At 46.7% G+C, this 72,089-nt stretch overlaps 1 protein-coding gene and 1 long non-coding RNA gene across 3 annotated transcripts in view; both read left to right on the top strand.

Moving 5' to 3' along the window:
- Positions 1–19,914: 19,914 nt before the first annotated feature.
- LOC142887624 (uncharacterized) lies at positions 19,915–46,885 on the top strand. Its single transcript, XR_012926561.1, has 3 exons — positions 19,915–20,580; positions 21,283–21,488; positions 46,683–46,885. It is a non-coding gene; the product is annotated as an uncharacterized LOC142887624 (long non-coding RNA).
- Positions 46,886–65,159: 18,274 nt separating this feature from the next.
- The window catches only part of znf536 (zinc finger protein 536), a 103,189-nt gene continuing 96,259 nt past the window's right edge, over positions 65,160–72,089 (top strand). For both annotated transcript variants that reach the window (XM_076029871.1, XM_076029713.1), the window contains exon 1: positions 65,160–65,299. The gene's annotated coding sequence lies outside the window, so the exon portion shown is untranslated. The remainder of the gene's footprint in view (positions 65,300–72,089) is intronic.

Raw genomic sequence — 72,089 nt, 5'->3', positions numbered from 1 at the left:
GGCTTCACTGGACTACAACAACGGGAAAAAAAAAAAACTGGTTTTAGCCAATCAAGCAGATTTTGGGTGGCATCTTATCTTCCCCCTGTCTACCTTTTACCTCCTCCCTCTTATCTCCCTCTCTGTCACTGTGAAAGTAGCCCAAGGTTAACGTCAGAGAGTTATAGAGTTACACGTGCCGCCGCCTCCTCCTATGCTACTGTTTTGTTGTTTTGACCCTGCCGCTGTCTGAGGATTTTTTGAATAACAGACCACCCCACCACCACCACCACCGTCCTATCCTGGATGTTTTTCACGGAGGCCTCATGCAAAATGAATAGGGGTGGCACATTTTTATTGAAGTTTGATTTAAAGAGTGTCTGATTTGTGTGTGTGTGTGTGTGTGTGTGTGTGTGTGTCTGTGTCTGTGTCTGTGTGTGTCTGTGTGTCTGTGTTTGGGGTAAAAATGGAGGACAGAGGGAGGAAGAAAGAGCAGGAGCGAAAGAGGAGGATCTTGTCATAAATTATTTTATTCATAACCAGCCCTGTCGATGTATGTTGCGTTGGTAAATAATGCATCAGCCCAGCGCATAATTAGGACAACAACTCTATTCTCTTCCCTCACTCACGCTTCCAGATAACTGTGTAGCCGCTCTTTGATTCCCCCTCCTCTTTAATGGACGTGGGGGCCACTTGATTGATCTGTGAGAGAGGTTCACTAAATTGCCTTAAAGTGCGGCGATTGCCCTGGCACCAGCGGTGGGAACATGGCTGTGAATAGCTTTGTGTGTGTGTGTGTGTCTGTAGGTGTGTGTGTGTGTGTGTGTGTCTGTAGGTGTGTGTTTTCTTTTTTCTTTTTTTAATTCATGTTCATATCTAAATGATACAGGTTATCACGTGAATTCTCATTATCATTTAGACACCAAATAAGCAAAGGTAATGTGTTCGGGAACGCAGTAGGCGCCCCGATAATGTTTGTTGCCCCGCGATGTACATGTGCATTGGCTTCACGGATTCATTACGGCCCCGGAAGACGCGGCGCTTGAGCCTAACGCGATGTGACAAAATGCAAAGCGCCGTTAAAAGAAAAGCGGAGGGTGAAAAAGACAGGAAGGGAAGTGGAGGTTATTATTTAATATATGTGTCTGCGCGCTTGTGTGTGTGTGTGTGTGTGTGTGTGTGTGTGTGTGTGTGTCTCCCCCTCTCGTCTTTCTTTTCGGCAGGAGATAACACCTTTTGGAGAAAGTGCCTTGAAGCATTATCCCCCAGACAGGATACATGGCTAATCTTCAGCTTTGAGCCATTACGCTACATTTATCTGTGACCCCCTCTCTCTTTATATCATTACAGTTAAAGTCCATAAAAGTGTGTTTAGACAAAGATGAAGGCATTACCTGCTCAGAAACCCCAAGTGCTATTAGAGGCTTAGGCCGATGTGCAGTGGATATTAAATATCCTTTATCTTAAACTCTCTCTCTCTCTCTTTCTCTCTCTCTCTCTCTCTGCCGGCTCTCTGGGAAAGCTGATATCACACCCTGCCCTGCCTTATATTGCCATAGGCGTAATAAATACACAGATATCAATGAGCCAAGTTTGTCCCGGTCTGAAACGATTATGTGAGGCATGCCTCCCCTTTACGCCGTGGGAGCAGCAGGAGAGCTTTTATTTATATCCCTGGGAGGGTAAGGACAGACATGGTTACACAGCCTGGCAGAGAGAGAGGGAGAGCAGGGCAGGTGATCTGCTGAACTGAGGGCGGGCGGGCAGGCAGGGCACACACACACACACACACACACACACACTGACACTGAGACATACTCACTTGCATATACATTTGCACAAATAAGTGCACATCTGCATATTGGGACGATGCGCTGTCATGCGCACGTTCATTCCACACTGACTCCTCTTGAGCACCGTAGCTGGGCCTTCCCCTCGTGGACGCGGGCTGACACTACCGGCTTATTTACTAAATCCAAGTGCATCTTCAAAATAAAATCCCATTTCAAATAAAAAATACGCTGAAAGTTATTTCAAGAAGGCCTAAAATAGTTTTTTGTTTTTTTTTGTCCCGCCCACCTAAAATCAAGCTGTGATTGGTCAGTTCACCCCTCAGTCTAGAACTGAGACACGCAGCTTGGCCTTCTCTTGGATTCATAAAGTCCAAACCAATGAATGAGCCAGCTCACAGATTCTGACAATTCTGATTGGATGTTTACTTTGCCGGTACGCATTACTGATGTGAACGTGACAGTAGGCCCGTGGAGATGAGAACAAATGCATTAAATGTATTCTACTGGATTACCTTTCTCCTCAACGGATTCTGAAAACACAATGGCTCGGAACTGTTGAACGTCACTCCAGTGTGGACAGAGAATAAGTCTATTATCACACCTGTATAGTTTCTTTATACATAGATTCAACGCGACAAACGAGTGCTTTCACACTGATATGGGAGAAGAACACAGAGGGTTGATGATGGAGCTGAAGTCAGGTTTTCATTGGAAGAGCTTCTTCAGTCAGGTGAGGCCTCGTTTGCACACCGGCACCTTAACTGTGGCCAAATGGTGTTCAATATTCAGCCAATATGACCCAAAATGATGACAGTCAATCTAGGTCGGGCTGTGAGTCGCGTCTCAGAGTTTCAGGTCGGGCTGTGGTACTCATTGGCCTGATGTGCAGGTTTGCAGTTCGGCTGCGGGTTTGTAGGTCCAGAGGTCGGGGCGGATCTTGAAAATAGAACACACACACACACACACACACTTTACTGTATACTCTTACATCTTCGTTTTTCTGCATGGGTTCCTCTTGTGAGGGACGTTCCTGCTGTGAGATGACGTGCTCAGACCTGCTCCACCATTTTTATTTATTTTATTTATTTTTTACTTTAATCCACGCTGCAAGAGCATGAGATAAAATCTGAGAAGAAACTCCCATTTGGTGATTTAATTGAGGCGCACATTAAAAAACAAACAATCATCAGGTTTCAATTCCATCACAGGTGTCGCTTGCTGTGGAATCGGATGGCATTCTGTCTCGGCAGATTTAAATTTCCGTGTTTCGTAGCATTTGAGGAGAAGAAAAAAAAAAATCATAAAGACCAAATATAATGCAAAATATGCCTTTTATAATATATGCCATGTAGGCCCTCTCTGCCCTTTAAATGTTTTGGGCTGAAGCTGCTGCATTTCACATTAACCTGAATACAGCGATTTGCATGTGTTCGCCCCCCTCATCGGTTTAAAGTACAGGTGGAAAAAAGATCACACCACGTACTTCTAATCGGGATTTAAAATGTGGCTTCCGGAATATGCAGCAATGTTCCAGCCTGACAGATTAGATGAGACTTTAATGCCCAGGCTTTAACTGGCTCTTGCTTAATGTCATGAATATTTTGACTACCAGAAATACTTTGGATTTGTGGGACTTCAAATTATTGTATTCCTAAAAATGAATTACACTGACAGATGTACATACGTTTGACGTGCTCGACAAAGGTGCTACTCTGGAGGTTGTCATTCTGGTGGATATGGAGTTTTTTGTTTGCTCTGTTTCTAGTTTTGGTAATGATGAAAAAATATTTCTGGATTTTCTTTCTAACTAAAGCTGTTGCAAAAAAAAAAAGTTGACCACAAAATCCTCAGCACCCACTTTGTTCATGTTTCTATTTGAAACATTTTCTAAGTAATTATGAAAGAATCCAAAATCGTTTTTTATCTGGGACCAACATCATATTGTGGGCGTGGGAGGGGTGGAGATCCTCTTTAGACAGTTTTCAACCTCACTTCTATATTTTATGCCAGATCATTATGTAGATTCTGTTTTAAGGTAGAGGTCCATTATGTCATAACACTTAAACCACTGTCTCCCTTTCATTCTAATAAGGCTAACAAAGTAGACCCACTTTCCTCAGCCCCGCCTCTCACGGTCCTGCGACTGTGCGCCTGTCCGTCGAGTCACTTTCACAACTTTCATTACCTCTCTGAGGGCTGGCTCAGCTCGCTGGCAGGGGAAATGGGTGTATATCTCCTAGCTATAACCCGTCGTCCCCAGAGTGTGGAGGTCAATGAGATTAACCTATAGCTCCTTTTTTTTCCCTTCATTACACACTGCAAATTACAACCACTTACAGACGAGAAAAAGGAAGAGGGAATCATATATGGGCTGATATCTATTTAAAATCTAATCCCTTTGGGTGAATTGCTCAGCCTTTTCCATTTCTCTTATGTTTCTGCCTATTGCCTCTGGGCTCTGCTGTGCCGAGGCGCGCTGTGGGACCGCTCAGGAAGGTGCTATAACCTCGCCCCTTTTGATATTAACTTTCGATTCATCCGCTCTAATATTGGAGACACTTAAGATTATAACTTCTTCCTTTCTGTTATTATTGCTCAGTTAAACATTGCAGCACCCCCAGCACCCGCCACACCTCCGCATCACACAGACTTGCCAAAATGTTGACCATTAAATCCAACCTGATCGCCTGACGCTGTGGCGTCGTATGACACACAATCTGAAGTGACTTTCGAGTCTTCAAGTTGAATTTTTTTTTTTACATTAAAAAAAAGTTGAGGCTGATATGAGAAACAAACAAAAACCCAAAACAATCAAAATCAGTTCTCCTGGTTCAAACTTAGAGTTGAAAGTATCATTTTCACACATTGATCCAGTACGTCTATAATTTGAAATGATCTCTAATGCAAAAATGTTTATGGTCTCAAGTTTTTTTTCTTTACTCATAGGTAATGCTCAAATGTCTTCTATGACTGTCCACTGTTAACTGACAAATACGAAATCAATCTGCTGAGAAATGAAGCAAACATTCAGGGAACATCCAGTGAGCTGTTTCAGCTGTTAATGCCAAGAAAACCAGCTGATCTGAAATAATAATTCACCTCTGCTTCTTCCTGTGGACATGTCCATATGAAGAAACTACACTTTAGTTTTGTGAATTCACATTCAATGTTAATGGAAAAACGGGAATGAAAAAGAGAGCACATTTTCAAAGATCTGCTTAAATTTTGCTTGACATTTTATGAAAATGCACTCAGAAAGAAGTAGTTCACTCATAGCCCTTGTCTATCTAACTTGTCACAGACTCTGAAAACACTTTTTAATCGGTTCGTTCACTTTTAAACTAGTATTGACCATGTTTCCTGTCTACTTGAGCAGTTTTAAAATTGCTTGATTTAGGTATTATGGATTTAACATTTGCCAATAATGAAACAACACATTTGTTGAATATTTTGTGGTAGTAGTGATTTTGTAGATAGGTTTTTTTTTTTTTTTGTTTTTTTTTAATATTTTTTCTTTTTCCACTACAGGGCAACCAACTGCAATCAGTGATAGTTATGAACAGTGAACCATTATTGGATGTTTACACTTTTAATAACAATAAGCAATGTTATTCTCTATATTTCTGTATTTTCCCTGTACTGAAAACGAACGGAGCAGTGACCCCAGAGCCGAGGTGCTCTGGAATAATCACAGGCTAAAATATGATCCAGCTTTATTTTAACCACTTCAAGCAACAACGACTATGATAAATGAGTTACCTTTAACTGTCTGCTGTGCCAATGGATGGTATTCACACGAGGTTTGTCTTGATGTGAACGAAGGCATTGGAGTTGCAACTCTGACATTGGGAAAATGTAATTTTGGGACATGAGAAATTTCGGGACACCAGTAAATTCTCATGAATGGGCCCGGGACACATCACCAGCAGTGTACCATCAGGTGTTTCTGCTTTGTTTTAACACGAGATACCTTCATCAACGGTGGCTAGCTACAGGGTGATCAAGCCTGAGCCTGTGTCCCAATCCCAATCATCCGAGCCCCCCGGTTGTTTAGATGATGCACTAATGGGTTCTCAAGTGAGGGAGTTTTTGGGGGGATTAGTGAGCGGGTCATGTTGATGTTCGATGAGCCCAGCAAGGGTCCTTCCACTTGATCCATATCCACTGGCCACTTCAGAGATGGATCTAACTGTCTTCTGCAGAGCGTGTCTGTGGATACCAAGATCTTTCAGCAGCCTGATGGTGGAAGAAGCCACGAAACCTCTACATCCCACTTCAACTGGACAGACTTTGGCTTTCCATCCTCGCTGTTGAGCGTCTGCTGCCAGTTCCTCCCACGGGACTGTGAGCTCTGTGATGTAAACAGGCTTCGGTGAATGGGACCAGAGTACCAAGTCTGGCCTAAGGGTGGTAGCTGCAATCTCAGGTAGAAAGATTAGTTGGTTGCCAATATCAACCTGCATCTTCCAATCCCAGGCCATGGCTAGGGTGTGAATGGTTGTTTGTCTCTATGTGGCCCTGTGATGAAGTGGCGACTTGGCCAGGGTGTCACCCTGCCTTCACCCTATGACAGCTGGGATAGAATCCCGTGACCCTGAGCTCAGGAAGAAGCGGGTATTGAAAATGGATGGATGGATGGATGGATGGATGAATGGATGGGTGGAAAATGATGGACCCCTCAGGCATTAGAAGAACTCTATGTATCAACCAATGAATGGACGTTTTAAATGTGAGTCAAACGTGAAGGTTGAATACCTATATGGTAAAAGCAACAATTTGAAACTGACTGCGGTGTTCACATAAGCCCATGTATACATGCATATAGAAAAAAAATAGTTTGAAAGTCAGTCATGTTATATAATTTAACCCACGAATAGTACTTGTAGGGTCCAATCAGGGTCAAATAAATCACTTAAAGCAATGCATTTTTCCTCCATATTTTGCCAACACATGCAGTGTTGGCAAAATTTAAGACACCGGAATTCAAGACACTGAGCCAAAGTCATGCTATACAAAAAGAAACTAAACACACAGCATTTTGACGTCGGCGTTAAAACATCGATCGACATCAGCATAGCTCTGACCAAATCATGTACCTCAAACTGCAGGGGCACTCAAAGAACTTCTCTTCAAAAGTGGTGGGCAGCAGTTTGAAAAAAACTGCCCTAAGAGAGAAGAAAACAGACAGACAGCTCGGATGTAGAAGAGCTTGAAACCTCGCCAGCAGAGATGTGACAGATGCAAAGCAAATGTGCAGCGAGGATGGGAGTGACGACCACCGCTGGTTGATGTCTAACCTTGTATGATACGCTGTTGTTTTGCAGCGCTTGATGATTCACTTATGTGCTTCAAAGGCATTTTTTTCAAGGGTTTTCATTAATTTGCCTACCTCCTGTAGTTTGCTTAAGAGGTTTGTTTATAGAATGCGCGTGAGATTACTGACAGGTAGAACACTCGCGGCACGGTGTTGTGATTGGCTGTTGTCAGCGGCTCGGTGAAATTCAAAGCGAACCAACTCGCTGACTGGAGGCTTTTTGATTCAAAAAGCCACCAAATTGTGTCGACTGACGGTGGAAGGGTTCTTCTTTACGGCCAATCAAGGAAGGGCCCAGCTGTGATGCGGAGGGGGGGGGGGGGGACCGTATATTAAAATGCAGTTAGCTCTAACAAGCATCAGTGTCAGCGGATCAGTCAGAGTCATTATCTTCTGATGAATATTTCCAACTGTAAACATGACAGAAGAAATGAGAAAGTTTGGGGGAGACAATTTAAAGTTCCAGCCTGAGCTGGAACGCATTATACACTTCAGCTGCTGAGGCGTTCTGGTATTTAGAACGTTCTAAACAGTGTGTGGATTACCCGTCAATATTTAATAGGCATTTTAGTGAGCATTAGCAACAATGATATATTTTTATATATATCTTTTTCAGGGGGTCTCATGGTTTAATCGGGTGGCTTCAGCCCCTCTGGACCCCCTGTTTGCACAGGGCCTCGTGATCCATGTGTATTCTATATATGGATAAACCACCAACAAAGTTCCTCCACAATAGTGTGTAGGGCTACGTCCTCTTGTAGCGTCACAAGCCGGGCGCCTCCTCCGCATGGTGTGGACATTATCGCCAGCGCCATCAGCAGCTGCGCAGTTCAGAGATCAATTGGAATCTGTGAACAATATGAAGCAATTTCCAGTATTATCTTAACAAATTGCGCCTGTCGGTGCACGCACGCGAGGGTTATCGGGTGGAGGGCCGTGCGGCGGGCGGAGCGTCACCGACGTGGTGGGCGTGACAGAGAGCTCATGGAACTTCCTGGTTATGAATAGCTTTTGTGGAAAGGTCAGCGCCATGACAACCCCGTGATGGATGTCACTGACGTCCAATTAAATTCTCCTGAAAAAAGGAAAAAAAAGAAAAGAGGTGCCTCGGAGGCTCTTGTGTGTCCTTATTAAATATAAAACAGCTAAATCAGAAGTCCGAGGGCCTGCTTCTGCTCGGTGTTTAATGCGGACGGGAACGACCGAGAGCATCTTTTTTTATTCCTCCATTATTCATGTTTTTGATGAGGGGGTCAATAAGGGGAAAGGCACTCATTATGAATGTTTGGAGCCGAACGCAAAGGTCACGACACACAAACACACAAAAATGCGCAGCTTTTCTGGACGTTTCCAACTTTTTCTCTCCCCCCCCCCGGTTCTCTTTGGATAAATAGAGGAGAGCAAAGAACAGTCCTCCTGTGCTTTGAGGAATGCAAATATTTGTCGCCAGGTTGTTGAAGCTTTCTTTCGCTCGCCGCCTCCACCCCCCCCCCGACCCCCCAACCACTCCGCCCCCACCCCCGCGCTCGCACAAACACACGCGCGCACGCACAAACTCGCGCAGCTGCTCGGAGGAAACTGGGACAAACAGTCAACCCATGAATAAGAGGATGCACGTTTTTATTTGTGTAATATTTGGCCCCTTTGAAACTTCCAGCACTTTCACGTATATACACAGGCAAGCGCACGCACAGACATGCGCGCGCACACCGGCGTGCACACAAACATGCCCATGTGCTCCAATCAGCCCCTCTCTGTTTCCTTCCTGGAGTCCCTACAGTAAAAGTCCTCTCACTTTTTAAGCCTACCTTTGGTTGAACTTCTCTTTTTTTTTTTTCCGCCTATGCCTTGTGTATCCACTCTGAAATTATAGATGGGGATAATAATAATAATGTCATTTTGCACCGGAATCTTAGTCATTACCTGCAGTAAAGTGCTTCTAATTGATACCACCAGAGAGATAATGATTACAATGCCCTCCAGGAACATATTATTGCAATATTAACCTTTGTATATACTTTTATGCAGAAGACTCTTGCACATTAAGGGATCTCTAAATCTTACTTGTGCGCCGTAATGCCATTACAAAGGAATGGATACTCGGAGGTGTGCCCTTTTCCTGATTAAGTGTGTCCAGGGGTTTGCGGCCATCTCCAGGAGATGGATGACACGGAGGTGCAATTTCCAGTGTCTCTCTCTTCTTTCACTGGCTTTAGCTTTCTTTCCCCTCGCACACGTTCTTTGATGGCCGGGGCTGCGGGGCTAACCTTTCCATATTTCCCATGCATGTGCGTCCATACGGTATGTGCATGCGAATGGATGTTTGCATGCCTTTAAATGCTTTATTGGGTCTTTGCCTGGGCTTGTTGGGGGTACCCCCATCCCGATGGTTTGCATCCTCAGTGTGACTCTCTCCCGTGAAGAGGACCATTTTTCTTTTGAGGGACATTCGGGTTTGACACCTTTGCAATAATCACCGCCCGGGATTAAGTAACTCCACTCTGCAACAGTTTGCTCGCTGCGCTACAAATAAAACGCAGCAAATGGCAGGTGTGTCTGTGCTACAGTACTTCAGTGCTCTCCTGTTCCTGGATGTCTGACCTCATATCTTGGAAAAGAAGGAGCAGCGGCAGCGGCGGCAGCAGCGGCAGCAGCAGGCAGCAGCGCGCCGGCTTTGGGAGATGAAATCCTTTGAGCGGAGAGAAAAGGGACCTTTGCTTAAGAGATCTTTCACACGGCAAAGAACAGAACACTGCTGACAGAGGGCAAATGAAAACAAATTAATTCAGCGGAGGCTGTGGTTATATGTCCCTCCCTCTCTCCTTCTGTGCGTGTGCGCTCCGAAGTGCGCGTGTAACTCATGACACAGTCCAAAACCGCTTCTTAAGACCTGATGACACAGGACAGGAAATTGGGATATCTGAATACTCAGGAGACCTTTTGGCTTGGCCTCACATTGCCTTCGCCCTCCCCCTTCTCTCCCCTCCTCCCAGCCCCAGCACATCACCCACCTGCAGTAGCAGGCTTCAGCCTCTGGAAGGCATTGTGCAGATCACAGGCCTGAACCAGAGAGGGTCACACACAGTAATGAGGCATCCCAGTGGGAGCGACGTGTGAACCTCTGTGAAACCAGTTAAAAGGTGTGACGGTGATAAACCCCCGCGGCGTGCAGCCATTGTATTCTTCGTTTTGCCGAGTCCCCTCAGAGCGTCGTCACCTTTTTTGTGACATGGCAAAAGTAGTTTAGCAGCAAATACAAGCGGGCCGAGGAAATGAAGCACGGAGGCATCACACGGTGATTTCAACTTGCGACTAACGACTATTTTAATAGTCGACTAGTCACCGACTATTGAAACGATTAGTTGACTAATCGGATAATTATTAAATTATTCTTAAAGGTTGCTCAAATTATGTGGAAAATGATCATTAACACAGGAAAGATGGGTACTTAAATAAAAAAAATACATATTTTATTTAACTTTGGTGCTGATAGGCTGGTTCCTAAAAACATTTATCTCAAACCAATTGACAGGTACAGTGCTCAATCAAGTATAGTCATAAATCCATAAATAAGTTAAGTTAATAATAGTTGTCCTGTATCCTTTACAAAAAAAAGTATGTGTTTCACATAGTTTGAACTGCTTTGTTACCAATAGACATTAGAAATAATTTTCAAATTGTATTGAAATCTTTTAATTGAAATATTCAATAAAGTACACAATGGATGGCTTTTTACAAAGGAATTAAATAAATAAAGCTGAAAAGAACAAGCGATCCTGATTCATGGTCTGCTCCTCTACGCAGCCAGTACACAGTTGTTGTGAATGGGTTGCGCAGTGGTTGATTACGGTTTTGAACGCATACTATATGGAAACGAACGTGATTTTGCGTCGATAATAAAGTTACGTTCAAGACAACTGAGAAACACGGGTAAAACAAAAACCCCCTGAGTCAATATGTTTTGTTTGTGATGTCTCAGTCTGCTTATTAGCTTAGAAGCTAATATTTTACCGACTCCGTCTCGATCAACTGTCCGACGTGCTTTCTAAAAGCTGAAATGCTTCCAAACTTTTGAAGTTTTGCACACGTCGCTGTTATCTGGGACGTCGCCATGTATGTACACCCTTTGTCTCGGTAGAGACGCTATTGCACACGTGCGACTCTCGATTGTAATGAAGCGAGATGGCTCACTTCGCTGGAAAAAAAACAAAAAACACGTCTGGCGACAATTGTCGACAATGGAATTCATTGTCGACTATTTTCGTTAGCAATTTTTGTCGACAACGTCGACGAATCGTCGCAGCCCTACTGAGCAAACAGCGCAAATAACTAACAGACTTGCGTGACACGTGGGCATCACATGCACAAAGGTGATTCACGGTCCTCGCCCTGGAGAAAAGGTAGTTGGCCAGATGCTTGTTTAGTGTGGCTCTAAAGTTCAGAACAACACACGCTGTACTAAAGAAGACGCTTGTGTCTGTTTATGTGCTCCTCACTGTGTAGAGCACGTCCGCCGTTGAGCATATGTGCAATTGTGCCCTCGTATGACATCATGTGTAGACAGCACACATGATGTCATACGAGGGGAAGAGTTACGTTGCGGTCCCGATCGCGCTCTGCGAGCACACAGCTGTTTTGATTTTGTGTGACCAGCGGAAGAATGGAGTGAGTATTTCAAGAAAGACTGTCAAGGAAAAAAAAAAGACTGTGACATTTTCATTATTCAATTCATCGTCATGCAATGAGGCAGAGCAACACTTTGGTCAAGCGTCCTGATTGGTTCACGGTGAGGGCCCCGTTTCCCCAAGAAGACACATCCAGCACAGGTCACACGACCTGAGCGTTCACTGCATCATAGTGAATGAAACCTGTTGAGCTTCAGCTTTGATTAGAAAAAAGTCTAAAACCGCCTCAAGTGAGCGTACAACTTTTAGTGGGGGGTTGTCTCAAACTGCGCCGTTTCCGCACAATTTGTAATGCAAATTCCGCCTTAATGCGCACGACAAGGTTCCGTGGAAATGCGTGAAGCAACATGACAAATCCCAACTTTTGTCACCGCAGGACTGCATGGAAACATGGCAGTAACTAACGTAAGCCACCTTGATTCCCTAATTTGTCAATTAGAGTTTCCGATAAACAAATTAAAAGAGTGTCACAGATGGGAGTGAAGAGGAAAATGAAATCTCCGGCACACTGCGAGGAGCGAGCGGAGGAGAAATATCCGACAGTCTGCACACATGACAGAGGCGTTGTTTATTACACAGGTGGAAAGTAAACCTTACCCTGCCACTTGTGGAAAATTAGACTAACTCCAGGCATGTCAAAGTGATTTCATCTGATTAAGCCCTTGATGCATGCATATGCGCCTCGTAAACGACTGACTTTATTAAATGCCCCTGACGTCAGTAAAGTGGTAATCGTTCAGCCAAATGATTTGGATCTGACGGGGAACTTTGCAAGCAGGGTTCCGCATAGTTTGTTGGGGAACACGACTGTGTCCAGGGTAACTGTGGAACATGTGAGACCGTAGACTGGAAGTATGTCATTACAGAGACAATGTGTCCTAAGGCAGTGTTTATATGTCTACTGTATTCAAATTAGTGTGAAAGTGCACCTTGAAGAGTTAGGAGCTTTTCGTAGCCTTACTTTTCATTGCTCACTGTTGTATGTACGAGTTTTGTGCAATGTGTTACAGACTCTTAGTTAGTCTTAGTATTTAAAGGTCCAGTGTGTAAAATGTGGCTTGATTAATGATTTTTATATTGGTAAAAACGGCATACTGCCGATAAATACATTAATAAAAGTGTATACTTGCAGTATTTGGTTTTCCTAGAATGATTTTCTTATATTTATATATATATACATATATATATATATATATATATATATATATATATATATATATATATATGTATATATATATATATATATATATATATATATATATATATATATATATATATATATATATATATATATATATACATATACATATATATATATATATATATATACACAGAGCAATAAAGGTCTTGCTCCCAGTAAGCTGCCATCATGCACCGACATTTTTTTAAGGAGGCGCCCTAAAAATGAAACAGGCTGTCAGGTGAGTTTCTTTAAATACCAGGTTCCCTTCAAAACTGTACACACTGGACCTTTAAAGCTATACCAATCCAACAAATGTCGATGTAGAGAGTCTGAGGAGGATAAGGAGAGTTAGATATCATGACAAAAGTTTGTTCTCGCGGTACCACTTGTATCCCAAAGGTTTTGGCCGTGATGTGCACACTGGCAGGAAGTTTGATAGTTGTAGTGACACTTCAGTGTTTACACTGACAAACCGAGAGACAACCTCAGAGAGAGAGAGCCGACGACTAGAATTACCTTCGCCGACAGGAACACGCTGCTGCACGGGGTCCAGCCCAGCGCTATTTATTTAATAAGCGAAAAGCAGCTGGTTTTGCTGTGACACAACCTTGAAGCGCGGAGCGGATCCTTGACCTGCGGCCGGGCCGGTCACGTCCTCTGAGCGCTCGCACGAAGACCTTGACTGCTCCGCCTCTCACAACGGCCCGACTGAGCACCGCTGCTCTTTCTGTCTTTCTTTTTTTCCTTTCTTTCTTTCCCAGCATATTCATACTGGGCCACTGTGCCAAGCCACTGACATGGTCAAGGGTACAACAGCTGTATTTATTGTGTCTGCGGCGGTGCCAGTAGCATTTGTCCAGCAGTGTTGACACGCCACTATATGTCCGTCGCACATTCACTCATCTTTAGCCTCGGCTGCAGAAATGTTGTTTCTTTCTTTATTTTCCGAGGATTGGAGGTGGCCTATAAAGATAGATAGCTGCCCAGGAATTTGTCTTGTGTTTAGTATTCATCCCATAGTTGTAACACAAGGCCCACTTGTCCTTGAATGCGTGTTACAAATAACCCACATAATTCCCACAGGCTCGGAGATAATTCACTGATAATTTAAGGCACTAGTACTGTGTAGTTTTTTTTTTCTTCCCCGTAACACACACACACACCCACACATACACACACACACACACACACACACACAAAAAAAAAATCAGTGCATTCCTTTGTTATTCCCTCATTGTTTTCCTGCTGCTCCTGAGCTGACACTAACCTAGTAAAGCGTCTCTTTTGTTCTGGGTAACAGGAGACTGTTTCTGAAGTGTACACAGAGGTTAGTGTGACTGAGCCCCTTTTGTGGTGTGGCAGCACCTTGCACTTTATCTGCCGTTTAGCTCCCCCTTTTCACCGCGTAGCCGCATTATCCGCTGACTTAAGGAAGCCGCGCCGAATCAGGTCAAGAAGGTGCTGGCAATTGTCAGAAGGCAAAGGGAGCAGCGGTGCCGAGTCCCGAGCAAATGGAAAAAAAAAAAAAAGGGGGGGGGTGGGGGGGATCGTCACATTGACACTGACACCGTTTCATACCAATAATCAGACGGCGTGTGAATGGAAGAATGAATATTCCCATTTAATGCAATTTTCTGGGATCTAGCGTCGAGTGAGGTATTTTTATTCTGGGGCACCATAAAAAGATTAATTTTAGTGGTAGTGCTCCCGCTGGGGAGTTAGTGTAATCCTACAGAGTGTAGGAGAAAAGAAGACGAAAGGGAGAGAGGAACTGACTGGCCAGGCATGGATGGATGAGGAAAAGGAAAGGAAAGGAAAGGAAAGGAAAGGAAAGGAAAGGAAAGGAAAGGAAAGGAAAGGAAAGGAAAGGGATGGAACTGTGCCGAAAGAACGGAATGGAACTGTGTGGAAAGGAAAGGAAAGGAAAGGAAAGGAATGGGAAAGTAAAAGAAAGGAAAGTAATGGGAAAGGAGATGAACTGTTAGGAAAGGAGAGGAATGGAACTGTGCGGAATGTAATGGAACTGTGTGGGGAGGAGCGGAAAGGAAAGGAAAGGTGTATTTAGGAAAGGAAAGGAAAGGAAAGGAATGGGACTGTTAGGAAAGGAGAGGAAAGAGCAGCGGAGTACAAGAGAACACAGGGGGAGAGGAGTAATCACGTGTGTCCGGCGGAGGTCACCACTGGTCTGCAGGTTCTAATTATGTGCTAATAGCCACTGAGGAGGTCATTTGGAGCCATTAGCCAGCGCCTGTAGGTAGTTAACGGCCCACAGCATAACCCAGCCTCCTTAATGTTCCCTGCGAGGCCGTTAGTGCTCTGTCACCAGCCAGCTCAGTGCCTCGTTACCGCGATTAGAAACCAATTGATAGGTAATAGTAAAATATGATCACACACTATCCAGGAAATATGGACTGTGGTGAGAAGGTGACAGGACGGAAGACGACGCGTGGCAGCCCAGCAGAGGGCCAAACTCTTTCCTACCAGGGGAGCAGACATAACTTTGAAATGCACAAAAAGTTTGGGACTTAATATGAATAAAATAAACAAGCAAACAAAACATAACAAGTATAGCCTGCAAGTTTCCATATGTTTTCTTTGAGGTATAAAAAAAAATCTATTTCATTGACGTTCCGTGTGTTCCATTCACCGTGTTCCTTAGTAAAACCAAAGAGCTTTAAAAAGACCAGTGGTTTGACTATGACTCATGCATAACGGGGGCTTCATCTCCTCAGGCACCTTGCAGAATGAAATGAGAACTTCTACCATTAAGAGAAGCAAACAGGTTGACTCATCAGGATAAAGACATTTCTTTCAGACTATCTGCCCACCTGTTTGTCCGTCTAGAGAAGAAGAGACACAGGGAGAGTGGAGAGACTGCCCTTTGGTCATGTTGAACTTAATGAGGTTTCTGAATAAGTTTTCACATGTTTTCATGACAACATAAAAAGGGAAATTTAATAAAAATGAGTTTTCGTCGATGACTGCAGGGACTTTTTTTTCCTTCATCCGGCTTAAAAAAAACGTTTTCCTTTTAACTTTTCCTTTTAAATTTTGGTTTAACAACCTTTCGGAAATTTGAGTGACGGTCAACCCTGTGACTCCAATGCAGCGTGACACACGAGAGGCACAAGATGAATGAAGATATACGGACACGTCGTTGAGGACGCACGGCAGTTCCTCTTTTCCCTTAGTCATGGATGAAGGAGAAATCAAATCAGTATCAAAACAAGGATATTCCAGTTCCACTATGCGGAACATTGTACTCAAATCAATTAGAGTCAGATGTTTTCATTTAGATATATTTTGTTCCTTATTTGGCCAGATGTGGATTCATATGATTTAAATTAAAATCACACTCATTACAGGTCAAAAGCAATACACTTACCCCAGTGGCTCCACATTCATCAAGCCCAGACGAGTCTGATCCCGAGTTTATGCTGCGCCGTTGAAAATAAAGAAATGCGGTACATCCTGAAGAATGGCAGATTTTGTCCGTGATGAAACGTCTGGGCTGGACTGTAAATATTTGCCCGGCCTGTATTTGTGTGAACGTTTCATTAACGATCAGAGCTGACAAACACGCACACTCATTGACCCTCGGCATCGGGGGGGGGGGGCGAGACAGTAGTGTGTATTTGTTGAAAAATGTAAATGCCTCGCATGAGGGATTGATGTGACTGACAGAGGAGATGCCTGCAGCGGAAAAGCAATCTGGTGTGGTCAATGTTTCCCATGGCCGGCGCTCCTGGCTCTTATTTAAGGCCCTGTCAGAACTTGAAAGTGTAATTGAGACAGATTCTAAAGTTTGATTTTTCAAGTTTATGGTCACAGCGGGTTCAGGGCCTCGGATTGTTTAAAATTGCACTCACTCCTTTTTCATTAAAGCGGGGCCGTCTGAAAACATTTGGTCATCAAAGGGTCGCTACAAATTAGACTCTGAGAAACTCAATTTGAAGTAAAGAAAAGCATTTCTTTCTCTCTTGGGGGATGCCCAGTCTCTGCCGTGTTTTCATTTACATATAAACAGGGCACAATAACTCACATTACACATGACACATGCAGTCATTGTAGTTTTTATAGTTTTTAGTTGTTTTTATATAATTATATAAATGTATATATATATATACATATATATATATATGTATATATATATATATATATATATATATACATATATATATATATATGTATATATACATATATATATATATATCTTGTATGCTCAAAAGCTACAAGCTCTTAGGCAGAATCATTGCTATTACATTGGCCGCTTTTAAAATGTCTACACTTCCTAATGTTTGAAATCAGCACTGAGGCCTCTGCAGGAATTGAGGAATAGGCTGGCATGGCATGGAGCAGATTGGGGTCTGGCGGGGTGGGATTGGGCGGGGGTAGGCAGAGGAGTCAGAGAGAGAGAGATGGCCCGAGCAGTGAAATAACATCTTAATCTATCTGAGAAGTGAACAGTGGCTGGTCTGTTTTTGGAGCACGCTGTCTTGGACGGCTACCAAGCAGCAGGGCAAGGAGCAGAGCCATCTTCAGCTGCTAGTCGCTAACATGGCAGTAATAAGGCAGTGATGACCCTCCCAGGAGTGCCGGCCAAGACTGCCTCTGCCTCCTATCCCTACAGCACAAACACACGCGCATAAACACAGGCAGGGCACTTGAGCAAATATGCGGTGGACGGCACCAAATTTCCCCCTGTGTGATACATCGACGTCCCTGCCTGTTGACCAAATTCCACTCGTTTTGAGTGGGACTCGGGAAAGTTGTCCTGGACGGCGGAGCGGAAGCGCGAGTCGTGAGCCGCGCGTTTCCTCCTCCGTGGTCCGAGAGGCGTTCGAATGTGCAAGCATGTGTGTCCCTGCTGAGGCGCCACGCAGCAGAAGTCACAAAGCAACGTCGGGCTGGTCGTCTCAGTTCCTTTAGGGATTAATGCAAATGAAGCAGGCGAAAAAGCACTCAGCGCAAACACAGGTTTGATGCTGCCGCACCTGTTGCGTTGCCACTGCCAGAATTTCTCCAGTGCGCCTTGACAAGTTTTCATCCCCCGCATTGGCTAAACCCTTTACAGTTAAAATATCGCTCATTTTTTTTCCCTCCGTTGGATTGCATCTATTTCCCCTAGCAGACTATAAGACGTTTGGAGTTTTATTAAACGCCAACGTTCATAACGATAATTGCAAATAACCACAGATGAAAAGGGTTTTAAGCATTGTTATATACATTTATTTTAAACACAGCTGGGTAAGTGCGCCGTCAGTGATCATTCGGGAACACCAGGAACACACAGGCATCGCTAACATCAATTGCATTTCTAATTGCTATTGTATCATAAAACTCACTTATATTCACCTTTTGTTGCCTCGCATGCCTTTATGTGGTTTGAATTAGTTTCCTTCTGTTTAGCCTACAAATCGTTTAAGCCGCACAGCTTTGGCAAACAGTTTTTTTTTTTGAGACTCCCTTCCCCAACATATAATGTCGTGCCATGAGAGAGCGTGACCCTCGGTGCCGCATATTGTTGGAAATTTGCATGCTTAAGTCCATATGGCAACTTCCTTTTGACCTGCTTTCCCATCCCAGATGCATTGTCAAGGCTGTCAGCCGATAAAGAATCACTTGACTTGCTATAACAAGTTCAAAAGGAGCTGATGACGCGCTGTTGATCCATGGAGAATCGGCAAAAGAAACACCCCTACTGCTCGCTGCTATCACTCCCATAGAGATAGCCATATTATTGATGGGGAATGGTTATGCTAATTTCTTTAGGGAAGGAAAACTTTTTTTTTTTTTTTGTATTTTGGAAAAAGCTCAAAACAGATGAAAAAAAAGAGAGAATTTCATAGGCATCAAACCGCATTCCATATAACAATTTAAAGGAGCAGCATGAGAATCTGATTTTCATAGTGCATAATGAATGTGGAGTGTCTTTTAGAGAGGAGGATGTGTTTTGTCTGGGAAGGGGAAGAAAGCAGATATTTAGGCTAGCTATTAATAATGGTGCCACAGAATGTGCACGCGCGCGCGCACACACACACACACACACGGCTTGACTAACTGTCAAAAATATCCTTTTAAGAGCATAATTGCATATTATAAAACAAGGCAAAAGTAAATCATTAAGATTGGACTGCAAGGCACGGCTGTGACTGTGTGTTGGGCGCGTGCGAGGGTGCATGTGCAGGTTTTTATAAGGATCAGCTGTGGATGCAAAAAAAAAAAAAGGAGGGAAAAAAAAGAGAGAGAGAGAAAAAAAAAAAAAACTTTGACAGCTCCTGATTGGAATTGTAATAATTGCAAAAGGCTGAGAGGTGCAGATTATTTTCACCCACAGATGGAGTGTCATGTGCTCTCTGTCACAGTGACCATTTACATGTGCCTCTCTCCCCCTCTCTGACACATGCAACATGGCACAGGCAGCGGGGAGAGGGTGTGTTTGTGTGTGAGCGTTTGGGAGGAGGGGGAGTCGCTGCTGCTGCTGCTGCTGCTGGTGGTGGTGCCCTACACGCACCACGAGGGGTACCACGAATATGACCCCCGGAGATATTGTGGGCCCGCGTCCGGTTCTGGGGACATTTGATCGCGTCTCAGCCAGTGGCGGCGATGCGCCTCTCGGTTCGACATTTTGAGTCATCGGGGCTGACTGCCGTCATTCTGCCACTAGCTGTCAGCAGCGCCGTCTGTCCGTCCGTCTCATCACACTCCTCCACCCGTGCACTTACATTATAGAAAACAAGCTGTCCGTGCGAGCGGGCACTTGATACTTTTTTTTATTATGACCAAACCGTTCCCATAATTACCCCCATAATCATTATATAATCCTGTAACAAAGCCTCCATTGAAGCCCTGTCTTTTGTCAACGCTGGGACACTGAATCTATAATTGCATTATTCAGTCTCTTCCACCCCCCTATAGAAGCATAATATATCAAAACCATCCCGCAAGGAAGGTTTTAGTTGCAAGAAGCGGCTCAGCCTATGCGGGACGCCTTCCTTCCTATTTTTCCTCCTTCTTTTTCTTTGCCCGACTTCTGGTTTTCACGCGTCGCAAATAAAGTTGTGGGCAACTTAAAGTTCAGAGCTCCTGCTGGAAATGCATTTTTCGCACCGCTCGCTTATTGTAGAGCGCGTGCTTCCAAGAGAGGCAAAAAAGAGAGAGAGAGAGAGAGAGAGAGAAAAGAATCTCGAAAGGAGTGTGAGGGAATTCATGAAGCTGCCTCGGACGCGTTATTGATAACCCTGTTTTTTAAAAAATAATTACCGTCGCTTCCCTTTGCGCTCACGGGCTGTAAGAATAAATTGTCAATACACTGAGCGAAAGAGGGGGAAAAACGAGGGGGAAATCAGGCAAGTCGAGTCCCCGAGGAGCGGTTTTACGCTTGTATGCATGGGGATTGGCAACACAACGGGGCTTATTTACATTAAATACGCCACAAGGTTACAGTGCAGATAGATGAGCGTCATTTTTATCACTCATTACTTCTCTTAAGCGGTGACTGACGCTCAGGACGCGCGAGAGGCAACGCTCGTCTCTCCCCTCCTTTTTTTTTTTTTTTAAATCCCGGAGTTTCTTCTAAACGGCGAGAAGAGGAGGAAAGACACTCGAAACATTTCAGTTAAAGAGGTAAGGATTTTTTTCCTTCACTTTTCCGGAGTAATTTAGCGTCCTGGGCTGTCTCCCTCCGCCGAGCCGGGGCTTTAACGCGCGGTGCCTCCGCAGCGCTGCTGGCTCTGCCTGAACGCTTTCGTGCAAGAGGGAGATTTTTTATTATATTTCTTCCCTCCCAAATAAAAGAGTGTTTATGGATAGTCCAAGGTCAGAAACAAACCAAGGTGCGTGTGGATCGGCTTTTCTTTTTTCTCCCCCCCCCCCCCCCTCCTCGTGCTCGTGTGTCAGGGGAAATGAACAGATAAGGGCTTTATTTCTTTAAACGAGGTTCGGTACACCGCTGGGCTCCCCATCTGATTCCCCCCCCCCCCTTTACCCCGTTAAAGACAGACGAATACCGCCAAAGCCGGGCTGCATCCAGCCAGTCGCCTCGGCGTTGTACAATGGAAGTGCCGTTTTAACGGTACAATGCGTTTCACCTAGCAGATAGGGGGGGAGAGACCGGGCTGAAAGATGAAGGGAATATGCTGATGCCCGGTGATCGGCATCAATGCAAACGTTTGCCCTTTGCAGTGAGCGACAGTGGCGGGGGGGCAGAGACAACTGACGGGAGCCGTCATATTTTTTTTTATTTAGATTTTTTTTTTTTTTTTTTTTTTGGTGGTGGGGGGGGGGGGAGAGTTTTTATTTTTCATTTCCCCTCCATTTCAAACTCAGGATGCGCGGCGGGGAGCGGGGACGCGATCGAGGAGTGGACAGTCTTTAACAGGTCCGAAGCGCACTTTTCAACACCGTCGTCATCCGACAAGAACGTGATCCGGTCAAATCATATGGACATGCCTCATTATTCAATGAACACCATCTCCCACGACGCGTCGTTTACGCACAAGGAGTTAGCGGCGCTTCGCCAAATTTAAAAAAAGGTAAGAAGTGCGGCGCTTTTGGAGCACGAGTAGGTTTTGGTTTGTTTGTTGTTTTTTTTTTTTCAGTAGTTTGGTGCTCGGAGTATTTTACTCGCTGGGAAGTCAGTTTCATTTTTTCTTTCTTTCTTTCTTTTTTTTTGGAGGGGTTGGGAGGGAATTTCTTTTTTTTTTTTTGGGGGGGGGGTTGTTTGTGCGGCTGCATCGCAGCGGGTCGCCCCTGATGTCTCCCCAATCATGATTAGAAAATAACAGCGCAATTATCCGTGGCGATGACGATCGCAACAAAACAGCAGCTGGGACGATGACTCGCGGCTGCGACGTTCGCCTACCTCGCGAATCAACGCGTAACAAAAAAGAAAAAGGAAAAAAAAAAAAAAAAATCCCATCCGCTTAATTCAGACAGATTTTAAGTGTCAATAATTCTTAATCACCGCCGCACGTTTTTTACTTTGCGCTGCCCGCGCGCTCAACGGCGGTGGGGTGCGAGAGTTTCTTTCTTTTTTCTCTCTCTCTCTCTCTCCTGCCCCCTTCAAAAGTCCAAACTGTGTGTCTCCCGTTTAAAGTGTAGCTACACGGACGGGGAAACTTTTTTTTTTTTTTTTTTCCTCCACCCTCTCCAGAACGCGTGCACTTGCGCTGGGAGAGCGCGAGCAGGCGATGCAAAGTTGTGCGGCGCGGCTTTTCTTCTTTTCTTTTCTTCTTCTTCTTCTTCTGTCTCTCTCCGCCAGCGTGTGTCAAAAAAAAAAAAAAAAAAAAAAAACTTGCGAGATGGAAGAAGAGCCGGTGAGACCTGCCATTTTGTGCGAGCGAGCGAGCGAGCGAGCGATCGACCTCTCTTATGAATAAGCAGCCCTCGCACCATGCTTTGGCGAGGCGCCACAGTTGCCCTGGCACGGAGGGGGGGTAAATGTCATTCGTGGTGACTTAAGGGAAAATTGGCATTTTCGTGGGGGTTGGGAACTGATGTCATCCCCGATGTGGGGGGGGATAATGCGAGTTCCCCCCCACCACCCCCACTCTTTGAGGAAGCGGGGAAAGTTATGGCGAAACGGGCTGATAGACGGGCTGCGTTGCAGGGCGAATCTAAAATGACGGAGCCCATTAGAGGGGGAGGAAAAAAAAAAATCCAGCGGATTGGAAGTGGTGTGTGTGTGTGTGTGTGTGTGTGTGTGTGTGTGTGTGTGTGTGGCATGCCGTCGCACTGTGCGTCTTTTAAATTAATCACAGTCTTGTTATTTTTAGCAGATCCCGAAGACCCCGTCAGGGCGAGCGCGTGCCGCCGCCGTCGCTAAAATAACTAGTTGCAGAATTCCCACGCGAGCCGAGGACGCAGACCATGTCCGAATCGGTGCTGCTCGTGTGACGGGCGGACGGTATTGAATTATCAGTAATATGTGACACGGATGAGGCTTGTAATCCCATTTCGAGCGGCTGTCTCACCGCGCGTCTTGTGCGAGCGAGACTCTTTATTCCCCCCCCCACCCCTCTCCTCTCTGCTTGGAAGTGGACTTGACCCCCCACCCCTGAGTGATGTGACCTGGGTTACCCAGTCACTTCCAGTGCAATACTTCCAGTACACCTCCCAGCGCTGCATGCACAATAGCTGCCAGCGCACACTGTCATTATTCCTAAAATACTCTGCACTGTCCGTCAACGTTTTATTTTCAGCCGTTTCTCTGACCTTCTCCAAAGTTGTCTAGAGAACTAAAAAAAGAAGAAAAAAAAGAAAAAGAAAACGGGGGTTAGAGGAGGAGGAGGAGGGGGGAAAGAAAAAAAGAAGAAGAAGCTGCTTCTTCCTCAAATTCATTGTGCGGCGAAAAAAGGGATAAATAGATGTCCTGTGCGAGTTGAGATGCTGTCATTGTTTAATGGTATGCACGGGGCGGATATTATGTCTGAAATAGTGTCTGGGCGTAGACCCTTTTGTCAGCTCCTCGCCGTGCCTCGCAGATGAAATGGCAAAAGGGACAGTTGTCCCACCGCCGACCTGCTTGGCCTCAGCTGCAACTCCGAATGTTGTCATTCTTTTTGCCTGAAAAAACTCGGCGCTGCGGGGAAAGCAAAGCAGCGAAGCCTTGCCTCACTGATCGGCCCGTCTGAGGAATTTATTAAGTAAATTTGGCTGTCAGGGCCTCTTGCTCAGTAAGACCTTTTTTCCTTCTTTAATTTTTAAATATTTCCAGACGTATTTCTGAGCGGGCTTTTTTTTTTTTTTTTTTTTCAACCCACACACATCAGGTTGCATTTATTGTATTTACTGTTTGGTATTGCTCTAAAATTACTAAGCCGCCTTCATCTCTTCTGTCGTTTTTTTTTTTTTTTTTTTTTTAGTCGATCAGAGACGTGTAGATATTCAGATCTCCCAAGTTTGAATTTATCACAACACGAACACCGGACCCGCTCTCAGCAGGTCTGATTCTGACACTTTGGCTGGTTCCCTAACTTCCTGACTGGCTGAGCGTGTTGTGAAGGGGGTTGGGGGGGGTCGCTACGTAGCGCGAGTGGATCTCCCACCTGTGCCCCCGTGTCAGCGCTCCTAAGGGGAGCCGTGACCGACTGCGACGACGACGCAGTGCATCTCCGAGCTGAAATGGAGGGCGGAAGGCTGAGCGATGGGAGAGACGAGAGGACGGAGGGGAGAGGGGGAGGGCGGGAGGGGGGGGGCACGCAAAGGGTGGCATCAAATCAGTCCTCTTTTCAGCAGGCTGCCAGTCAGCCAGCCAGTCGAACCAGTCGGTTCACCACCGTGGAGTCCCGCGTTCCCGTGTTGACGACTGCACAATCAGACTGTTTTTGAGGAGGGGGGGAGGGGGGGGCGCGAAAAAGGCAGCGAAAGATCACGCGCTCGTTTAACATATAAAGGAGGGCAAAGAAAGGCAGAGAAAAAAAAGATACATGGAGACGCAGTCAAGCTGAACTGGCCGCACGAATTACATAACCTGGCCAAAAAAAAAAAAAAATACAGGGAGGGGGTTTGATGGGAGTGGGGGGGGGGGTGGACGTTCACTCAGAGGGCGAAGACGCGCAAAAAACGCACCAGCGACCGATAGAACGCAGCAGTCGGACAGGCAGCCTCACTGTGGCCAGTTGATCCTCGCCTCCACCCCCCCCCCCCCGCGCGCTTGTCCCCCGTCCCCTCACTCCCCTCCCCTCCCTTCCCCCTCCCCGTCATGTAATTATAGGGGAGAGGGCTCCAGCTGTACAGGCTGTGAGGCCAGGGCTCCCGGTCCGCTGGGATCAGGGCGGTGGTGGGCAGGCCAGATCAGGCCAGCTCTGCTCATCAGCCAGCCATTAATTGATATGTGCAGTCATTGTGAGCACCCCCCCAACGAACCCTCCCCCCCCCCCCCCCTCTCCTCGGCTACCTACTGGGTGGGGGCTGCCGATGCTGCTGCCTCTGTCATTTCTTCATTTCCACTGCGCTCCTAATCTGCTCCGCTCCTCCTCTCGCGCCGAGCCGCTAAAAAAGAAAAAGAAAAAAAAGCCACGGCGGCTTCAGACTTCACGTATATTCCGGAGTGTGTGTGTGTGTGTGTGTGTTTCCCAGCAGCAGGCGGTGGGGTTGGTGGGGGGGTGTGGGAGGTGTCAAAGGACCTGTAACACACGGCCGTTAGACTGACTTGAGCCGTGTAGCTCCGTGACCTTGATCTCCAGAGTTCAAGTCCGGGGGGGCTGGTGGGGAGAGAGGCAGGGGGTGGGGGGTGGGCTCCGAGCACACACACACACACACACACACGCAATGTTGCTGAAAGTAGGCAATTATTGAAGTTGAAAAGATACATTAGCGTCAGCTCAAACAGTGGCAATGTTACATTTCTTCTAATCTCTGCCATTGAAATGAGAGAATTCAGTGTTTGTGTTTCTGCCCCCAGACGGTGCAAAGCGGTAACCTTTTTTTTTTTTAAGGAAAGGAATTCAGATTCAAATTGTTGAACATATTTGTTTGTCTCGCTGACCTTTGCTCATTAGTGTCAGTTTTTCTCGCACGTTCTCCTTTTTAAAAAAAACATATGTATTTTAAAACGATGATGATTGTTTCCTTGTTTTAAATGTGAAGTGCTGCTGCTGTAGGCACATTGTTTTATTGTTTGCCGCCCAAATTCAACTTCCATACTGACTACCTCACAGCTGTGATGTAGCCACTGCAGTTGAATAAAGAGCATGTGTACTTCACATTTTAATTTTTTTTTTTTTCTAAGTTGCATAAATTAAGGAATGGCAAGCGAGGCAAAAGCCTTGAGATTGGAGCAAAACTAATGAGCTCGACCAGTCTGACCGTGTCCATGATCAGCTCAGGAATCATTGTCGAAATGAGTGAAATGAGATTTTATGGAGATTTTAAGATTATGTGTCCTGTTGTGAACGTTGTCGCTGTAAACGCCTTGCACTTCGAATGAAGAGCACAGATTTCCCCCCTTTTTTGTGTCTGCTTGATAGTGGAGACGCTGAGCCGAAAAAGGGCTGCAGTCAGAAACGGAGTAGATCTGATGGTGAACATTATTTTTGCCCAGAAGAGTTGCTGACAGATAGGCTGGACTCCTGAGCACCAACCCCGTAGCAAGGTGCCATCGCAGGGAGCGTCTGGCTGTCTGGGCAAAGTGGAAAATGCAGGAATCACAGCCGTTCGTGGAGTCCGGCGAAATAAATGGGGATTTCAAACACAGGTCCGAGTTCGCAAAGTGTTTTCCACCAGCGCGTGCCCGCCCCTAATCCCCCCGGTGTGTGAGTTCTGCGCGCGTGCGTCCAGTTGGTGTCCCTGCCTCCCTCGGCTCGCTGCGTCCGTGAATTCTGTTGTAATCAACGATAACAGGCAGCGAAACAGTGGAAAGAAAGCGGCAGAAAGAAACGTAGCGACCGGTATGTTTCTTTTTTGTTGGACTCACTTGGCCTTTCCTGCTCGGCATCACTTTAGTTTGGCTTCCCCCCACCCACCCCCACCCCCCCGAACTTCATTAGCATCCCGGATTTAGGAATGCGTCATGCGATGTCGGGACTGTTTTCACTTTTGATGTGTCAAAACAGGCGCCGCGTTTTTCAGCTGTGTCACTCCCGCAGACAACGGCTTAACACGAGCGGGCAAGCACATATCAATCAAAGGTCCCGAAGCAGAGAATTGTTGCTGCTTAACATTCAGTCACGCTCAGCTAAGGCTGGTGGTAAATACCTCCGGTGTTGATGAGATGGAAGGTTTGTACGCGTGTGCGGGACAGGTTCTCCCAGGAACATCGCCGGGTTGTCATGTCACGTCTGCACTTTAGCCGTTCGGGTCTCTCGCATCGCGAACCTCCCTCACCCTAGGAAAAAAAAACAAACAAAAAAACTTGCCGGACCTCCTCTGATAGTGAGTAGAAGAGAAGATGGAGAGGGGTAGAAGACGGTTGTAGTAGTAGCGGGGGGGAAAAAAAAAAAAAAAAGTGGGAAGGTGTAGTGGAGGATGCTGGAAAGAACCCCTGCACCTTTAATTATGATCAAGAGGTTTTCCCCACCAAACGATGGAGGCGTTGCAGTTCTGTTGCACTCGTAAATCTGGCCCGGATGCCGTATATTGTGTCGAACGATTACTGTACACCATTATAGTGCATATTCAACTGCCTCTCCAGCACCTGATTTGCATAATTGGATCTTTAATGAAACTTGCCTTGTGGAACAAAAAAATACTAAAAGAAAAAAAGAAAGAGAAAAAGAGAGAGAGAGAGAAAAGTGAGATGGAGAAAGTGGTTTGGCATGTGTGTGTGTGTGTGTGTGTGTGTGTGTGGGGAGAGAGAGAGTGGGGTGTGTGTGTGTGTGTGTTTGTGTGTGTGTGTGTGTGTGTGTGTGTGTGCGGGGGGTAACAGGATGTAGATGAATGCCCTCCCCTCCAACCCCCCCAAATATTTATTGGACTTGGGAGAGAGGGGGAGAAAAAGAACGACAGAGAAGATGGCAAAATAAAGGAGTGGTGTGGTGTTGGGGGGGTCGGGGGTGGGGGTTCGGGGGGGCCGCATGCATCAGCGGCCGGCGACGCTGCAAATGGGATGAGAAGTGACTATGAAAGCTGTACATTCCCCGCCAGGGTCTGGCGGGTTACCACTACAATAGCGGGATATTCTCTCGCCCGGGGGGGATTTCGCCTCCTCCTCCTCCTCCTCCTCCTCCTCCTCCCCCCCTCCCCCCCTCCTCCTCCTCCCGTGTCGACGGCTCGCTGCCGCACCAACTTGTTACTCAGGGAAGATGGCTCTTTTGTCGCGCGCTCGCCTGGCAGGAATTTCTTCTTTTTTTTTTCCCGCCGTCACAAATATTTGGACAATGCTTTATCAGGTGTGACGTGGGTTTTTTTTTTTTCCTTGCCCAATCACTTTGGCCCGCAGGGTGAAAAAGTGCTGCTGCTGACTTACTGACTTCCAACCTCCTCCTCCTCCTCCTCCTCCTCCTCTCCGCGACATCTTTCCAACGACGATTCCTATTGGCCCCTCCTCAAAGTTCTCCTGCCCCCTCTTCCACTTTGTTTGTCCGTCCGTCTAATTGCTTAATTAAATTCCACGCCGTGCCCCCCCCCCCCTCCCCGCCCCTCCTCCTCGGCCTTCAAAGGGGGGGGGGGGGGGGGGGAAGGTTAAACCCCTCCTGGTGCCACTTTCACGTCAGCGCGAGAGCGGCCGATAATGACAGCGCGTTGTTTGTCCCGGCTGGCTGAAGGATCCGCCGCTTATTAGCGACAGTGAGGGACGGAGGAAACAAAGAAAAGAAGGGTTTTTTTTTTCTTTCTCTCCCTCTCTCTCTGTCTCTCTTTTTTTTTAATCAACGTGAGAAGAGACTATTAGATAGTGCTCTTGCTTCTGCTGTGAGTGCCCCTTCATCCAAAAGTGGAACAGTCATTTGTTAATCGAGTGCTAATGTTAAAAAACAACCGAGCGTCGAGGATGTGTTGAAGCGCTTGTGGCGCTCGCTCGCCGGGTCTGCCTGCAGCAGCAGCAGCAGCAGCAGCAGCAGCTTTCTGTGTTTCCACTCTACGTCTGTGGGAGTGGATCATGTGTCAGAGCGGTTTACAGGTGGCCTGCAGGGCAGCGGCTCGACAGAGGAGGTGCAGGGGAGGCAGGCGAGGTTCAAGTACCTCGGAGGCTCGAATGGCGCTGAACTGAGCAATCCGCCGGCACGGAGGAGGACCCTTCAAAGGGCTCCTTATCACGCCGCCTGCTCCATCATTTCACCCCCCCCTCCCCCCGCCCCCCCTTCGCCGCCACCCCACCACCCCTCCGTCTCCCCGCCTCTCTTTCGTTCCGCCGGCCGTGGCGTCCCTCCCTCCTCACTCCGTCCTGACTCATTGGTTCCGTGCCGCCGCCACGCCGCTCCTCTCTCGTCGCCAGCGACTTGTTGCTGGAGTTGTTTGTTAGGCGCCGTGATTCATCCCTGGACATTATGAAACTGACCTCAGTCGCAGCGAAGCGCCATGAATCCCAGCTCTTGACCTTGGAGGGGCAAAAAGAAGAAGTAAAGCAAGGGTGACGGATTGCGCTGTGGTTTTGTTTTTTTGTTTTTTGCAATGGGGGGGAGGGGGGGCATTCAAACTACGGCCTCATTCAGAGATCACAGAATAATTCTTTGTTCGTTTATTCCTCGCTGGATTTCACCAGCGAACTTTCTGTCACAGTACAAATCCCACTGTAGGGGCTCAGGAAATTAGCAGTGCCAGGTTTCAGTGTCCCCTTTCATTAATAATGACTTCACTTAAGGGTTGTGGCTCAAATTATAACATGTTCTCCAATTCGCTATTGCACTCCCTCTCTCCGTCTCACAGATATGCTGCTAATCCACAATCAGCTGTTCCAACGGGTCGAGTGCGCCGCGGCCCGGGCCCGCCGCCTCTGGAAATCTTCGAAAACCGGGGCGGAAACGCAAACTCAATTTTGCCGACGGGCGGTCAGGGAAACTACTGGCGCAGGAGCCGCAGTGTGCGTGGAATGCGAGAGGCGCGCAAGCGGAGAGATAAATACACGGCGGGCGACGGCGATGACAGGACGGAGTGGGAGTGGGGGGGGGGGGGGGGGGAGTGAGACGGAGGAGGAGGAGGAGGAGGAGGAGGGATGATGCGCTTAACGGTATCTGTGGGCTCCCGTCTGAACAAGCCGCTGCCACAGATCCTGGGAGCCGGGCGCTGATAAATTCGGCTTGATAAAAGTCACAGAAATGCCGGCCTGTCTGCACACCTCTATTAGGCGCTGGTACATTTGTCACAGCCGGTAGAAGTCAAGCAAAGGGTTTTAATGTCACATCAGGCTGAATTAAAGACTCAATCGAAAGCCCTGAAAGGTTTAGGTTTTTATTTCAAGTGACAGGAGCGGCGGTGCAGCTGCGGCTGCCGCTAAAGATTACTGGGCTCTCGTCGATCCAGGCACTCATTTTACATTTCGTATTTGGCTATTGGGAATTTTGTGATTATTTGTTCCTCATTTTAGCCCGGATGCTCATTTTGTATCTGATGACTTTGAGTGAGGGAGGGGCGCCTGTGTGCATATGTGCTTGGTGCGCGTGCGCGCCTGTGTGTGTGTGTGTGTGTGTGTGTGTGTGTGTGCGTGCCTGTGGTGGGGGAGGTGGTTAGGGTTGAGCTCATCTCAAGTCTGGCATTATTTTCTCATTCATGTTTTTTAATCAAGAGAAATTAGATCTATGTTGCATTAATCATCAACCTCCCTTAATATAGCAGACTGAGGGAGCGTTTAAAAAAAAAAAAAAGCCAAGGCTCTGCATTTCAAAAACACACAACTCCCCCCTTGAGGAGCCCCTTTAATACCACGGCACTGTTCTCCATTTATGCAAAAGTAAATAAGTAAACCCAAAAGGCAAATGAGCATTCCAGGCGTTTAAACACACAGCCTTCTGTAAATGCCTGGTGCAGGCGCGACCACATCTCTGAGGCAGAGCTGCCACCAGAGTGTTGCTACTGTGCTACTCTTTTTTCCCTTTTATAAGGTATAATATATATTTGTAAATATATATATATATATATGTATATATATATATATATATATATTTATATATATATATATATATATATATATATATATATATATATATATGTATGTATATGTATATATATATGTATATATATATATGTATATATATATATATATGTGTATATATATATATATGTATGCGTATATGTACATATACATATATATATATATATGTATGTATATATATATATATATATATATATATATATATATATATATATATATACATATATATATGTATATATATATATATATATATATATATATATATATATATATATATATATATATGTATATATATATATATATATATATATATATATATATATATATATGTATATATATATATATATATATATATATATACATACATACTTAGAGCTGCCACCAGAGTGTTGCTACTGTGCTACTCTTTTTTCCCTTTTATAAGGCATAATATATATTTGTAAAAAAAAAATATATATATATATTTATATGTATATATACACATATATATACACACATGTTGCCTTTCGGATGACAAAAGGCCTGTTTAACACTGTAGTGTACTGACCACAAATTATGTTCACATTTCACTTAGCTTAGTTCCTGGCTTCCTTCGGTCTTAAGGGAAGTGTCACCCAAATACTTGGAATTAGAATATCAAAATGGTGCAAAAAAGCTGTTCTACTTCAAATGGTACAAGAAAAAAGCAATGAAAGCCTCATACTTGAGAGAAAGCATCTGATTAAAACCTGATACTTGAGTGTTATGAGCTCATGTCGACCTTCACAAACTTAACCTAATGTGTCGGTCAGTCTGTTTCAGAACCAGGTTTAGCAGACGGGTCTTGTATCTGGTCATCCAAAGTGAAAGATTAATTTCTCATAGCACTGTGTGGGTGCCAAGCTGAAGGATAATCTAATGCTGCAGATACAACTAGTCGCGACAACTCCTCGAAATAAAATGTAAAAACCACCAAGCTGTTTTTCTTTTTCTTTGTTTTTGTATTTTTTTTTTTATTTTCTTGCCAAACTCATGTTCCTATCAGGCACGGCAGCTCCGCGCCACCTTTTCCCCCCGAACCAGCCGCCAGTCGTCGATAAAACAGCAAGTGATAAACGCGAACAAGATAAAAAAAACAAAAAACAAAAAAATTCTAAATATTTGATCTTTTCTTTTGTGCGTCGCTTTTTCCCTTTCCCATGCACGGGCAGGGACACACTCGCACACACACACACTCGTGCGCACAAACAATCAGTGGAACCCACCTGGTGTTTTATTTAATTAGGTAAAATACACATTACATGTACATGAGCATGCCAGCTTGTTTGTGTGAGCACATTTGCTCGCCGAGAGCTGTCAGTCTTTCATGAGCTACTTAAAAAAAAAGGGAAAAAAAGAAAGGAAAAAAAAGTGCTGTTCAAGGTGGGAGCTAAATACTATTTATCTATTATTTATCTGCTTTATTACCGGGGTTGAGTTTAAAAGGAGGGTTCCGCGACGTGGGAGAATTCCCCCAGTGCCTGGCTCTCTTCTTTAATACCTTTTAAGTCAGGAGATGCGCCTCCCGACCCCTGCTGAAAAGGGAACCTTTAACACATCTCCCGCAATTTCCGCCACTCTTCGCAAATCATCTTTTTTTCTTTTTTTTTTTGTTTTCAAAGAGCCCAGCACATCATCCCTCCCCACTCCCACTCCCACCACCACCACCACCACACATCTCCCCCCTTGTCTCCCTCTCGTTTCCACTTGCCTCTTTCTCTCCTCAGCGATTATTACTCTTGATCGCGAGCCGCGGCTGTTTTCCTCAACTCCGAGCCGCGTTTCATCCCTTTTGTTGTGTCGTTCACACCAATCGTTGTAATGGGGGAAGAGTTAAGTGGAAGTGCCTCGGCCCTTGTTCCACTCGTCTGTTGGCTGCTTTGGTAAACAGGCCGCTCAGATCTGCATGGACATACAGCGGCTGGGATTTAGCGTCCGTCGTGTGGCCGATGACACCGTCGGGCCTCCAAGGATTGGAATATGCTCAGCCGCTTATAATGTGTGCCCTGATTGGTGTGGATTTTCTGACCTTCTGTCACTTAGCGGCCGCCAATGGCAAATTAGTGAGGGAAAAAAGAAAAAATGACTTTGCATGCTTACCAAAGGACTTATTTATCTTTGAAATGGGACGGTCGGTGCCAGCAGTGGAAGACTCTCCTTGATCCTCAGTTGTTTGTGCCTCTCCTAAACGTTCTGTGCCTGATTCTCTTTTTGACGCGTCTGATGGCCAACCACCAGCAAAACTGGTAACTCTTAAATCTATTTGTTGTTGCACCTGCCATTGGAATTTGAAAAACACTTCAATGGATTACTGGAACTTCTCAAGAGGGTTTACCAGAGGCTGAGGGCCAAACGACAATGACCATCATCACGTTTGACTTCCTATCATTAAAAAACCTGGTTGTGCTCCTTGTAAGGCTGTAAACTAACAGTGTAGTGTTCTCATGTTGAGTCGTAGACGGACTCGATGTCCCATTGTAGCACCAACGGCAGTGATTGCCAGCTTCCTGTCCAACCCAAGGACCTCCCCGTGACTCCGTTGACCAGAACTTGCCGTCACTGGAAGCCCTTTGGCCGTGTCTCGTGTCCTCTGCCTAGCACCCCTGACCCATCGTGCCCCCCTCCCCTGCCCTCAGGCCAGCCTTGCAGCAGATCCGTCTTGCGTTGGAGTTTTGCGTTGACTTTATGGCCGACTTTATTTCCCTCCCTGCCTTGTAGACTTGTCTGTACCGTTGCCGAACAGTCCCCCGAGGGCTTTGAGGCGCTTTTACGGGATCCCTGTGATTAGAGTAAATGGCCTCCCCTCCGCTCGCAGGAGATCAGAGTTAGTTTGCCAGAGAGGAGCGAGGTGGACGGCTGGGGTGCAGCTAGCGAGGTAAAACGTCAAAACCGATGTATTGGCGCGTACAGGAAATGTTGTGAGTGTTAACACGAATGCTGCTCAGGCATGACAGTTTATTTCGAGAGAGTTTCGGATGCGATAAACCTCTGAACAGTTTCCTTAAACCACATTTTCACTTTGCAAAAAAGCAGGTAATTTACTGACCTTCGAAATTCCCCTCTCGTGTGTGCAGCATTTTTGGTGAGGGAAAATGTTTGGAAAATTGCTATTCTGGGTTGGATTTTTTTTTTTTCCACATTTGAAAACAGCGAAGGGAAATTTCCGGGCTATTGTGATGACGTTGCGCACGCTGCGTACGCACGACACGCAGCTGTAGGTAGGAAGCAGAGCCAATAATTTCCGTGCCGTTCTGCATCCTGAATGTCAATGGTTTTGTTTCATGACCTCCGTTCGATGAATGCATCCGTTTGCTGAAAATATACACATGTTAAATGTAAATAATCTGCATAATAATCTGCAGCATTACATGGTTACTGCTCTACGCCACAAAAAACAAAAATGAAGCCGATTGAAAACGCTGCTATCCAGGAAATGTGCCGCCAAGTGAAAACGGCTGCCCCACTGAAAACCCCATAATTTCTTTTTCAGGTGGCCCGTTTACGGCTTTGGAGTGCGTTAAACATTCGCCCCTGTGTTGTAAAAGCCCCGTGCGAATCACACTGACTCGCTCATGTCACGGCGAAAGTTGCAGTTCATGTTCGCTCTAACAAATCTAATAATTACATTCCTGGTAGCCTTAACTCTCTAAGTAATACAACCGTCCCGGGTCCTCGTGTGTGTGTGCCGTACGCCGACGACTCCTCGCTGTGTCTGTGTGTGAGCCTGCCTCCGTCAGCCAGGCTCGTGTTTTCCCTCAGGTTTCGCCTTCTCACTCGTTCAGCTGCGTGCACCAGCAGCACCTGTGTCTGTGTCTGTGTCTGTGTGTGTGTGTGTGTGTGTGTGTGTGTGTATGCGAGTCACTGCTGGGAGGGGCATTTGATCCAGCCGTGGCTCGCGGTTGTGCCGAGACCGGCGGAGAGCAGCGGAGGTCAGTCTCCTCCTCAACACCCCTTTTTCATCCAATTTCTGTGGCTGCGGGCGGCCGCTTGCTGTGCTTTTGTTGCCGGAGGTAATCTGTGAAGTGATCTTAATTATGGAGGTTCGGCCCGTCCCCCCCCGCACACCCACCACCACCACCACCACCACATCCCCCCCCGCCCCCCACCTCCTCCTGCCCCCCCCCCCCCCCCTCCTCTCTCTCTTCATCCTTTCTCTCTGTCTTGCCTTCCACGCTCGCTTTTAATCTAACGGCGTAGTTAGCTGGTAATGAGGGCGAAGGGAGCACGTGCGCCTCTGCTTACACATGCTGCGAGGCTTCAAGGAGCGGGAGGAGGAGGAGGAGGATGAAGCGAGAGAGAGAGAGAGTGAAAGAGAGAGGGGGACGATGGGTAGGGTGGAAAGACAAACAATTATGCAGTTTTGCATGACAGGTTTGTCAAGAAAATTATACGGAGTGCCGGCAATGTGGAACTTGCGTTGACTTCTGTCCCCCAGAAAAAACCTGGAAACTGGCTTGGTATCAAAATGAGGGTGTACCTCGCACTACCACAGTAACGGTAATGACAGTATCAATATCAATAAAAAAGAATATATATATATATATATATATATATATATATATATATATATATATATATATATATATATATATATATATATATATATATATTTATGTTTTTTGTGGTTTGCTCATCAGGAGAAAAACTGCTATTATGACAAAGACGTCCTTTGAAAACAGCAAAATAAGGCCGACTTTGAATCGGCTGTTTTAGATCAACTCATATGAAGTAAATTACAAACTTGTGTAAAATGACAGGACGTGCTAAGCACTGTCAATTTATAGAAAAAATAACTTTCATTTCATTTACACCTCTTCCGCAACAAGAGCACGACTCATTGCCACTGTTGTCGTCGTCCCATTATTGTTAACGGTGGCGGTGAGAAAGAGTTTTTTCAGGCGAGGGGGAGGAAGGGCGCCGAGGGAAGGCGAGGAAGGGCAGTGGCGAGCACCGGGGGGGCGGGAGCGAGGGACTTAGATGGGATCCATTACACATAAACAGCCTAGACATTGATGAGATGATCCGACGAGGATTAGGCCGACAATCCTGATGGACACAGAAAAGGTGACCACACTGGGAGGGGTGTGAATGTCTGCTGCTGGTGGAGTCTCGATGCAATTGTGAACGTCGCTGTGTGTGTGTGTGTGTGTGTGTGTGAGAGAGAGTGTGTGTGTGTATCTGGAACACAATAGTATATTTGACGCAGACTGGCTCTGCTAGCTCGAGCCTCCTTGCGGCGTCGCCTCAGCGGCTCTTTGACGGAGCTCTGGGAGCCGTTTCCAGGTCACGGCGAGGCCAAAGGGCAGCAGCTGGGGCACGCATGCCAATCAAGTCGCTCTGCTTCCTTTATGCGTCGCAACAGCGCTAAGCTGGTTTTGTTACGTACCCCTCCTTTTTTTTTTTTTTTTTTTTTAAGTTTCACACATCGATGTTAGTAAAGCGTATTGGGATGTAAGACGAGAAAGAAAAAGGGGGGGTGGGGCTGGCTTTTTCCTATAATGGGTTCTAACTGCTGAATCGTTCAGTCTAATTCATGCAAGTTACTGTTCGGTGAAATGCCACAGACTTTCAGACAAAGATTAACAGGGATTTTTAAATGTTTAGATTTAACGCATCCGCGCTGCGTCGAGGAGATGTTTCTGGGTACATTAAAAGTTTCATCCAGTCAAAAAAAAAAAAAATCGGTTTGCAGATTTTTTTTTGTTTGTTTAATGTTGAGGTGCTCTGACGATGAATTTTTACAAACTTGTAAAAGTCACTTTACATTATTTTTCCAGTACGGTCAAAATCAGGAGTTGCGTCCCTAACACGTTTGGCAGAGGGAGCCCTGCACTCCAGAGTCTAGTCTTGAGTTCTTTCAGTTTGCATGTAGTGTGTGTGTGTGTGTGTGTGTGTGTGTGTGTGTGTATGTGTGCGCGGGCTGGCTACAGTGCTGCTAATTCCTTCAGGGTCAAGGGGAGGGACTGGGGTTAAATGGTGGGAAAGGGGAGGTCAGCGGTGATTAGCTGCCATCTGAACTAGTGGCTGAAGTGAAGAGGAGCCTGACAGAAGAAAAGAGGCTTCTTGCATTTGGGTTACCACACTGTGTGTGTGTGTGTGTGTGTGTGTGTGTGTGTGAGTTCCCGCGTGCGTGCACGAGCAGCCCCGCCATTGTTTGCGCTCGCGCGTGCACCCTGCACTCCCTCCAAATCTTTCCCCTCCTTTCCTCATGTCCTTATATTATTAAAGGTTGCCTCCGTGCTTAAGTAAGGCAAAGCAGATGGCCCTTTTCATAAATCATGCTTATAAGATGATTATAGGCGTCGCCGCCCACCATTCTCTCCTTCACTTACGGTAAAGTAGTCCTCACAGTTCCTTTTTTTTTTCCTTTCTTCCCCCTCCAGGCCTGTTAATCTGGCTGCATTTGCAAAGAGAGGAAGAACAGCAGAACACAAACATTGCCGTCGTTCAAGCCAGCGTCCGATGGTTTTAGCAATCAAAGTGAAAGAGTAGCAATCCTGTTTGAAGGGTGGGAAACTTGAAGGGGGGCTTGGGAGGGGGTCTGCAAGACGAGAGAAATGCAGAGATAAAATTCCTGCCTTCCCGTCTTCCCCACAGACCCCCCCCCCTCCCCCCCTCTCTCCCTCTCTATCACACACTTGCTGTGTTCTCGAGCTCGGCGCAAAAGTTGCTTGCAACAGGATGATAAATATATAGCGTGAGCTGAGAGAGAGAGAGAGAGAGAGGAGAAGGAGAGAAAGGAGTCAAAGGAGGGGTGTGTGCGTTGGATTATGTCTCTGCCGTTTGCACTATTCCTTGATGTATGCACCATGTCAGGCACTCATTGTCTCCTGGGTAAAGAATGATAGTTCAAATACCTAGCATCTCTCCCCTGGTGCTCCAAATGCTCCCCTTTGAAGTTTTTATAATCCATCTGTCATCTGCGAGCAGGGAGGGCACATGTTCTGTACCACTCAATTACCAAATTCTCTTTTTTGCCATCCACAATGAGACAGGAAGCAAATAATATAGCGACCCCAGCGAAAGAAAAAAAAAAAAAAAGAAAAATAAAGGGAGAGAAAGGGAGTGAGGTGGTTGGGCTGGGGTGCTATAGAAAGAGAGAAAGAAAGAGCGAAGGAAGGGAAGAAAGAAAGCGAGAGAGAGAGGGAGGAATTGCTTGAAATCCTGCGTTCCTGGTGTTCTCACGCACTTGATTGTGTCCCCTCGCTGCCTCTCATAACAGGAGAACAAAGCCTGTTTGTTGTGGGTGGAATGCCTAAAATGTTTCCTACTGTTACAATTATGAAGAATTTGATTGAATGTGCATTGTTTCAAGGGCTTGGTGATTTTGATAATTTTTTTTTTTTTATTCTTCTTCTTCTTCTTCTTTAAGTGCCCGAGATTGTTATTCGGCTTCCCCACCAGCAATAATAACCTACGAGCAACAGTCACCGAATCAAATTCCATTTGATATAAACATTTCGACAATTTGTCGTAAAGGCGGCTGAGATGTGGCGGGTGGATAGCGCGAGGGGAGAGGCGGGGAGGGGGGGGGGGGGGCTGGGGTGGGAAAAAAAAAAAAAAAAAAACGCCCCCAAAAAAACCCCAACAGGAAACGTGTGTTTTTGATTATACATTATTCATCAGCGACACTTAAAGATGAATTCTGATAGGCTTTTTGTCAGCGACAGGGTGGAAAATCTAATGAAGTTTGCCGCAGTTGTTGGTGTAAAAATCGCCTTTAATTGGCGGAGGCTTTGTTGTGCGTCCCTTTAAAGCCGTGCCGAGGCGACCAGGAAAAACTTCAGAAACCCGTCTGAAAAAATAAATACATGAATAAGTAGATAAATAAATAAACAAACAAACAAACAAACAAACAGCAACCACCGCAGTGGCAAATTATAGCTCTGAAGCGCATTCCATTTACATACGGCCCCGCCACCCCCACCACGCTTTTAAGGAGCCTACCTTTTAATTCTTTTTCATATTTAACACTCAATTCAAAACAATAAGAGCCTCAGATCTCCGCGTCTGTATCCTCGTTTACATCGACACCCCCCCCCCCAACCCCCCCGGGCCCCCCGGCTCTGTCCCCCCAGACGCCATCCAAAAGCGTCCTCACCGGGAGCGAGATGAAAGATTCTGATGGGAAAATAAACTCGGAGGGGGAAATTTGACACTCTTTGGTTGCTTCAGAAACTTCCAATATTCCCCCGTAATTGTTTCATACATGTTGTATGTCTTCATTTGTTGTTTTTTTTTGTTGTTGTTGTTGCTTTTTTGAGGCGGTGGGGTCTGAAGAACATGTCGGCGTCTATCTTTCCGAATAAAAGGCAGCAGAACCCATCTGGTTGGGTGAAACGCGGCTGGCCCTCTCGCGCTCATCACTGAAATAATACTCCCTCTAATGACTCCCACATATTCTGAAATCTCCCTTTTGAAATTGGTCTTGGCAGATTATTTGCAGGTACTTGAGTTGCATCTGTTTGCAATTTTGCAAATGTGGAAGACTTTAATGCCGGGCAGGGGCTCGGCTAGTGGGGAGAAGTCTATTTTAATCCCTGGGATAACAACGGCTGCCAGTGTGAACAGGCCCCGGGAAGCGGTCTTGCACCCTCACCGAAATTGAGCCTTGTCTCGCCCGCCCCGGGTGACATTTATCTGTACTGATGCCACAATTTGCAGGTTAGTGTGAAAGCAGGTGGCCGCACCGGGCGGCCGGGGAAGACAAAACAGCCTGCGCGCGGCCGCTAACATGTCGCATTAGGTTAAGTTAGTAGTTGGGTATGATGGAGCCCTGGAAAAAAATTGAAATATATACATGTGTGTGTGTGTGTGTGTGTGATTTTAAATTATTTGAATTTAACACATTTGAGTTTTTAAAGACAAAAGTCCCTTTATTTGGATGCTTGCGACAAATAAAAATGAGATGGGCGGTTCACACACAGCAAACTGAAATAACATGACGGCGTGGAGTCCATTGCCAACTTCCCCGACAGCACAGGAAGTCCCTCAAATACAGATTGATTGATTTTGACCTAGAACTGTACATCCCAAATGAGGAATATCAATGGAAGAGGACATCTTGTGTTTCGAGTGTGTCAACTTTCCACTAATAATTACAGTTAGCGGCGGGAACTCCCATCGCTTATGACTGAAATCCAGGCTGCAGAATCTAATTAGTTTAACAGCACAGTTTCACTGGTTTCATGAAAACAACAACGGCGACAACGGCGACGACAAAAAAAAAAAGCGAATATATCTCAGATGACTCTTAACATGTACATCAGACATGCTAGAGTTTGTCCAGCGCTTGTGTTGTCCCTTATAAAATGCAATGATCAGCGAAGCTCAACCAAAGCTGAAACGATTGTGACTTCAGCCCTTATTATTTCTACCATGTGGTGAGCAGCTGACCAGCTTAAGCCTCCGCTGTGTTTTTTTTTTTTTTCTTTTTTTCCTTTTTTCATCCTCCCTCCCCTGTTAAAACTGTAATAAGGTGCCCTATTGTCCTATGGCAGGGTGTACCGGGGCCACAGCCGAGCCCACCCTGCTGACTGTAATTGCATAGGTGGTTACAATTACATTAATTACATATTTCCATCAACGCTGTTTATCCAGCCTACATGGTAAATGAACAGGCCAAACTTTTAACTCTGTCTTTTGTTTTTGCATTTCTTGCACCCCCTTCTTCTTTTCATCCCCCTTTTTTAGTGCGTATGCGTGCGTGTGCGTGCATGTGTGTGTGTGTGTGTGTGTGTGCGGTTGTTTTATTAGGAGCGAGGGGAGGGGAGGTGCCAGAGGAGGAATTATGCTGAAAGTGTATGCCTTGCAACTTTTCCCCTCCCTGTTGGAAATGTTTATTTGAACAGTAAGCTCATGATTTGAATATTTGTAATCCATGCTTAAATTTACAGGCCAGATGAACTTTTTGGCACAGAATGGCAACCATAAGTAGGATTTTGAGAAAAGCTTTACAAAATTTTAAGCCATGTGCAAGGCTTATATAATTTAGCGGAGGGAGGGGCAGTGGTGTGCACAAATAAAACGGCCTCTGTCTTATTTACTTTACATGCGTGGAGGGCGGGGGGAGGGTTGGCGGGGGGAGGGGTGGTGGCAGCCCTGCGTCATATGGCGCCCGAGCGTATGCCGCTATGTCCGTCTGCTGCCCGAACCAGGAAGTGGAAACCGAAGGTAACAAGCGGCTTCCTGTGAAGACTGTGAGCCAGTGAAACAGCTCTAGTGGCTCCGGACTGGATCTGCTGTGTAAATGGGTGGACTTTATATTGACCCGTGCCATCCCCCATAGCCCACCCAACCCTGTACAGCAGCCTGCGAGAGGCTTGGGTCGCCCCTGAGGGAAGCAGACAGGGACACAGCGAGCAAGAGCTAGCGGGCTAACGGCGTGGGCAAGACGCTAAAAGAAAAAGGAGAAGAAGAAGAAGAAAGGAGAGGGTTTTTCCCTCTCTTTTCTTTCTTAAATGTTGCTAATCAGTGCGCAGGGGCCCTCGCGGCCCCTCGCGGCCCCTCGCCGCCTCATCAATCCGCTGTCACTCACGGCGGCAGAGGAACCTGGAATTAAACGAGTCGCGGCGGAATCCGCGTGCGCCGGCGCTAACTCGGCCGCTATTTGTCTTGTGTCCACTTCCTCTGGCGTGCGCGCGCACGCGCGGGGTGTTTAGGGGTTAAGTAGAACCAAATTAGTGGATGGGAGAACCAACAGCAGCGGCGGCGGCGGCGGCGGCAGCGGCGGCTCTCTGTGTGGCTACTTCTTGGTGAATGTCAAGATGATTTAGCTGCTCCTCTGCTCGCCGTCTGTCTCGGAGCGGCGGGCCCTCCAATCACGGCTCGCCGCTGTCTGTTTTTGTGGCCCCCCGCACAATAAATGAATATTAAATCTGCGCCGGGCAGCCTCTCACTCTGGAGAAGAGGTGACAGCCAGAAATATGATGTCCTACTTGGGAGCCACGTTGTGCCGCCACGGGGTCTTCTGCCTGCTGAAGAGGGTCCCTCATAAGACGCGTTGTCTCTTCTTCTTTTTTTTTTTTTACTAGCGAGCCGCTGAATCAGTTCAGTTGAGCGGACTTTGTGCGCGTGTGTTTGTGGATAATTTTAAAATCGCAGTCATACCTCAGATGATCTCTGAGGATCAGAGACGTCTGTCAAGCAGATTATGTGTTTTGACTTTGTAGGGGCCTTGAAATCTAATCAAATCTTTGCGAATTAAAGGAGAATCTCATAAAAAAAAAAAAACATTTTAAATTGAAAGAATTTAAGAAGATATGAACTGCTACCCCCCCCCCCCCGCCCCCCAACCCCTCTTAATTTTAGCTCCTCCAAATATTTTGTTCTTCCGCTGGAAACGTCCTTAATTCTAATCCTGAATTCTAATTGTGTTTTTTTTTTTTTTTTTAACCAGGGTGTAAGTGTGTGTTCCTGCTAGCATATTGTGTGCGCGTGTGCGCGCAACGGAAAGGATGCGGCGTGTGTGAGCCGAGCGCGCGCGCGCGTGCGTGTGGCTGTTCCCGCGCGCGCAGAGACGCCAGTTGGGCTAACAGCTGAATCATGGCTCAGCCGCTGCCCCTCGTAGTCCTTGGCAGTTAGCGGTGTGAAAAAGCCTTCTCTTTGAGGGCATTATATAGATTAATGTGCTGCGCCTCAGGCAGAGATACACACCTCGCCAGGGAGGGATCTGACCGTGCGTCTGTGTGTGTGTGTGTGTGTGTGTGTGTGTGTGTGTGTGTGTGTGTGTATCCGGTGCGTTGGGGGTGTTAACAAGAGACGGGGGGGAAGGTACCGTGAGTAAGCCTTGTGTGAGTGCGAGGAGGGAGGCAGAGAAAAGGTCTTGAGTGACACTCTGGTTCTGTTGGGTTTTTTTTCCTTTTTATTCTACCTTCTTTTCTTTTTACTCCATTTGAAGTAAATATACTATTAAGAATGTTCTGTTTTTTTTTTTTTTTTTATAAATACACAAGAATAAAATCCAATATTAATAATAGATATAGATTGGAATGAAGTACGCCGCAAATAATTAATTCTTGGTTAATTATTGTGCATGAGAAAGCAAAAGAAAGTAGAAATAATATTTAAAGATGTATTTCTTTTTACAAAGGTTTAAGCCACTGGGAGTCGTTGGCTGAGTGTGGAGGGCCGTTCCACCGGCGTTTATGTGAATTGCACGAGTGTTTACGAGGCCTTGGGTCACCCGGTGGGGCGATCGTCTCCTCGACCTCTCAGCGTCCTGCCTCGGCAGCCACATTAGCCCGCACGTCCCAGTCCAGGTCAGGTTGCTGCACGGTCCAAACGCAGCAACAAAGCAAGCAAACACACACGACGCGCCGCGGCCGCTGGATGCAAATGCAAGATGGAAAAGTACGGTGGATGTTTAAGGAAAAAAAAAAAAAAAAAAGAGAGTTTAAATGAAGAAATAGACTCTCACCACTTTTCCTTTCCAATTCTTGGCCGTCTTGATTTTGTTCCTATTTTTTTTTTAAGGCCCCCTCTTTGCTTATTTCCTCTCTCTCCAGCCCTTTGCAGAGGAATATTGGGTACAATTTCTTTTTTACCCCTATCAGGATTTTTGCACATTCCATTCAAGGTTGGGCACACGTGTTGTCGCTGCGTTTGCTGCTGCGCGCACGTCGCCACGAGCCCCGGGACGATGTGCACGCTCCACTTATGCCCCTCAGACACAACGCCGCATGCATATGGATGCACGTCCGCGCGCACGTACGTTCTCGAGCGCAGCACCGGCGGTTGCACTTGTCTCCAGCCAGTGGTCCAAATAACCCACTTTCCGTCTGACAAACGTTGTCGGAGCGGTGGAGGTGCACGTATGCGGGGAGCCGCTTGGAAAGGCCTCCTCGTAGCTGTCAGCTTTTATTATGCGCCGAGGTGTCATGTTTGTTAGGAAGCTGAGTGCAGATGGCAGAGTGGAAGAAATGGATCACTAATTTTAACAATGATTAATGAACAGAGATGGAAAATGAATTACATCGGACTATTGGAGGCAAGGAATATTTTCTCAGAAAATGTTAACTCCGGCTGCCAGGCAGCCGGCCGTGTTGTGGGAGTATATTGGGGAGGGGCGGGGAATGTGTGTGTGTGTGTGTGTGTGTGTGTGTGTGTGTGCGTGCGTGCGTGCGTGCGTGCGTGTGTACGTGTAAACATGCGAGCCTGCTTATTTGTGTGCGTGCGTGCGTCGAGGTGCAGCCTCCCCCCCCCCCCCCCCCCCCCCCACTCACCCCCTTCTACATCTTTTGTAGAATCAACACTTCACTGCTCTTGCCTATTACTTTACTGTTCGCCTGCTTAAACACTGCCGGCTTTACACACATTGTTATTTCCCCCCCGTGTGCATTGCGCGATCAGTTAAGGTACACACTCTTTAATAAGGTAAACACCGGAAAGGTTAGACTGTCTTAAAATGTTAGCTATTTCCATTACTCGGCAGCGCGCCCTCATATCAAATCACAGATGAGGCAGATTCGATCAAGTGTCAGCAGCTTTTTTTTTTTTTTTTTTTTCTTCTTCTTTTTCTTTTCGCGGTGGTATTTTACTTGGGCGGAAGCTGCCGCATCCTTTATTGAATGTGCTTTTCAGCCTGCAGCCCTCGCTTTCACTCGGCCTGGCAGGAGAGAAGAAGATGGTATTCAGTTATACGTAACATTATTATTATTATTAGTAGTTTTTTTTTTTTCCCCCCAGTGATGCTACACGTCTATGGACGCTGCCCTTTGGGGGTCTGTCGTGCTGTCCGTGCGTTATTGAGATGGAGGAGATAAGTGTGTTTTTTCCCTTTAATGCCTTCATATCGCAGCAGCAGCAGCAGCAGCAGCAGCAGACGTGAGAGTTCCTGCTTGTTGTGATCTTGGAGGAGTTTCTTAAGTTCGTGGCTTACAAAAGCCAACCTGTCTCTCTGTTCCCCCTCCACCCGCCTTCCCGCCCGGCTGCCCTGTCTGCCTGCCTGCCTGCCTGCATTTGTGTCTCTTTCAAGGCTCGTATGGTGGGCGGCTGGTGCAACATGCTTTAATAGGTAGATGTGAACTATTTTGAATTTAATTAAGGCCCTAATGGGAAATGAGTTAAGGGAGGAAAACGGAGTAACTTCTTGTGCGCCGACGTATGAGTGTTTGAGTGTCTGTGTGTGTGTGTGTGTGTGTGTGTGTGTGTGTGTGTGTGTGTGTGTGTGTGTGTGCGTGAGAGTGTGGAAAAGGGTGTGTGTGTGTGTGTGTGTGTGTGTGTGTGTGTGTGTGCGGGGGGGTTCTCAGGTTACAGCAGCATATGCTAAGCACTCTGAAAACATACACAATGCCTTTGGTGAACAAGGTAGTTGCTATGCCCCTGGGAGCCAATTTAGATTGTGACTTAAGGCGAAATCGTGGCTTTGTGTGTGCGTGTGTGTTTGTGTGTGTGTGTGTGTGTGTGTGTGTGTGTGTGTGTGTGCGTGTGCGTGTGCGTGTGTGTGTGTGTGTGTGTGAGCATTTCTGCGAGTGCGTGTGTGTTCCCCACGTGCAAGTGAGAGTTTTATCGCGACGCTCCGTTGCAAAGGTAGTGGAGGGTGGGTGGCCCTCCTGCAGACCCTCCACATCTGCGCCCCTCCCTCCCCCAAACCCCACCCCCACCCCAAGCAGAGGGGCTGTGACTGCTCGTTGCACTGAAACCCTTCTGATGATGAGTCGTCCGGTGTGGTGTCACGCAGTTACACAGGTCAACCGGATGCTGGTAACAAGTCAGTGGTGCTTCTGTGGCCCAAACCAGAGTGCTCATAATAAAACAGGGAAAAGTCAATAGGCTCAATGTGTGTATGTGTGCAATTGCTATGAGCAGTGATGTGCAGCGGTTGACTTTGCAGGTTTCAGTCACCCAGGTCATTGTCTTCAAGTGCTGAGTTGCGGGCCTCCAATGATTTCTGGAGACACGTTAGGTTTTCCTTTCGGTGTCTCCTTTCAGTTTCATTACTTTGCCCTGTTGCTCTTGTTGGTTTTAATTGGACTCAACTAAACATCTGCAGATCAAGGCAGTCATGGAAGTCTAAGCGATGGGCAATGTAGGATCTCCCTTTCACTCAGAGGCAGTTTTAATAATGTACACACGCAGGAAGAAGGAAAACTCAATAGGAGAAGAATGCCAGAATCACCCACATTGTGACTGAAAGGTGATCAGTGGGCCGCACGCAGCAACAGCGTAGCATTGAGCATTAGAAGCGCTAAAGGCTGAGTGTAAATATGCCAAGCCAAGATCGTGCAGATTGTCAGCTGGGCAAACTTCCACACATTTAAACAAACCTTTGAAATGTCACCAAAAAAAAAAAAAAAAAAAAGAAAAAGGTAATTGAGGAGCGACTCAGTCCGCCCGCGAAGGAAATATTTAAATTTGCTTCTTCAACAGACAACAAAGCACCTTCAATGGATTTCCGTGGTGGTGAAGTTTGCGTCTCTCTCTCTCTCTCTCTCTCTCTCTCTCTCTCCCTCTCTCCATAAATTCATAAATCACGACTGGAAGCAGGAGTCAGAGCCACCTGCTGTCTGCGTCTCCGCGCCTTGCTCAGAGGCTGCGGCTCAGACGCCGCTCACAGTGCTAGCTCAATTAAAAAGGGAGTGGCAGGCAGACCTTTACTTCGCATACTTTGTGCTGCCTTGATTATTTCTCTGCCGCTCGGCAGCCGGGCGTCAGGCCCGGATCAGATAACACTCGCCTCTGCGCACTTGGCTCCTCTCGCTTTTTTTTTTTTTGCGCTCACAAAAACAAAGCTTTCTGTTTTTCTTTTTTTTTTTCTCCGAGCCACGTTATATATTTGAATGCTCCCGTGATGAACCTTGCCCGCCTTAATATTTGCCCCCGTGCAATCCCCTCGTCTTGAGCCGAGCGTCGTGGCGCCGGGTAAATTACAACGAAACGGAGAGGGAACAATGAGAGGCGAGTGAAGAAAGCAAAAGATTGATACGCTCAGGCAATTACAGTTCATACATTTGCGAGATAAATCAGTTCCGTTGTAAGTGACACTATGACTTTACAGGAAGTCCTGCGGATAAATAAGAAAGGTGGCGCTGGGCGGGGGTGGGGCGCGGGAGGGGAGGGGATGTGTGGGGGGGGAGGGGGCGCTGCATTTTTAATGGGTATCCTCCTCTGTCACTGTGGCAAACTTGTCAAGCTTCAATTGTGTGTGACGGTGAATTTCCTGGTGTGTGCGCTTTGTTTACAGGCTCTTGTCGTCCCACCTTCTGTGAAGCTGTCGGCACTTCTTCCCTGACATCCGGAATCCGCCGGAGCGTCGGCAGTCGCGCAGGTACGATCACACCGATTGATCACGGGGAAGAAGGGAGGATATTAAAGGTGCCTGTCACGCAGCCGTGCTCGCGTCCTTTGTTTTCCTCCAAATCTTTTCCTTTTTTTTTTTTTTTGTTTACTTGGGGAAAAGTCGCTAAATGGAACCGCGCCTCCCTGTCGCGGCGCGCCGCGATATTTCCGTCTGCGAGCGGCCCGACGCTGCACGAGCCTGCACGAGTTCACATTTTTTTCCCGAAAAGACGGATACCTGCAGTCTCACGCGCGCACGCACGCACACACACACACACACACACACACACACACACACAGACACACACACACACACACACACACACGTTTCAATCCCTATTGATACTCCGCGATGATAAATGAAACATTATGACAAAGTGCAGAGCGGTTCCGTCGACACTCAATCCCTTCATTTGTCTAAACATCAGTGTTTTGCGCTAATACCTACCTGCTGATTGTCCCACACCCACCACACTGAGCCGCGCTTGTCGCTAACAAGCTAATTGCCCGTAAATGGCGGAGAGAGGGCCGTTAAATTGCATCCGTCATTATCATAACTTTTTTTGGGGGATTATTATTATTATTATTATTATTCCAGCCTTGACAACCTTGAGCAGGCGTCTTTCGCCGGCAGCCCTTGAATCACACTTTCGTCACACAGAATTTGTGCCGTCAGTTGTGATTTTGGTTACGTCAGCTAATGTAATGTAAAACATGTGTGTGTTTTCCCTGTGGGAGGGGATGACCACCACCATGTGTATTCTAAGCACCATCATTTTTCATTAGAATTTATCTCAATCTCTGAAATGTATATATATTTTTTTTACATTGATTCACCTGCAAAAATACCCAATAATATAAATTATTAATGTCTTTATTGATAAGCATTCATTCTCTCTTCAGCCCCGACCCACTGCTCAGGCAATCAGTGAGACACACTGTGAGGACTCTGCACTAAAATGCACTCCATACACTTTCTCAACACACACGAAAACACCTGATTCATTAAGAAATACTTTAGCACTTCCCCTTACATCTTCATTTTTTTTTTTTTACAAACAAGACTTTTTCCAAACTTTGGCTCCCAGATTTAGACTCAGACAGTTATCTCGCAACATTAATTTGGTAGTCTCACAATGCCAACTGGAAAATTCTTTTTTTGGTAAAACAATATTATGCTAAAAGCAACAGTGAGTGCTGGAAAAAAGAAAAAATGGACAGGGAAATTTAATTTCCTGCTTTCGGGAAAAGACTCAGTTTTAAAATGGATTTACTACATTTGCAAAAAATTGATTCTGGGAAAATGAAGATGTAAGAAAAATATGCCTATCTAACAAATTCTCCCTTGGATTTCAAATTCATATTTAGGATTATTATATATCCTGATTGCAGATGTAAAACAGTGGAACAATCCTGGCTCGTTTTCAGTAACGCAGCATCTCTCCAATAAACATTTCGCAGCTTCACTCACAAATAAAAATGGATCAGGAAACTTTTTTCTGTAGCAATATTATAATATGTACATACTGCACCAAATACAACTTAATTATAATGTTGCACAATGGAAACCATTTCTTTGACATCATCCCTTTTCCTCAACATAGATTTCTTGCAGACACCAGTAATATTTGATGTCTTTTTTCATCCCTAAAGTATTTGCAGGCTTACACACCTGCAAAATAAAAGGCAAAAAAAAAAAAAGTTTCCCTCACACACCGCGGACCTACTTTTGGATGATGCAAATCACACGGTGCCAGTTTTTGATCACTTATTGTCGAAAGACAGCGCTCCCCAACCAGGCGCACAAACACGTACGCGATATACGAACAGACACACACACACACACACACACACACACACACACACACACACACACACACACGCACGCACGCACAGCCCACCTGTCAAGAAGCCAGGATGCCGTCAGCTCCTCTCCGTGTAGCTGAAGGAGACAATTAGCGAACAGAGGTGACACGGTAAACAGGTGCAAGCCATTATTGGTGGTGCTGGAGGAGCGTGGCCACCCATCTCTCACACTGATGGGCTGGGTGTGTGTGTGTGTGTGTGTGTAAAAGAGAGAGAGTGTGTTTGCACTGTACGTGTCAGTGAGTGATGGCAGATCATGTGACAAGTATAAGTGAGGGATATGTCTCCTCTTCGGGCTTCGGATGCTTCATCCCGCCTCACTGTCAGTGTGTCATCATTGCCGCTGTAACCACCAATGTGCGATAACACTGCCTTTACTGCTGCACTGACCAATAAACAGCATGGGTATATATACAGTATACATATATACAGTATATATGTACTCGCTGAAATTTGATCATTAATTGGAGTTTTGTATTCACTTATAAAAAGCGTATTTCCAGTCCAGGTTTCTTCTCCTTTGGGCGGTTTCCTCCAGGGTGGCCACAGCCAATCACCAGCCTCCATCCAACGCTGTCCTCTGAATCTTCTTCTCTCACACCAGCTAACTTGCGTCATGTCGTCTTTCACTACAGCCACGACCCTCCTCTCTTCTCTTCCTCCGGGCCTCCTGCCTGCCTGCCTGGTTCCAACCTCAACATCTCTCTATTCTCTGTCCCTCCTCCAAACCACCTCAGTCTGAACTCGGTGGCAATTACCTCCTCAACACCTGACACTCATTCCCGATCCTCTCCATCCCGGTCACTCCCAAAGAGGAGCTCGACATTTTGCCCCCCTGCTGCCTCCAGTTCTACCCTTTCCTCACCACGAGCACCGACTTTGTTTTCTTCATCTTCCGTTTTGCTTCTCGCTGACAAACATCACGGCCGAGCCTCTTTTTCTCCTCCTCCGACTCCAACCCGCTTCCACTGAAGCATACTTGGAAAAGGTCTTTTAATAATTTCCTCACACTTTTGAAACATTTTGCAAAATTTCGCAAAGCCAAATCGAAATCAAACGCTCGTCATTACTGATCTGCTCAACCCACGCCGCAGTTTTGCCTGCTGTTCCACAGACTTTAGCATCCCGCATCAGCCCCCCCCCCCTCCGTCAGTAGCTGCCCTCGCCGCGCTCACTTCTCCATATTGTCTTGGTTCATCAAAGACGATCCTTCTTGTGGGTTGGATTCCTGAGAAGCTAACGGAGCGACGAGGGGTCAAGCGAGTTTGTAAAAATTGATTGCTCGCAAAGTGCTAATCAATGCAAACCGTTTTTCTCTCATAGCTTTAAAAAGAAACACAACCAAAAAAAAAAAAAAGCGGTTTGTTCTAAGATAGCGAGCAGGGACGGGGTGCAGGGAGATGAGGTGTATATGACAGCTGTCTCCTTGAGAATTCAGCACTTTCGGGAATTCCGTGCGCCGACACATGTGGACGCACTTCCTCTTTCTTTGGGTTTAATAATGCAACTACACATAACTTGAGACAGGCCCTGTTTGTTTTTGTTTTTTCTGGAAGGCCCTCTGCTTCAGAAAAGGCCCCGCTGGCCGCGCTTGCATCGCTCTGGTATAGCATGGCTGAGTCATGTCGTTTTGGCTTGTGTCACATTGGAGGTATGTGCCACAGATTTTCCTCATATTGGAAGCAGAGCTAACACATGCTGCCCTTGATGCATTCTCACACCATCTCTCACACAAAGCGCTCGCGACACACACACACCGTAGCAAACACACATACACACGCACACACACATTCCTGCGCGCCGACGCATACGCGCCGATGACTTCTTTCGAGATACACAAACAGGCCATATCAACAAGACCAAATGTGGATGAAAACTTAAAACACACTCAATGAAAACTGCGGACGTATGCAGGAAAAAAAGTGCCATCACAAATTACAAAGCAATCATGGGTAAACACTGCAGACAGAAAGTTAGGTGCAAAGCAAAGGATGGGATCTTTTTTTTGCAGGGAATTCTTTTTTTAAAGCTAAATGCTTGCAGTGGTGCACTGTACTTTAATGGCATCTACAATGCTTGGACAGTATTGAATTTGAATATGACCCATTCCAACACCAGTTGATTAATGCACAAATAAAAATAAATTGATTCATTATTTTCTTCTACAGATTTGACTTATTTTCCCTCCACATCTTACTTTTACCTACTCTGTAGCTACTGCATAGAAATCCCCTGTACACAAGATGGCAGAAATCACAAAAGATGGTTATGATATTTCTAACTTCTCCAAAGTGTATATTATGTTGGGTTTTTTTGGTTGTTTGTGTTTTAGATGAACTTATGATTAATATTGGTTTTAAACAATTTTAGTTAGTGACAATCAGCATAATCTAAGTCATGAACTGAAGTCTGTCTTCAGAGATGATCATTGACTATGAAGACCAGTTCCACTCCCACTTTGTGGAGTTGTTTATTTCTTTGACCAACCAGGTACAGAAAACAAATTCTTATTCACAACAAAGTCTAATTTTATCCCGCCCAGCTTAGTTTGTAGCAGTTTTGTTTTTTTTATCCAAGTGGAATATATAAACAGAGCGACATACGGGGCGAGGACGGTGGGTTGAGAGGGTCAATTTTCCCGAGCGTTGTTGGGTTAAGATTTTCACTGCTGTGTGGCACTCTACCCCGCTGGTATAAATAAGACATGATTGGCATCACAGCAGAAGAGAAAGTCTCCTTCTCTCCCTCTTTATCTCTGTCTCTCTCTCTCTGACAGCCTTCATTTGCCAGAGGAGTGGCAGACTTGGTGGGAGTTAATGATTATAATTATTTAGCTTTTTTTATTTTCTCTCTTTCTCTTTCTCTCTCTCTCTCTCTCTCTCTCTCTTTTTTTTTACATTGTGGGATAATTATTTAAGAGGTTCGTGTAGTCATTGTTGTAATCAGTAAAGAGAGATTACAGAAAATCCGCATGCCAACAGATGGCACTTGGCTGTTGGTCGCTGCTACATATTAAGCCCAACGCGGCGCTCTCGCTAGCACGCGCGCAGAGTGAGGGACGATCAGAAAGGGGCCAAAACAATATGTCCCTTATTGAAACGCCTTTTTGCTATATTGCTCCATCTGGCCGAAGAGAAGTCAGGGATTGGAAGTCGTTAGCGCTGTGCGACCGGCTAGCGTGCTAACGCGCTCATTTTCCCAGCGTGGCAGGCCAGGGTGGTGGCGGGCGCTGAAAATAGGCCCTCCCTGTAACAAAGCAGTGTTTGACCTAAGAGCGACAACCTCATGACTTTATCTATTAACGCCGCAGTGCACCGCAATGGTTGTTCACACGCAACCCAATTCACAAAGAAGGTCAGTGCTTGTTAGCGCTGCTCCTCCTGGGACACACGCTGCTTTAAGCACCTCCTGCACCCGGAGCCGCTGCCCTGCCTAGCGCCACTCGCCCCGGATTTACGTATTATATGTTGTTGTTTTTTTGTTTTTTGTTTTTTAAGACCATTTAGGTACTTCATGACAGGCAGTAAAGAAAGGAAAGTGAGACGGAGGCACTTGCTATCCAGGGTCGCGGAGCAGGAGGAGCACAGAGGCCGCTGGCCTACATTCCTGACTAATTGTATAATTGGAAAAGCTCGCCAAATGAGCAAGCCCCCACCTCCCCACCCTACCAACCACTTCACCCCTACTTATTTAGCACCCCCACCCCGTCACACACACACACACCCACACACAGCCTTCAAAGCAAATCACAAAAGAGCATTTTGGGAATAATAATAATTTCAAAAAGCGTCCATTATTAATCCTACACACTAGCGTCTCTGGCAGCAGTAGCAGCAGTAGCAGCTAGGCTGGTTAGCATTGTCCCCACCCAGGCACACACACGCACACACACACACACACACGCTTTCTATGTAATGTACACTCACATTAGTTCCCATGAATTCCATTAATGCTCAAAGTTGAGTGAGGTCAGAGGTGCAGTGGGGAAGATGTTTTAAATGCATTAGTGGATTCTCATTAATGCAATTTATTTGTGTTAGCCTACGTGCCATTTGAATATGATTATTGACATGGGTAGGACTCTGCACAGGCCCACACGGGCCCTGTTCCCTCCTTCAACAGTAGTTGCCTTGTGCAAAAAAATAAATGAATCAAATTATTTCCAAGTATAGTCAGAGTTTAATTGTTGATAGAATAAAACATTCACAATCAGAATCATCATCATGATTCAGAATCATTTTCATCATCCAAAATGTTTTTTTTTTCCACACACACATTTTTAATTTTTTTTTATTGATGTTCAAACTCTGAGGAGTTCAGCAGAGATTCAGTCGAACAGGCGGTGACATGAATCATGTAAAGTTGTCTCTCGTAAATAATGCCACGACCAGTAAGGGATGACCTACCTGTGCTATGCAAGCGCTCCTATATTACTGTTACTACTGGAGCTCATGGTCAAATTGGATTTCCTGATTTATGGCCCCTGCCACGCGCCGTTCATTTCCATGGCTACTGATGGGGGGTGGGGGGGAGGTGTGAGAGCGGTGTGTAGGGGGGAGGCGAGGGGATGATTTCTGAGGTTGACACTGGTGTCTAACAGGATTGCGGGGTGCCGTTAAAACGAAGCCGTTAATTAATGCTATTGATCAGCAAAAAAATAGAGGCAAATGTGATTTGCATACAGCCAGAGTGATCAATGCATTAACCGATTTTTTTTTCCTTCTCACCCCTCCTCCCCCTCTGAAATCTGATTTCCTGAGTTTTCAAAGTGAAAGAGAGAGAGAGTTCAGACTAATGTGGATCGATTGGGCCTCTCTCAGACAAGAATACAAAGCATTTTATTAGACAATGAAGGGTGAAACACAGCGGGAGAGACAACGTAGCCCGACGTTGGCTTACATTGTGTCTTATGTTTTATCTTCACGTTTGTCAGATTATTCTCGGTGTCATACCCCCCCTCCCTCTCCCCGCCCGCCCCCCCTTCACAAACACAAAACGTGCTGGAAAAAACACAAACAAAAAACAAACAAAAAAACCACAAACATAATAATTAGGTGATTCTTTTTTTCTTCCAAGGGGCCAAACAAAGTCTCGTCTCCGAAAAACAAAAAAAGCCCGCAAAAAACATCAATGACGAAAAAACAACAAGGAATATAATGAAAACAAAAAGCACAAAGAGGTGTTAAAAAGCAATATGTTGTCTCACCAACCTCCTCTCTCTCCCGCTCTGTCAAGAGCAGCTTATTATAGCGTATTGATTTATAAAGCTTTAAATGTGATCCTTCATGTCCAAGTCAAGGGCAGGGAGTGAAAGAGAAAGGGAGAGGAAGAGGAAGAGAGGGAAGAGAGAGGGATGTCGAGGGAAGGAGGGAGGCAGCGGTGTCTGGAGACGGATGGAGGGAGAAAGAGAGGTCCACGACACAGGGAAGTGACAGCAAGGCATTTTCAGAGCCGCACTGGAACACAAAAGGGTAATTGTTTTAGCCCAGATGTTGCTTTCGCACAACAAGCAGGATACAATGTTCCTACTGAGCTGATGAGCCCAATCAGTGAAATGATTAAAAATTGATTTTGTCCCTGTAATTACAGTATGTAAACTACTTAGCCGGGATTGCAAAGGAAGTGATTTTCTAATTACGTATATACTCTGGTGTCTAATGATTGGTTTTTTGAAGTAATGAAGAGAGGGTCCTAACGACTCCACTGTGTTCTGTTGTTGAAGGGAGAAGGCTGGAGAAGGGGAGTGCAGGGAGGGGCGGCGGGGGAGAGCATCGTTAGGGCAAGACAGCAGGCTCGGATACAAAAGGGGGTAGGGGTGGAGGCGGCGGGGGGGTGGATGAAAATTGAATTTTTGCCAGCCAGGGCTAGCACGCTAACACGGGGCCCTGTGTTCGTGTGCATGGGATCTGGAAGGCTAAATGGACGCTGTGACTTCTCATGAAGGGTCGCCAGGCCCTGAGCGGCCTCGGCAATCTGGACCCTGCAATTATAACCCCTCGGGGTGGGATCCGGGACATCGCACACGCACGGAAGAACTGAGGCCCTCGCACGGAAGGAAGCGCGGGACCGAGTCGGCGGGGAGGGAGGGAGAGACTCACGGGAGGACGTTTATATTTGAAGTCAACGTGGGCTGCACACCTGACCTACACTCGCACGGGACAGAGCAGCAGTGGGCAAACTTTTTGACTGGTGGGGCCACAATAGGTGCTAAAATTTGACAGAGGGGGCCGGCGCAGGAGCATCTGGATTGGAGTGTTTTGGTGACCTACCTCATAGCAGAAAAAAATACCATGGGATATGTAGGACATGCGCTTCAATGTCTATTGAAAATGAACCAAAGCGTGACAGCGAAATATGCGTCTTGGAAGCCCCACGGTATTTAGCTCTTTAAATGCCTCTTAAAACACTGAAATAATTGATGCAATACAGCAATTTTATTATTTCCTTACTGTTAATATAATTTTTTCAAGTTGGGCGGCCTGGATTAAAAAGCTTAACAGGCTGCATATGGCCCCCCCGGGCCGTAGTTTGCCCATACTTGGTAAAGAGTATTTGGCTAAACTTTTACCAAGAAAGCTAATCAGGTTTTCCCAAAATAAAGGGGACATTTCAGCAGTCGATACACTGGACATATCACCAGTTCAACTGCAAACATCCCCCCAGTGGGCCCTAAGCCCTGTCAGTGTTAACACACCCAAAAGAGCGTGTGTGGTGCTTCACACGGAACCTGAGATTCAATATGAAAAGGTATGCACAGTCGACTCGTAAAGGATGGGGAAGACTGTGGAACTGTGGAACACGGAACGTGTTTAAATAAAGTTTCACTGACAACATCGAATGCAGGCAAGCAAATCCTCTCAGCTGCTCCCTTCAAGGGTCACCACAGCGCTGGGTGTTTTGGGAACGGGTACGAGGAGCACGCTAATGTTGCGCCCCCTTCAGGTTGGCGATCGTAACCCAGGACACCCTGCAAACCAAGCATCCTTGCAATGAGGTACAATCGGATGCTCAGTTTTACCAAAAAGCTCGTTTTGAGGCTCATGCACAGTGTAGTCAAACGACCTGCTGTCCGAGGAAAGCGTCACTGTGGTTCACTGTGGTTTCTTCCCCATCAACCCCCCCCCCCCCACGGGCCACAAAGTGAGGAGGTGTCAAAGAGGCGACCTCTGACACGGCTTGTAAATAAGTGTCCACTGCGGAGTCCAGAGCCCCGTGTTATTGTGAGGAGTCTCGGAGAAAAGCAAGGAGGCACTCTATCAGACAGAGAATATAGAGATAAACTTCCAGGGTCACAGAGCACATAAAGAGCACATAAATCACAGTGCGCGACTCAGCCGCGGCTTTCCTCTCCCTCCTCTCCCTCCTCCTCCTCCTCCTCTCCCTCCCCCTCCACCTCCTCCTCCTCTCTTCTGCTCTTAACATATCCAGCAGAGCCAAACACATTTCCCTATTCACGTCTTTTGCTCGATATTCAATATTTAATTATGACTTTGTTCATTTATTATTAAAAAAAAAAAAAAAAAAAAAAAAAAAAAGACAGAAAGAGAAAAAAAAAAAGTCCTCTGGTGAAATAAAAGGACCTGAGTTAAGCCTGTGATTATTGGGAGTGAAAGATCTGTGGTTTTCAGTTCCCGGGGAACATTAATAAGTGACAGAAAGCTAGATTAAGAAAGCCTGGATGCGGCTCGAAAGAAAAACGACAAAGCTTTGAAACGCTGCCAGTATCACCAACTGCACTCTTCTGACACAGCTGATTGTAAGGGAAGCCGATAGCGCAGACGGCGCAGGCCCCTTTAATAATTCATTTAGTTAGGCTATGATCTATCATTTTGTACCTTTTGACACGCGATATTGAAATTTAATATTGCATCAATACAAATGATATATTGCCAGTCATCAGAAGGAAGAATCAAGGGGGTGAGGAGTGGAGTGGGGGGGGGGGGGGTGGTGGTGGTGGTGAAATATCTGGGCAAATGCCCCCCCCCCCCCCCCACTCCCTCCTCCCCCTCCCAAAGCTTCGCTGTCCCCCAGTAGAAAAAGGCATAAGTGAAACATCCGTCTTCTTTTCTTCCTTTTTTTTTTTTTTTTTGGTGCTCAGCCCTTTTTACTCCCACCGCTTTGATACGTGTGTTTAAAAAAAAAAAATGACAAGTTGAAACGCCCGGGGAGAGAGTTCCTCCTGCTCAACGGCACAGTCGAGGGGAGGCGGCGGGGGTGAGGGCGAAGGGGAAGACGGAACATGACAGCGGCGTCTGAGGGAGACGTCACACGTTGTCAGGGTCTCTGACACGACTCTTTAGCGCCGGCGAAATCCCGCAGGCGCCGGCGTTTAAGGTGCTGCCGCGGTCGGTGTCAGCCGGGCTGCTCGGCGAAACGCGGCTCTGCTCGGCGAGATAGGGGGCGCATCGATAGCGGCGCCGGCTCACGACGGTCTGAAGTAGATTATACGTGTCAGAGGATTTCCCCGCCGCCGCCGCCGCCGCTGGCTGCTGCTGCTGCTGCTGCTGCTGCTGCTGCTGCTGCTGCTGCTGCTGCTGCTGCCTACCAGGAGAGAGGAGCAGATCGCTGCCTGGAGATGACAGAGGAGTTAAGATTCACATTGCCTGTCTTTGAAAATGTAAGGTTTGAAAAAAAAAAAAAGAAAAAGGAAAAAAAGAAAGAAAGCAGCTTTGGCTGCCTGTTTGATGCGTGAGTGACTGATGGCTGGATTGGTGTTGGCAGTTAAAGAAGAGACGGAACAATGAAAAACGGCCTGCAAACACTCCAAGTGTCCATCTGAAGGTGTCGTTATAATATCACTGGCATTCATCTGGGAGCAAACACAACTCAGTGTGTGTTCCTGTCCGGGAAATGACATCGTAATGTAGTCTCTTATCTTCAGAAGCAGGTGAACTCATTTAGCTTGTCATCATAAATTGATCAAAAAAAAAAAAATCTTTGTTTTGGACAGAATAGTCTTGGCCTTGCACCGCTTTATTATTAATATAAATATATATATATATATATTTCTTTGAATTTGAGAGTGCATTTTTCTGTCTGTTTAGTTAAAAAGATGAGACGAGAAGTGGATGGAAGGCACCGTAGTTTACGTAATAAGCGCGACATGGAAACACGCGGCGCACAGTGCCGGGATCAATCTCTGCTCAGCGACTGAAGAAGAGACTGACTGAGTGAAAACCAAAAAAAAAAGAGAGAAAGAAAATAAAAAGACAAAAACTTTTCAGCGTGGCAAAGTTTTCTAAAGTGATTAAAAAAAAAAGAAATTGTGGGGGGGGGGAGAAAAAAAAAAAAAAGTCTTGTCACAGTTTTCCAAACGCTAAGTGACGTCTCCCTTTGTCCAAGCAACAGTCCAAGATACAAAGACTCCTCATTTACTGTCATCAATGTCAAAGAAAAGCAGAAAATCCTTACATTTTTTTTTTTTTTGCTTTAATTTAAAAAAGAGGCTGAAAGCAGCGATTGTTTGACGCCCTTGCTTGCTTTTTTTTTTTTTTTTTTTTTTTCTAAAGCAAACTCCGCCGTTTGATTGGCCCTCTAAATAGCTGTCAGCTAGATTTTTTCTTTTGATTAGGCAGCTAATCAATTAATAGGCAAAACTGTCGCCAGTGCGCCTTCCCAAAATGATGTAGAGTTACACCCCCTCGCCTCCCCCCCGCCCCCACACACACACACACTCCATCCCGTCGCCGATTTGTCAGCGTCCTCTGACTGACCGCGTCACTTTCCGTTAAAAACGGCCCAAAAAAGATGGATTCTAACAGAGCGGATGGATACAGATGACTGTGTTGATGATGGCGATAGCGGCTCTGCCAGCGGCACTGATGATCGGCGCCGAGCGGCCGCACTTGGAGCGCCGCTTCACATTCGCCTCTCGTTCTTTTTTTCATGCCCCCCCCCCGCCCCCATTTTTTTGCCGCCCTGATGTTCCCCCTCCTCCCGTCAAACTGGGGCTTGTGCAACGTGTGGCGCGTCGGTCGCTCGACCTCGCCGTCGACCCTGCTCGCGACGAGAGCTGACGGAGGGCGCGTGGCCCCCGGTCATTAACGCCGTCTTTTTTTTCTTCTCCCCCCCCCCTCACACACACACACACACACACACTCCCCTCCCCCGCACCCTCCGCGTGTATTTGCATTCTTTGTCCCCGATAGACGGATGTCAATTAAACAGGGGAAGGAAAAAACAGTTTAGGTGACGATACCCACTGCTGCGCTATTTATATCGGCCCCTTCCTGATCTCTTCCTGGCCTCCCCCTCCCCCTGCCCCCCCCCCCCACCCCCCCCAGCTTCAGCCTCGTGTCATCATCAGTTGATGACTTGTTGTTGCGGTGAGAAAATACTTGCACGCGTGATCCGAAAAAAAGATTGCAAAAAAACAAAACAAAAAAAAAAACGCATTATCCCTCGCAATGCGCTAACATGTTGACCTTTAGCCGCTCCCCCCTCCGCCCCCACCCCGACTCTGCCCGCGACATGCAGGACGTCTGCCATGTCTGTAGGTGTCTGGGTGGGTCACCGGCGGGGAGGCGAGACACTGCGGGAAAGAGCATTAGGCGGCGTGAGGAGGTGCCCTGGGTGCCTGCCCGCTCTCAGCCTTATGTCCAGGATTTGATATTATTTTACCAGCCGAGGTCCTGACCCCCATGTCGCCCACCAGCCCGCCCTGCCCGGCCCGCCCGCCTCTCCCTCGCACCTTCCACCTTCCACCTTCCACCGGCTCGCCGTTCTACACTTTGGTCCCAGCAGGATTCGACTGAACAGCCTGCAGTCGCTTGTCGATCGTTTAAAGACGTCATTTCCCTGTGAATTTAATAGATTTGATTGCTAAGTATGAAATGGGTCGGGTGAGGTGTTTAATCCAAGTGCAGCCTCAGAAACTAGCTACCGAGTTTTTTTGGGGGAAAACTGGCCAACAAATGACATTTGGTTTGGTTAACGTGCTTATTCTGCACATCCCCTCCGTCTTTTCGGCATCTCCGGCTCTCTCTTTGGTTCTTTGCCACGGACGCTCGTCTTTCCTCCTCCCTCCCTCCTTCCCTTCCTTCCTTTCTTCTCCCGCCCCCGGGGGTGCGTTCGGCAGGTCAACACCTCAGCGGGAAGGTCGTCGTGGGCCAGGTGACCTTTGTCTGTCATTGTTTTGCTCCTCACACCTCACCCAGGGAGAAAGGGAAGGAGCTTAACGCCTTGCACCTGCCACTGGCTTAAGTTCTGGGCCTCCAGAATCTGAGCCGCGTGCCAAGAAGGCGGCGGGCGAAGGTTCCCCCGGACGCTCTCAGGAATGGCAGTCGGTAGAGACGAGGCACCCGAGAGAGCGCGCGTGGATGAAATTCCCGTTGATGTATTCTAAGAAGTGGATACCACACTGGCAATATGGCGGCGTGCCGATTTGTCTTCCCCTGTGGCCACTCCAGGTACTGCAGCAAACAAAAAAAAAAAAACATAACACAGTGGGCACAAAAGCATTTTCCTGTAGACCACAATACAAAAATAAACACCTGTAAAACGGTTAACAGGATGACCTTTGACCTTAAACAAGGTTGCGTATAAATCTTTATATTGCAGAATTTTCAGTCAAGTTTTTTCAGGCTCTCAAAAAAAACAAAAAAACAAAAAGGCCAGAAAATCACCAGGAAAGAGTGATGTCACTGTGTCATACGTGCTGCTGCGTCTCGGCCCGTTCTGATTGGCTGATGCGTCCTGATGTATCACCTGCTACCTGCTACCTGCTCTCAAGCAGCATTTATCAAATTTTTTTTTTTTTTTGAGCCACAGCCCTTTTTACACATTGAAGAAATCATCCCATGGCACACTAGCAATCAAAAATATGATCAAATGGCACTTTGTAGCCCAATAATGACAATATAGCCTCTTAATTTATCGATACTCACTCAGTGTGATACGTGGGAAACCTGTTTTGATGCACGCAAGGCTGATATCCTGGAAGTAACGGAGGGAGGAAAGTAGACTCACATTCCTTTTAAAGCACAGTCACTCCAGAATGGGATGTGTATGAAATGTGTATTATTATTATTATTTTTTTGGGCCAATTAAGTGAAATTGGATAACTTTTCAGGGCACAGCTGACATTGTGTCATGGTACAGTAGTGTGCCGCTTCACAGTGGTTGAAAAAGCACTGCTCTGTGGGCCCTACAGTGCAAAAAGCTTTCTGGCATTACCCCGCTGAGTGAACAACTACATTGGAATGAATGGGGTCGCCATATTGGATGGATTGGCGCTTGGAAATTCCCCCAAAATGAGTGACACCTGTGCAGGTGGTGGCGGGGTACGGGGGGAAGAAACAAAAGCGGAAAAAAAAAAAAAAAAAAACAACAACAAAGGCAACACCAACCCGGGCAGAGATGAGAGGAACCTCCGCCGCCGCCTGATGGAGGTTCAGGTGTCTGTGAAGGAAGCGTCTCACCCGCGGCCGCTCGTCGGTGAGGGATCTGCTGTCTGCTCGTTCGTGCGCGGCGCCACGGGGGGGCTCGTCCGCGGCGTGCGTTTCCTTTGACGGATGCCTGCTCGCCTCCCGTGTTGCGGGGGGGACAGGCCCGCCGACACCCTTCATATTTCAGCGGACGGGGGCTCCGAGGAGGAAATGAAGATTGATGCCCGCGAACGTCGCCCCCGTCGGACGTCGTACGTTATCGTTTGCGCGAGAAGACGTGGCACCTTTTTTTTTTTTTTTTTTTTTTTTTTCTTTTTCGCGCGCGCTCGTCTCTGTATGTACATACATGTACATACGTGCGCGTGGCCCGCCATCCAGGGGCACCCGTGTGTGCGTGCGGTGCGGGGCGTGCGTGCGGTTTCCTCCGTTATTAGAGCCATGTGATATAATTGCATTTGATCTCCAAATAAACAGGGAATCAGTCCATCTCCTCGGCGGAGATGGCAGACGTGATGGACGAGCACATTAGCGGCGAGGACAACATTAGATTTGCTCAAAATTATTGATCTTTTGTTTGCGAGCCAAGTCGGCGATAAATAACAGTGCATGGTGGGAGATGTGACTCATTATCGCCGTGCCAAGAGCCCGACAGACCTCTGTCAAAACACTCTCTCCTTCCACCCCCGCCCCTCCCCCTCCGCTCCCCCTCCCCCCTTTCATCTCCGACGCCACAAACCGTTTTAATCTGTTTTTAATCCCCCCTTCACGACCCCCCCCCCTCTCCTCCCACCCTCCTTTCTTTCTTTCCGACGCCTTCTTTAACGCGAGGGCCTCGCTGTCGCTATCTGATTTCCTTAAAAAAAAAAAAAAATTCTAATCCCGCGCTGATAACCCCCTGCATTATTGCGTATTACGTGCGCAGCGCCAGGACACTGGCACGTGCGCGCGCGGCGTCTAGTGGCTCCTCGCACTGTTTTTATTCCCCCCCCCCCCCTTTTTTTTTTTTTTTTTTACCTTCTTAGTGGAGAAAAAATCCTTTTATCACACAATGGGTAATTTATATCCATTACCAGCGTTTTCAATCCTTTTCAGCGCGGCTGTCACTGCCTTTGGCACACTCATGATTAATGTGATCTAATAATAGTCTGCCATTATATTTCCTTTAGTAAAACATGTACCAACATCCTATTCTGCTCCACGAAATTCATTGCCCCTTAAAATATTTCGCTCCCCCCCCTGTTTTTTTTTTCGTTTAAGAGACAAGATTGCCCCCCCCCCATCCCCCACTCACACCCCCCTCCATGTCATTGCCTCTCAGGAGGTGATTATTTGTTGCAAAGGTGGCGCGATTGGAAGAGCGGCGGCTCCGAGTTCGTCGTCGGTGGGTGGCGTGGAGAGGGGGGGTGGGGGGGGACCCGCCGACTAATCACGCTGATTTGTTTCGCACCTCGGCCGCGCGCCGTTATTTTATCAGATTGCGGCCGTTCCGCTCAACTATGTTTACAGACGGCCAGAATGAAAAGACGTGTCGGCGCGCAGGCGTCGGTCTGCTGCAGACAAACGGTTTAAATTTGTCAGGTGGCGTCTCTGCAGAGAGGAGGTGCGTGCATGTGTGTTGTGGGGTTTTTTGTTTTTTTTTTGTTGTTGTTTTTTTTTTTTTTTTTTTTTTTTTTTTCTAGGGTGGTAGTCCAACAATGGGCTGCGTTCCCTCCCAGCCGGACAGCCTGAGCCAGTCTGCCACTCATGGGGCACGTTTCAGACAGGGCGGTGCCAGCGCTCCAGCACACACACACTTACTCACACACACACACACACACACACACACACACACACATGCACACACAATCTTGGCTCCCTCCCACAAAGAGGGTTAACCCTTACTGGGTTCTCAGACTTGTATCCAGGATGAACAGGTGGTCCCACAAAACATGGGCATCCATTTCCTCATGACTTATCCCACTGTGTATGCGCTTATGTGTGTGTGTGCGTGTGACAGAGTGTGTGTGTGTGTGTGTGTGTGTGTGTATGTGTGTGTGTGTGCGTGTGCATCCAGGAGGTAGAAGAAAGAAAAAAAAAAAGTGGGGAAAGTGCACACGGTGCCTCGGTGACTTTCCTCCACCTTCCTGCTCGCCGGGCGTCTCGCAGGGCGCAGCAGCTTGCCGAGGGTCTCGGCTCCGTGCGAAGCTGACATCACACGGCCGCTGTGACGAGAACAATATCGCATCCAGCTTCCATTTAGCAAGGGACGGCTATTATGCGCGCGCCGTTTGAACATTTGTTTGTGTACGCGTACCTGACCCCAGAGCCTGACCGCGCTAAACACAGCTGTCAACACTTTACATCTCGGCTTGTTCCTTTTTTTTTTTTTTCTCTCCTTCCTCCCTCGTTTTTTTCTTTCTGTTCAAATTCCTCCATTAAAGATAACTTGAATCGAGCCACGTTTTTATTCACACTCCCCTCCCACGCACACACACACACACACACCCCACCCTGCTAGTCTCAAGTGATCCTTTCCCAGCAGAGAAAATCGAAGGTAAACCACTTCTAAGGCAAAACCGTTTCTCACCACTTTCGGTGTTTTAAATACGGCCCGCTGATGGATGGAGGAAGGAAGGGTTTGATGGTACCTTTTGTAAAAACGTGTCAAAAAGAAAAGAAAAAAAAAAAAAGCATGACAAATGCAAGGCAGACACAAGATTTGACCGCCGTGATAATGTTAGTCAGACTCGGCATCTGCTGCTGAGACCTTCTCCCGACTTTGATAACAGCGGCCTTTCATGTCGGAGGGAAAACACTCTTTGCTTTACACCACTTTATTTGTTCTCTGTGATTTTATTATTTTTCTGCGGCTTAGCTCCCTCCCGGGCCCGGACACATGTGAAATAGACGTTTTGGAAAATATGAGTAAAGTAAGCAAAGGGGGAAGAAAAGCAAGAGAGCAGAATGAAGTGGAGGGAGATAAACATAAACAGAGGGGAGAGAACGAAGGGTTTCTCTCTGAGTCAGCGGGTTTTAGTAAAGTCTGATTAAATGAGGTGGGAAACCAGTCGGGGTAGTAAATAACAGAGGTGTCAGAATGTTGCTTAATGACCTGGCTATCTAGTGCATGAAATATGTGGCCGCACATCCAAGAAAGTGCTGTGGGTTTTCTATTTTTATGACTCTTTTTTGATAACTTAACGTGCAGGGGCGACTCAGCTCAGCCTACAGTGAATAAAAAGCACTTTCAATTCAAAGATTTACAGACGAGACAGACAAGAAGTCATAAATTCACGACGGCGTTCCTGCTCTCCAAAGATGACGAATTGTTGTTAATAGGCGTGCATTACTTTTGGCAAAAACAGAACAAACAGGGGAAAAAAAAAATATTCAGACTGACAACATGCCATCTTTTTTTACAACCTGAAATAAGAAAGTGTTGGTGCTCTTGGGTGGCATTCCTAAATGAGTCATGCAACGCTCAAGTCCAGCCAAGTGTGATTTCATTAATTTCGTCCGTCCTCGACAACTTTGTTCATCCCCCAGCATTTTATCCTTTTGTTGTTCCTTGCAAACGTTTTGGTTTGGGAATCGAATATACACGTTAGGAGAGGAGAGATCCACGCAGGCTCTGTTTACTTCTCAGAGGCTGTTACTGTCACACCCTGCGATGCACAGGAATCCAGGAAATGATCGCATTTGAACATGTGGCGCTTCTGGCAAGCAAATCATTTCATTATTTAAAACGCAAGAAAAGAGCGTCGCAACATGTTAAGGGAAAACATATGGAATAAAAGCCATTGAGAAGCCGTCGGGATCGCGGCGTCACATCAGAAATTGTCATGTACAAATTGCCATATGGACTTCAGGGGTGTCGCTCAACTCAACAGAAAGAAGCTCTGCTGGTGGACGGAGGGCGAAGGTGTGAAGTGGCGTGCGTGCGTGCGTTCTGAAGGTTAATGCGACGCGGTCAACAGTTCAGTTGTCACTTCACCTTCTCCTCCACACTCCAGGGGTGGGGGACTCCTCCCTGAGAGGGGGGCACTCCAGCAATGAGAGAGAGGAGGAATAAACTCAGCATTTCTAACCATTGGCTCTCTCTCTACTACCCACCCCCCTCCACTCTCTCTCTCTCTCTCTCTCTCTCTCTCTCTCTCTCTCTCACAGGGCTCCCTGATCGGCGGCGACCAGGAGCGGAGGCTGAGGAGGAGGCTGAGGAGGAGGTTGAGGAGGTTGGCTTAACGCGGCTCAGCGCGCTGTCCTGTCGCACCGTCTGAGAAGCTACCCTGAGGTGACTCAAGGCCTGGGTTAGAGGAAGTAATGGGGGTGGGTGGCTGTGGTTGGGACTAAAGGACCAAAGGGAGGTTCCGGGGAGGAGGGGGTTGTAACATTGCAGGTTGCCAGGGATTATGGGAGCCTGCGTGAAGAAGTGAAACTCCCGTGGAAAAGAGGGGGGGGATGAGAACCAAATGGGCGACATGACGGCTGCGCAACGATCACTGCGGCAGTGAGGCAGATCCAGATAGCGCAGTGAAGGCAAACTCACAAACACGGCCGCGTTCTGGCCACATTGGTCGTGCGCTTACGAACAGGTAGCTCCCGTTTAATCCCGTAATTCATCCGGTGCAGTAGGTTATGAACGGCTTCTCAGGGACTGAGAGCTTCAGACGGAGGGATTGAAAATGTTGCTCAAGAGAAGTGAGGAGTGGTGCCGGGCGCAGGCCTCAGAGGGCCGGCAGTGAGTGACGCAGAGCGCCGTGCGGGCCCGAAAGACCCTGGCCTGACGCTCTGGCGCGCTCCGAGGAATTGAGGTGAGTTCACCTTGCAGCTATTTCTTGTCCAGCTGTGGAAATGCCTTTGCGGTGATATTAGGAATATCTAGTCAAGGCGCGGATGAACACGTTGCCTTTATTAAAACCGGGACCGAAAGATGGCGGAGTCGGGATCGACAGTGACATCAAAGTTGGCCGACCCGTCGTTCCAGATTTGGACGCTGAGACTAAGTTGGCGAGACGTGATTAAGATGAAGATTGGAGGACGGGTGTATGGAAATATCAGTCTCTCTATGTACTGTACGCCTCCGAGTGTGTGTGCGCGCGCGCGAGAGCCTGTGTGTGGTTGCGAAGTGAGGCATTACGGCAGCAAATGCCTGAATAATTTACCACTCACATTATTTTCTAATGCCATTCTTTAGAATCTGACTGCGTCACTCTAACAAATGCATGTGTCGGAAAAGTTCAGGGGATTTTGTAGGGCGCCCGCGAACAGTGAGTGATGGCAACCAGCCGATTCGCAGCTCCCTCTTGTCTACCAACAGCTCCATGTGAGCTCCACAGCCAAAAAAAAAAAAAAAAAAAAAACGAACGCCACGGTGAATCGACACAAAGAGGCCACATATTTTATTTATGTGTCAAAAGTGTGGTGGAGGAGGGGGGGCGGGGGGGGGGGGGGGGGGGGGGGGTTAGGGAGGAGGAGGGAGCGGGCCGTATCACTCTATCCGCCCGGTTGATATCATTCCATCCTTGCGGATCAATTCTCCCAGACGGAGGGAGATGAGAAAGGAGCGCGTGCAAGGGGAAGAGGAAGGGGGTCGGGGGGGTAAGAGGAGCTGAAATGGTGGTCGTATTGATTCGCCAAAGAAATACGGCATTGCGTGTTTTGCTTAAACGTCCACATAAACCTGAGCTGTCACTGGTGGGCGGACGCCGCGCTGACGTCCAGGCCACACGGAGCAGCGCTGCCGATCTTTTCCGCTTGGCTCGGGCCGCACGCGCGCTCTGTAACCGTCGACGTCAGGTTTGGAGCGGGCGCACGGGGCCACTTGTTTCTCGTGGGGGGCAACAGAAGAAACGTTATTAGTTTCAGGACAAAAAAAAATAAATGAGAATTGCTCGGCCAGTCGTCTTTTTTTCGTGAGCTTTAATGTACATTTTTTTCCCCCTCTGTCTGCTCTTGAGTTGTGGTTTGGTGAGGCCATGACTCCTTGGTTGCTTCATTACTTACTCACCAACACTGTAAATAATCAAAAGTAGTGAGCATGTCTGGGCAGTGGTGTCATCGGGATTAAGGTCTCGACACCGCGTTGGATTTCTCCTCCACTGAGAAGCAGTGCTGTTGGGATTACTCCTTAAAAGTAATCCAACTACCCATTACCTCTTTTAAAAGTTATCTCGTTACTTCTTTAACTACTTTGTTTCAAAAGATAAAGTAGCAGTTGAGAACGTCTTGTTTCCTGCACATAACGTGCAACAAACCACAGTATTTCTTCCACTTAGACGAGATGAAGTCAAAATAATGTTTCTATGTCTGTATGTATTTCCAGCTACAAGTTTTTGGTGCATCGTTGCACATCGTTGACGTTGCATGCGCGGCTGCATTATCAATCTGCGACATCATTGTTTTTGGTTGTTTTTGTAAATTCCAGGCATTTTTTTGGATAATAAGACAGTTTTAGCTTGCAAAATGTTTTGGAAAAGTAATGGAATTGTTACTTGATAAAGTAATTATGATGCAATTCCCAGTTTTGCCACAGTAATCCCGTTACATTACTCTGTTACTAAAAAAAGTAGTAAAAAAGTAAAGTAGTTTGATTACAGTTGTGGATTACTTAGTAATGGATTACTCGCCAACACTGTTGAGACCCAAAACACTCCCCCCACACACACACACACACACCGCCCAGTGTGGGTTTTAAACAATATGCAGTACATCTGCAGCAACTTAAGCCCAACACATTCCTCCAATGTGAATAACTACAACAACAACCTTGGCAAGAGGGGTAAAGAAAAACACATTGCGTTTATATCAGAACACATTGTGCTCAGATATAACCTAAATGAAGACCACCCACAGCAATCGAGCAGATGATGGTGTCAAAAAAATAAAAGAAAATTAAAAAAAAAAAATAAAAGACCACATTTATGTGCTTAATTAGTTCAAGGAATTTGCCAGCGATTGTATCATGTTAACAGGGGTGGGGGGGCTGATTTTTGACCGGGGGGGGAAGCGCGAGAGAAAAGTTCTCTTCCCTTCTGTGACGGAATTCCTGGCACGGGGACAAGAGGGAGAGGGGGAATGAAATTAAAGAGCAGTTAAAGAAAACCGGAGAAAAGAGCAGAGAGTGTGCACAGGGCCATAAAAGGGATAGTTTAACCATTGATCGAGAGCAGTGGTGGAAATGGCAGCTGTAAATCAATTTTATCTTGGAACGGCTAAAGAGTGTTTTCTAATGAGGTTAATGCCACATAATGGCTAAATTCCTCTGCTTAAAAGATGCCCTCAAGGTGGTGGCGAGAGATAGATGTCGCCGTGGAGAGCTTAACACCTCGCCATTCACCGGCAGGCGGAGGGATGCTTTCCCCTCGCAGGCAGAGTGTATCTTAAATTATGTCAAACCTTTATTCATTCATTAGAAGGTTTCAGGCGCTCATTTTATCATCCGGCGTGCCTTTGTCTAGACAGCTTGCTTCATCAATAGGGAGACACATTTGTGGCTGACACTAGGCATTTAGTAAATTATTTAATCCGTGTTGTCCACTTTCAGCGTGATGAGTTCCTGCCTGGTCGCATTTTGAAAAGAGCGTTTCAATCAGTCGGAAACGACTGTGTCCGTACGCCACTGAATGCCACACTCATCAGCCCCAGCGCCAGGCAGGGGGGGTGGGGTGGGGTGGGGGTGGGGGGGGGGGGGGCTAGCATGGCAACGTGGAAAAGACTGGATCCTGCCGCTGAAAAGGCAAACTGACCCGGCACTAACGGACGATGAATTAAGATGACCTCCAGCAATAGACGGTGTTTATGGAATCCTGTGTCGGGAGGCCCGGAGTTGCGGACAGCGGGATCGCAACAAGTGTTGCATCTGCACGCACATTCGTCCAAGAGTGCGTCTTTGTCCCCGCAAATTAATTATGTGCTTAAATGCCCTCGTACAAGCTGATAGAAGCAATTCATTTGGACGTGGCGCATCCCGAGCCGAAGGAGTGCAACACTGTTGATTAGCACGTCGCTACCCACATCATTAGAAGATGACACAGCTGTACGCTGGAATTAAGTGGGTGGGCAAGTTTAAAAATATACATATAAAATGCTGGCCCGGAGATTGAGCAACAATAATTACACTGTGCAAAGTGCACAGCGTTGGAAAGTCAGCCGACGGTTTTTATTTTTACACTTTTTGCCCACCGGGGCGGCGGCCTTCCGCGCTATCAGTCGAGCGGTCGACCAGAGGAGGATGCACGCGGCGCGAGCTCAAACACCGCAAACTGCGCAGCTACAAAACCGATACGCGCAGGGATTCCCAAAGCATCCAGTATCAACAGTAATCACACGCTAGCTAGCTAGTATATCAGCGGACGTGTTAAAATATTGTATTACAGCAATCTAATTAGGTAGTAATGGAGGCTTGGATGAAGCACCTCTCTGTCTTCAGCTGAAGCAAGCTGAGAAGTCTGCAAGTGGCCACCCAGTCTCCAGCAGGAGGCCGTCGAAAGCGGCGGACATTTGGCAAATGTCCGCAAAGTGATGCGAGTGAAAAAAGTGCAGATGTGCTACCTAGAGGACGTTGGCACATTGAAGGGACTTTAAAGTCTCCAGAATTCCTTTGCAGTGATTTAAAAAAAAAAAAAGAAAACGTAAAAAAAACAAAAAAACAAAGGACGTCTCGTTGAGCTCTCGCCACACCCGGCGTTGATCAGATTAAACAGTACTCATTCGCTAATGGAAGCGTGGTAAACCATGACAGGGCATTTGTATGAAACACAATGAAGATAATGCTCAAGATAACAACGGAGTGCCTTTGCTAAACATTGCTGGGCGTGTGTGAGTGCCTGTGCGCGCGCCTGCTGCCTAAAACTTAAGGAAAGTTCATCTCCACAGACCTCTGGCATTGATCACTGGGGCCCTCAAGCTATTATCATGATCTAATTAGGTTTAACATAAGTCTGTGTCATGGCCCGGTGCAAGGCTGCCTTGTCCCCAATTCCACACTTTCACAGCATCCTCGTGTAAAAATAGCACACATGTGCCACACATACATGCCGTAAATCTATTATCCATCCATTATTGTTATTATTATTGTTATTATTATTATTATTATTATTTACATTTTCTTGAGTTCTACTTAAATGCCAGAGCCCCTGTACGGTTAATGAATAGTAACAGTAATAATAAAGATAAATAAAATACAGCTCCTTGCTTTTAACAGACAATGGGCAAGATTCTCAAAATATGGAGCGGCCATAATCTCCATCACTTCAGTGTCATATGCAGGAAGGTTTTTGCCCGAAAGATATTTTCACAATAACGCCCAGTCTGGTAACCTTCTCCTATTTGCACCCCAGGTGGTTCAATATAACAATGCGCGTGTGGTTGTGTGGCAAGAGCGATCCCGCTATGAGTGCTGCCATGATGGGAAGGCAGTCGTATATATTAAGATATTTATTTGACAGTTGTGGCCACCTGAGTGCCGTGTGTGGCTTTTTTCGTGGCTGATCTGATCATGTATGTAAAGCTCCTGGCTTTTGTCAGGCGGAGTCAAAGTACGTGCGGAAGTCAGCGCAAAGTCTTTGTGGATAAGGTGCAGTTTCTAATGAGGCATATTTGCATCGAAGAGGACGTCATTTTCTCAGTTTTCAATCCTGTCGCTCCCTGCGCTGCATTTTCCGTTTAGGCAAGGTTATTTCATCTTGCCTACTGTTGGAGCACAACAGCTTCGCCTCCATCTTTCCTATTAGTAGCTTCATGGTGCACCACCGCAATACACACAAAGAAGAAAAGAAATGTGACTTAATGTAGGCAGTATTGTTTATGCTGCTGCAGTGCAGTGTGTCTGGGCACCAATGCATACCTGCGCTTCTATGTGTCTTACATATATATATATATATATATATATATATATATATATATGTATATATATTATTATTATTATTTCCCTGATTCAGAGATGCCAGTGGCCATCTCACTGGACTGGACTGGCCTGGGGCCCAGTGCGCGCACACCCATTGGCCCATTATGCTTTCCGAACAGGTGTAACGGAATGCCCCCCCACCCACCCACCCACACGCACATGCCACACACACACACACACACACACACACACACGCACACTCATACACCTACGTGCGCACGCTCGCACAAACAAGCCCTCTGATCAAGCTCAAGAACACAAAAGCTTGCACACAGCCCGAATACTGCCGGCCCTTTTTGGACTCTTCACAAAGCGACTTATTTTTTTTCCCTCTCTCTCAATGTTGTACAATCTCGGCATCCACTACAGTCTTATTATTACAGGCCTGGCCTCGGGAACCTCGCTTCAGCCCCCCATATAAGGCAAGGAAAGTCTTAAAAAAAGGTGTTAAGAGGACTCCCCGCCCTCTCCACCGCTCCTGTGTCCTCTATTGTTATGAATAGTGGCGGTAAGAGAGAAAAGCATATACTCTATTCGAATCTGTTCATGGTTCCTGAAGGACCACTCTCGCCAGACGAGGGCCCTTTTCCTCCCCTCCTCCTTCCCCCTCTTTTGATTGATATGTGAAATCCGTCTCTCCGCGCAGCTCTAAAGGCAGTCCCTGTGTGTGTCTGAAAGGTGCTCATTGTTGAGTCAGGGACCACTTTGTCAAGAAACAATCCTGTTCCCAAGGAAGCCGAGAATGTCTTAAAAAAGATACAGGCTCTTATTGTGTACATTGGGGAACTTTAATTTTGTGTGTGAGGTCATTTTAATCCTGATGAATTTTTATAGTCGCGCTTGTAGTTCAATGGCGAGTCGCCCTAATGCTCCAAAGAGGGAGCGGAATAAAGGAAGAATGGCGGAGAATTAAAAAACCCACCCACGGTCCTGTTGAGGAATCCTGAACTTTAAGTGTCACCAAGTGCGAGGAGGAAGGGTAGAGGCCTTTGTTTGCGGACACATTGGGATGTATTTAGGGCCGACAAAGGGGAGTCGTTGAATGGAGGCTTGATTTCTGCTACAAGGTCTGAAAAATGCACGGCCGAGGTTTAGATTTTCCACGGGATAAGGTCTGTGTACGGGGTAATCTCTCTGAGGCTACAGAGGCTAATGCAGGAGAACCACCCAAGACATT

Source organism: Nelusetta ayraudi, unplaced genomic scaffold (assembly GCF_046127955.1).
Source record: "Nelusetta ayraudi isolate G7.1 ecotype Tasmania unplaced genomic scaffold, CSIRO-AGI_Nayr_v1 ptg000002l, whole genome shotgun sequence".
In the NCBI taxonomy this organism is placed as follows: domain Eukaryota; kingdom Metazoa; phylum Chordata; class Actinopteri; order Tetraodontiformes; family Monacanthidae; genus Nelusetta; species Nelusetta ayraudi.
This window is presented reverse-complemented; position numbering and strand designations above follow the sequence as displayed.